We start from the raw sequence: 72089 nt of genomic DNA, 5'->3' as shown, positions 1-72089 counted from the left end.
CATTCCAGGCGTGTGAATCATCCCACCAGGTTTCAGTAATACCATGACTGAATTTAAGCTCATGAATGAGCTATTCTAATTCCTCTTGTTTGTTAAACAGGCGCCTCAAATTGGTGTCTAGGCAATTCAAAGGACACAAAGAGGAGAAATTCTTGGTTTCTTGATTGTTCTCAACATCTCAATTTTGTTTTTGAGCTGAGTGCTCATCTCTGCCCTCTTTTTACCCTCTCCTTTTGCTATGAGTGTAACACCTTCTGCACTACTCTAGACAATCTGTCCCCAAGAAGATGGTCCCCCTTCTACTGAGGGGGAGGCCATCCAAGCTGTATAGCTGTCTTTCCCCATGGAAGGAGGATCAGTGTTCCACAAAACCCAAACCCTCCACATCTTCCCTAGCCAGTGATTTACTTGCAAAATCTTCTGCCCTCTTGCTGTTGTTGGCGTTGTCCTCAGAGAGTGAAATAAAGCCATTAAGCCTTTCACTGGAAACACCATTGTGAGAGGGAGGGAGTTGGTCAGCCTTCCCATGCCCACAAAGAAGCTACCTCTTTAAAGGGGCATAGTGCTATCTGCCTCCATGAAGGCAGTGTTGCCTAGAGGTTAGTGCACTAGAGTAGGACTCCAGAGACCTATGTTCTATTCCTGGCTCTGCTGCTGGGTGACCGTAGGCAAGTCACTCCCCCCTCTGTGCCTCAGTTTCCCCATCTATCAAATGTGGATAATGCTACTGGCCTACTTTTGTATGGTGTTTTGAGATCTACGGATAAAAAGCAGAGAAGAGCCAGGTATTCTTATTATCTGCCTATAGTGATCCCGCCACAAGAAGAGTTTAAAGAATATATAGGTGCAGGGGAAGAGGAGAAAGCAAGATAGGTCTGTTATCCTCAGTTCTTCCAGCATGGATACCTAATTCCTTATAGAGGGGCACAAGGACAAGTGGCTGGTGGCATCCACACACAATCTGTTCTTAAACCATCTTCAGTAGTTTTGGATTCACTGGAAACCATGGTACCATGGGAGCCAAACACTGCAGACCAGTAAGGGTTCATCATGAAACACCTTTCGACTCCTGAGCAGACCTACTTTCAACAAGACGGACCTGTTCTCCACCCCACTACTAGCATGACTTAGCCCTTTTCACCTTGCCACTCGTGACTCTGCTTCTGTTCCTAAAAACAGACCATAATTGTTTTAATTCCCTGGAAGTGCAGTCAGCCCAGAACACACAGGAGCTGAACTCGGTTTGTCTGATCAGAGTACTTGGGCCTGGATTGATCTTTACAGCTATCCTAGGCTAGGAGCTGCTTGTCATCAACAGCATTTAAGCTAAACAAATAAGCAGGCAGACTCACATGCCTGCTGTATCTGAAAGCTGCTTCAATGAGTTCGGCTCAAAGGCAGGCATGAGATTTGCCTTCAGCGCTGTATGCACCTTTACCAGCTGAGGTCAGGTGTGGATATTCTTGCCTGGTTTTCTAGCTAACTAGCCAGAGAGGAGCTCTTCCATGGTCTACCAAGCCAGGCTCATGATTTGGAAAAGAGATTGTTAAATGAAATATGCCAAAGTCAGACCAGATGGAGACAAGAGAGAGGAAAAAAGAAATGAGGGGGAAATAAGAGAATAAAAAAAGGAGGGCATAGGAGAAGTGAGGGGGGAAGAGAAGGAAGAAGAATTGACCTTCTGCTACCCTGTCCAGCTGTTCAGAAATTGCTTCCAAAGCATATCACTCTTTCCAATTAGTTTCCAAAGAGATTTCATCCTATAAAAATATTGACTGTGTAGGAGGAGCAGGGTTTCTTAGTTCTGATGATGGCCTCTGAGCTCCTGAGACAAACTGATGAATTCCCTGAATGTGAAAAATAAGCAGCAATCTCACTGATCTAATTGCATTGGAATGGGAGCCCGCTTAGCATCGCGGAGATGTTGTCACAGTAAGAACTGTCACATTGCAATTAAACCGGGGTGGAATCATCATTGCTGAACTTTGCATGCAGCTGTTGCTATTTCGATCAGGTAGCATGTGTTATGATCTACACCATGTATTCAGTGATTGGAGAGCAGTGTTTAGCTGCTGACCATTGGCAGGGCTTTCTTTGCTGCAGACACTTATATGTGCCCTGTTACTATAGTGCCTGAGCAGCTCACAGTATCCCTGTGTGGTACAGAGGTGCTGTTATCCCTCTTTGCAGCTGGGGAACTGAAGCACAGAGAGGTGGGGTACGTTTGCCCTGCAACTAGAGGTGTGTTTGCAACATGGCTATGCATATGCACACTAGTTTCACTCTAGCTAACGCAGCTAAAATAGCCATGAAGATGCAGCAGCACAGACGCTGCATGGGCTAGGAACACATGTACCCGGGGTTCCAGGTGGGCTTATACAGCCCACGTTGCTACGTCTTCACGGCTATTCTAAGCCATGCCAACTCGATTAAAGCTAGTGCGGGTCTGTCTATCCGAGCTGCGATCGCATCTTCAATTGCAGTGTCTTGTCCGAGATCACAGAAAAAGTCTGTGCAAGAGCAGGGAACTGAGTTGGAGTCTCCAGGGTCTCAGGCTAGCTCCCTAACCACAAGACTATGCTTCCCATCCAGTCTCTGGAACCAGCACAATGTTGAGGGGTTTTGTTGGCCAGATCCTCCTCCCTTTACATGCACTGAGAAGTACCTCATTCCACTGTGAGGGTGCTGGTCAATGTAAAGGAATCAGAATCTGACCCCAAGACAGCAAACCTCATCACCCCAGAGAATGTAAAAAGACTGAGCATCAAGGAATCTGGAAACCCAAATGCAGGGTGTAAATAGAGACCTTGCTCTGGATTTTTCCGTGTCTGTACTGGAATTGCCTAGTGGCCATGGATGTTGTTGAATTCAGGAGCCTACCCCTGGAAGTGACCTCCCTCTTCTCCTTTGAGCTCAATCCTGTGGAGCAACAGCCATGATGGCCTGCTCAGTCGCTATTACTATTGTAGGACACTGGGGGAGAGGTGCTGTCAGAGAGAACTGGGTCTTGGCCAGGTAATAATCAGCAGCTGGATCTGTACCAGGAAGTGAACAGGTGAGTGGTAGTACATTCTTATTGGTCCACCCTATCTAAAAGGTAGGGGTCTGCATGCAGCGCTGATTGTGTGGCTTCAAGGAGGTAAAGATCTGGGTAACAAAGGGAAGGACAAAAAGATAGTGCCATCCCCAGTGAGAACATTTCTGTTGGGACACCCCCTTGAACTGCTCTTGTATAGAGATGGTTGAAATTTTTCAGAGAGAGAAGGAAGGGGGTGGGAGTGGGGTTTTCAAAAAAATTATCATTGTCCAAAAATTTTTTCACCCCACCATCTCTGTCTCTGCTTCCTGTCTCTCTGTCTTTGTCTTTGCCCTTTAAACCTGGACTCAGTGGCTACAAAAAGGATGGACCCCATCAACACCTGATCCTGGGCACTCTCCCTGTAGCTGGAATAAATCCTTTCCTCGGTGGGAATGTCTAGAGTAAGGTTCATGCTCTTCATGCCTGGAACCTGAATGCAGGGGAGAATCTGGGATGATCCATGGGCTGGAAGTTGAAGCTAGACAAATTCAGACAGGAAATAAAGCATTAATTTTTAACGGGGAGAGTAATTAACCATGGAAACAACTTACTAAGGGTCATGATGAATTCTCCATGTCTGACCATTTTTAAATCAACATTGGGTGTTTTTCTGTTAAATCTGCTCTAAGAATTTGTGACGAGGGGAGCCGGGGCTCAACCCTCCCTGTGGAGGAGGGGAGCCACACCGGCCTCGTCCTGTCCTCGCTGGGTCCTGTCCCTCGGGTCCGCGGTCACTGGTCCCGAGGCATTTCGGTCCCTGTGGAGCGGACTGGGACACAGCACAGTCAATAGTGGCCCGCCCTGCGTCGGCGGCACCAACACAGTACAATCGGCTCCGCCTTTGGGCAGGCAGAGCAGTAACGGAGTCAAGGAGGGGCCAGCCTGTCGTGCGGGGCACCAAACGCAGTACAATAGCCTGGCCCTTGGGGCAGCGGCAAGCGGTAGCAGAGTCAATAGGGGCAGCCTTGGTGGGCGGGCACCAACGCAGTTACAACAGGCTCCGGCCCTTTGGGCAGGGCAGAGCAACAAACTCGGCGGGGGGCTCTGGCCTTTGGCAGGGCAGAAGCAGCAAATAGTTCAGAGGGCTCTGGGCCCTTTGGGGCAGGGCGAGCAGTAACAAACACACGGTAGCTTTTGGGGGGTGAAAGGGATACTTCCACCCGTTACGGGTGCAGGCGGGAACGCAGGCCCACCTCCTCTGGCTTCCAGCCGGGGCCCTAGTAGCAAGCTGCGCCGCTAGTGGCAGTCAGTGGGGCTCACGATCCGAAACACACTGACAGCAGCGATCAGTGGGGTCTGACCGAGAACCCGGTCATCGCTCGGGGTTCTGTGGCTGGACTGTAGTCAGCCGCCCCGGGCTACTTTCCATTCCCCTCGCTGCCTACCTGGTCCTCTGGTCGCTCTGTCATGGGCTCCTCCCAGTCGGCTAGGTAGATCGGGGGTCTCCTGGGTAGCTGGCCAGTCCAGTCCGAAAGTTCCTCCAGGCCGTAGTTGGGGCTGGCAGCTTTGTAGTTCCGCAGCTCAGGGTCGTGGTGCTGCGGGTCGGTTCTCCGGCAAGGCCTGATCCCTGTCCCGGGACGCTCGGCAGCCTCCCAGCGACGAGGGTCGGCCGGCACGTCTGCTCTGGCCGGCAGCTGGGCTCCAACTGAAGGCCGGCGCCCGGCTTTTATACTTCCGGGTCGCCGCCTGACCCTTTGAGGGGCGGGGCTTCCGCCCAGAAGTTCTGCCCCGGGGGAAGATGGACGGGGCTCAACCCTCCCTGTGGAGGAGGGGAGCCACACCACCTCGCTACAGAATTATTTCAGGGAAGTTCTCTGGCCTGTGCCATACAGGAGGTCAGACTATATGCCCCAGTGCCCCTTCTAGCCATAGAACTGAGGAGTCTATTCTACATCTCTAATCTTCCATGATAAAGAATTTCTTGTAAATTCTTCCATTCTGGCTGAAATTATGAGAAAGAAACAGGCTTGAGATGTCTCTAAATTATGGACATTGTGGGCCTGACCTTCTTTGCTGTGATTTTTGTTTCTCTTTATCTCTGTCGCTCTTCCTCTCTTCGCTACCATGTACACTAACTTATTCCCTGGAGCATCCTGCAGCTTGGCTAACCCCAAAATACGTTCCACCATAAAATAAATCACAGTAGTTTAATCACTCAAGTAAATTACCCACAGAAAACTATTGTGTCACCGTAATAGCATCTCTTCTGAAGAAGCAGTGTATTAGAAGGCTGCTTGAAACTACCCTCCTACAAGTTATGGTGTCATGATTTAACTATTATGGTTACAGAGGATACAGCAGTGGAGCTGTAATATTTTCTTATTATGCTTGTTCCCTGCTAATATTCTCATTTTCCCAAAGGCTCCATTTTTAAATCTATTACGAATGTTTTGGAAGATGATACGTTATTTACCTTTCTCAGCCCATAGCTTACCACGTACTTTTCTGCCAGTGCGCGCATCCCAGGATGTTGTTGCACTACCAGACAAAACCATGATGTACTGTGGGGTAAAACCATTTACATAGTTGAAGGTCGACATTTTTTCTTCATTGAAGGAGAAGTCATGGCTGAGTGCAGCAGATGGCCCATTGGGATGGGAGTAGAGGGGAAGAGGCTGTGTGGGGTTAGAAGGAGAGCTGGGCTGGGGTCAGAGCTTCAGAACTGTGTCTGAAGAGAAAAGGGAACAAGCGGTTCACCATCCCAGATGAGGATGGAGCAATCTCCTTCAGGGAGCTCCGCTATAGCCTTCCTGTGTGACTTTGGGCAAGTCACTTCTTCTCTCTGTGACTCTGCTTCCCATCCTACTCTTTATCGTTATGTCTATACTGCGTTGTAAACCCAGGCTCAGAGTCAGGTTTGAGCCCAACCATCCTTCCTGGCCGACCAAATCTTTCAGAATAGGGTCAGCAAGCACAGAGGACCTGGGTTCTAGGAGCCACCTGCGGGAGGGATCAGAGCTTGAGTCCACTGTTACTCATGTCCAAGCTCTGTCATTCTGCAGTGTGGACACAGCTCGAGCTGCAGAGCCGACTCAGAAAGCTTGCATAGTGCAGTAGGGATGCGTTAGCATGCCTGTGAGACCCGGGTCCAGCAATTGTAAGCCCTGGTTTACAATGCAGTGTGGGTGTTCAAGTGTGGGCCTGGAAACACTGAATCCATGTCCCACAGATCTGGTTTACAATACAGTGTAGAAGTACCCTGTCTATCTTGTGCATTAATCCTTAGTCAGTATAGTACTTAAGCATGTGATGAAGTGTTAAGAATGCTTTCCTGAATCAGGGCCTTGGATGTAAACTGTCTGGGGTAGAGACCATCTCTAATTCTATGTTATGCAGTGGCCAGCACAGTGGATTCCTGATCTCACTTGGGTCCTCTCTGTGCTACTGAAACAAACAACCGATGCTTGTCCAGTGTCTTTTCTGAGTGCCTTACCCTTCATTGGATTATAGAACTATAAGGCTGGAAGTGACCTCAAGAGGTCATGAGCTCCAGCCTCTTGTGCTGAGGCAGGACCAAGTAACCCTGGACCATCCCTGAGAGGGGGTTTGTCCAATGTGTTCTTAAAAACCACCAGTGACAGGGATTCCACAACCTCCCCTGGTAACCCGGCCCATGCTTAATTATGGCTAACTATGGCCTGGTTCTGAGGGCCTCCTTCATGAACCTCCATACCCTCAGCTCTCCTTTGAGTTGTTGGGAGTTGAATGAGCTTATTCTTTCCCAGGATATGGCTCTGTATTAGCACTTCTACATAGATCAGTTAAAAAAAATCATCTGAAGGAGTAAATATCTGTGTTAAAAGGTAACTTCTTTACACAGGGGGAGGGCTGAGTGTGAAGCCTCCTTAAAAGTAGATGTGGAAGGCCCATGGTTAACATATCAGCCTGGATTTATTTATTTTTATCCTTGATAAAACATTTAATGTTGTTTAATTCTGCCCCAAGCAGTAAGCTGGCTTCCCAGAGAAAAGAGTTCTGTCATCTGAGCTTTTGATGCTAAAGTTCCTCAGACAGCCGTGTTCAAAATCTCACTTCAGAGAGTGGTTTTGTTTGGGTTTTCTTTCAATATAATCCACAGACATCTCAGTTCAAAACCTGGAGGATCATGCTGTAATTTGAGAAATTCAAATTCCTCCTAGTGATTTTTTTTATTGCCTTTTAAAAACTTGTGATAAATAGTTTTTCACATTCAAAGGGCTACAGTGTCAAAGCTGTCAAGGTAATCTCACTGCCCTGCGCAGGCACTGGGCGCTTCCTTTCACACAGCTAACTATCCAAATAGCATTTATAGGTGCAAGACAAGCCCAGCAGCCTCATTATCACCTTTATTGTTGTTGTTGTTTGTGCTGACCACTCAGTAGCCATGAGAGATCAGGACTCTGCATCCTATTCCTAGCTCTGCCACCGGTCTATTGGGTAACCTTGAGTAAGTCGCTGCCCCTCCTTGTGCCTCAGTTTCCCCTCTATAAAAGGGAGGTAATGATACTGACCTCCTTTGTAAAGTGCTTTGAGGTCTATTGATAAAAAGTGCTATGGAAGAGCTAGGTGTTATTATTAACAGTATTTCCAACCCCAAGCACTCAGAAGTCATGTGTCAGGTCCATCCAAAATCATGAGATTAACTTAGCAATCATGAGTTGCTTTTAAAAAAATACATTTTGAGGTTCTTTTTATTTACTTTCTGGTTCCAAGCCTTTAGTGGGCACTAAGGTCACATTGTCAAGCTTTCCACTGCAACCATGAGGGCTGGAAACGTACTTTTCTATTTCATGAAACCTGGGATTCTCATGGAATCACCAGAAAGAACAAGGAGTACTTGTGGCACCTTAGAGACTAACAAATTTATTTGAGCAGAAGCTTTCATGTGCTAAAACCCACTTAAGCCCATGAAAGCTTATGCTCAAATAAATTTGTTAGTCTCTAAGGTGCCACAAGTACTCCTGTTCTTTTTGCTAATGCAGAGTAACATGGCTACCACTCTGAAACCTGTCATGGAATCACGTGATTCCAGTTGCTGGGGACTTAAGAAAAACAGCAAATATCACAGTAAAATCCCACTTTACCCTGATCCTGCAATTGGATCTGTGTGAGCAGATGCTTCTGCCTGCACAGCGAAATCAGTGGCGCTCAAGGGAGGAACAAGGGGCCACCCACTTTGAAACACATGCAACATCAGAGCCATAGAGCGTTAAGTAATTGATAGCCTGTGGCTGGACTGTAGTGCTTGTATTGACCCACACTGATTTTAGTAGAGCTCCTGTGCATGCTGCGACCTGCCTATATGTTGTCCGCTGTGGCATCTGGGGGCCGTAATGTGTAAATATGGGTGAGTTCTAATCATGTAACTGAAAAAGATCCCCTAACTGATCACATGAAGGACTGTTTGTGGCAGGACTGAAGAGGCTCTGGGTACATGCTAACAGAGTTGTATTCTATGGAACTGGTATTGTTGTAGAATAACCAAACACAAGACATACATTCCCGTGTTGTTTGGCACATCTGTACTTGAAAACACGATCGCCGAAGGGCCTTTAAGTGCCATACCAAAGAGAAGTTAAGAGCTTCTGTGTATCAGTCCATAAAGCCAGGTTTATCATAATAAATCAATGCTACTCGTTGCCACTGCTGTGCAGTGTTCATTTTTTCTGAGTGGATCCAAATGTCAAGTTCATTCTAACGGGATATGAAACTGTGGCTTCTCCACAATCAACGTTTCAACTATTGCTGTCAAGGGGCAGGCCCGTGTCCTAGCACAAAACAAAAGTTGGTGGTGTGGGTGATGCCTGAAAAATAGAAATACAGCTCAGGTGCAGAGTTGATTAGAAAATGGTGTGTGGGAAGGCGGGGAGCGGGGTCCCATGAAAAATGTGTACCTTTTGTCGAAAAACCCTTTTGGCTGAAAAGTTATGGGGTTTCAGCTTTTCAACAAAGCCAGGTTTGATGGAAAAGTTTTGACCTATTCCCATTTTTGTGGGATGGGTGTTTGTTCCACAAACCTGCTTCGTGAGTGTAGGCGGTGGTGCTGAAAAGAGCCAGGAGGGTCAAGTAGGGCCTGATCCAGAACCCAGAGAAGTGACTTTCCAGTGCCTTCTATGGACTTTGGGTCAGGCCCTTCATCCATCTCTCTGCGCTAGCACAAGGCCTTCCTATTTAGGAGCGTATCCTGGCCAGGGTCCACAACTGCTGTCCCCGAGAGGTATGCACTGTCTGAAGGCACTAGGGCTCTAAGTGTTTAGTCTAGTCTGTTTTTGAGTCCTTCTTCCCATTTCTCTGCTGTGTCTTCTCCATATCTAGTAGTGTCCAGCTCCGCCACTCACTGGTACTGTATGAGGGGCAAACATGAGGTTGACAGGTGATACCCATCATACTCTCTCATGCCATCAGCATCTTTCGGAGTCTATATAGAGGTACTCTCCTCATCAGCTGCATCAGGAATTGCAGACTGGAGTAAACTCCTGGTCCATCTAGTCCAGTATCCCGTCTCTGATAGCTGCCTGTACCAGATGCTTCAGGGGAAAGTGTAAAAACCCTGGAGTTAGAAATGTGGGATAATCTTCCCTCCATGGAGGACTCATCCTGATTCCCGAATTAGTTTGAGCCTTGAAGCGTGAAGTTTAATATCCCTTCCAAATTTTTGTTGTAATCAGTTATGACAACACTGGGTACCCTTGATACTCATATGAATGTCCAAGCCCTTTCTGAATCTTGTTAAGCTCTTGGCCTCCACAGCTTCCTGTGGCAATGAGTTCCTAGGTTAATCATGACATGAAAAAGTATTTCCTTTGATTGGCTTTGAACTCCAGTTGAATTTCAATGGGATTGGGTGCCTAAAGCCCAGATCCTCAAAGGTATTTAGGCACTTAACTCTAGTGGGAGTTAGGCACCTAAATATCTTTGAGTATCTGGGATGAATTGCCTTGGCCTCCTTTGAACATCACAGCATAAAGATCTTCCTTCCAGGCTGTGAGATGGAGGGAGACAGAGGGTCCTACGTGAAAGCAGCTATTTGAGCATCAAAGCAATTACTTGACTATTTTAATTGTTGGCACCAAAGCAAACAATAGTGAAACTCAAAGGTAAACAATGACTATCTAGCAATAGTATATTATACTTTGCATGGCAGGTATGACATTTTTACATAAAAATAACAACAGAAACAGGGGGGCAGGACAGAGAGAGACTCTAGTCCCATCAGTAATAAGGCTTTTATAATGTTCTGATTAATTCTGAGGCCACTGAAAGATGATGGCCTTTTAGTAGAATGGGTGGGCATTTTTTGATGACAAACCAGAAACTGAAAATTTCTACCCCAAAACTGTCAAATATCAGAGGGGTAGCCAAGTTAGTCTGCATCTGTAAAAGCGGCAAAGAGTTCTGTGGCACTTTATAGCCTAACAAACATATTGGAGCATGAGCTTTCGTGGGTGAATACCCACTTCGTCGGATGCATGTCTTTGCCACTTTTACCCCAAAACTGTCATTCTTCAATTTTAGGTTCAGTTTATGGTAAAAAAAAAAAATGGTTTTATTTTTTGAAAATTCAAAACATTTAATAATTTAAAAAAATATATAAATGTTTTGGTTTTCTGTTTTTTTACATAATAATAAGTAAAAAAAACCATGCTGTGGATAATTTGGGGGGGAATAAATTCATTTCCCATGAAAAATAATTGGCCTTTTGGATCAGCTGTACAATTTAGCCTTTGGTGATAGGTGATCACACTCAGAGCCTTTGGCATCCCAGTGACTTATTTTAGACGTTTTTTCTTGATTTTTTTTTTTGAAAAACACACAAAATGTATACACTGTTTGTAGCCAATCAGCAATGGCCTATCCCAGCGGTTGTGGGTCGGGACCCCAAAGTCAGTCGCAAGCCCATTTTAATGGGGTTGCCAGGGCTGGCTTAGACTTTCTGGGGCCCTGGGCAGTGGGACTAAGGTTACAGGGGCTGCCTGGAGTTGAAGCCTTTGGATTTTGGTCCCCACAACCTAGGGCAATGGGGTTTTGGCTCTGCCCTTCCCCCATCACCACCACCTTGGGTGGCGGGGCTCGGGTGAGCTCAGGCTTCGGTTCCCCCATCCTGGGGTCCCGTCATAATTTTTGTTGTCAGAAGGGAGTCGTGGTGCAATGAAGTTTGAGAACCCAGGCCTATCCTGTGATGTGATGTAGACTGAAGCCACCTACAAGGAAAAGTTATCCAATTCTGTAACTCGAGTTAACTGCATCAGAGTTGCTAACAACATCATCCTCTTGGTGTTTACCATTTGCATGCACCAATAGCTAAGTTCAAAAAGGATACCAGGCAACCGCCAACTGGATTGTATGATTTTCAGAAGGAAGAGTTATGGAACTTGTTGCATAAAATATTAGACTGAAAAAGGTGAGAATGATTCATAATAGTGAAAGAAACTCTGAAAATTTGGAATGCACATTGAAACAGAAATGGAGAAGTCTATTTCACATATTGAAATGATACCACCACTTACTCACAATGACATCTATGGCAAAAATACAGTAATTGGGAGTTTTCAACCTCACTTTGGCTCATTGGAATCCAGCGCACACATTAAAAATCCATCATCTATTTTGCAAGGAGTAGAGATTTAATAAGCCAGGCATTTCAATACGAGAACATCACATCTTCCATTCTGCTGGAGTTTCTTTCCATTAATTAATTTGAGTCTGCTTTTGTATAAAAATGCAGATGAATTGGTATTTCTTTGAGTGGGGTGTGGGTGGGTGTTTAGTGATGTGAAATTCCTTCAGGTCTGATTATTCAGTACAATGGAAGAATGTGGGGAAAATGAGGGGGGGTTCAAAGACCCACTAAACTCCAGTTATATGAATTAGCAATGTTAATTCAAAAATAGCCTGTAATTTTATGTATCAGAACAATACTTGATGGGGAAAACAAAATACCAATACCAGAGGAGCCTAGACTCTGACCATGGACATCAATGGTCCTACTCACATGCTTAAAGTTCAGGGGACTGAGTCAGGACCCTGGTTGTAATAGGAATTTAGGGTAACCACTAGAGGCAAATGCAGAGACATACAAATGTCTTTTTAGGACTTAAATGATACCCCTGGCCTACTGTTCCATCCACTCCAACTCACGTACACACTAAGACAAAGTGCACCATGACAGAGATGACCATTTCTTAGCTAGAGTAACCCAAGGCATGTGCTGACATTCCCAACAACTGCCAGGCAAAGACAGATTCAGCGAAGAAAGCTGGGGAAATATTGATAGTAATGGGTTCCAAGCTTCCAGCTTTTTACCCTACTGGAGAAGATGAGGTGAAGATATTTGTACATCTGAGCTGTTCAGCCAGGGAATAATTGGAGACACCTATCGATCATTGCTGAGAAAGTTTCCACCTGGAAGCTGATTATACTGGTAAAGAGATCATTATTTACAGATTTCAGTGTCAATTCAGGTAACAGATGAGTAAACCAACAATTTCTAAGCTGTTAGAAAATCAAATCGATGCTATGAATATGTCCCCTTCACACAAACAAGAATATATCCCATTAAAATTCATTGTAGCTCATTAAAATTCATTTATCACAGCACAATTTTAATCTGCAGTAGGAGGGATTTCAGATTAGAAGCATGCTCTCTTATGACAGTCATTCTCAGAAGCAACATTCTTCTTCAGCTGCATTTTTCTTAGTCTGTGGGTAAAAATACAATGCCATCTTGCTACTTTATCACAGTCCAGTAATGAGTCTCCGAGTTTTGAATATTAAAGCAGGGCCATCTAGGAGCTGTTCAGGTTTCCCACTGGAACTTTGGAAGAGGAAGCTGCCCCAAGAGATGAGCGAGACGTTGGCCGTCTTGTTCCTTTAAAATAACAAAGCAAAAATACCAAAAGGACACATGAATAAGAAAGCCCACAGAGAGGAACAAAAGGAAACATTACATTTCAGCGGGGGATGGGGAATTAAAAACAGAAACAAACGGTAAAACCTAATCTTGCAGTGTTGTCATCTTTGAAAACCTCACCAAAGATTCCACTTGCTATTAAGAACTGGAAAAAGTTATGCCTACTCAAAGCACTGTAGAAGCTTTGGCAAGCTGTTCAATTAAAAACTGAACTCTCGTGAACTTCTCAGTCTCAGGAGAAACCAAACTAAACATGAGCTCTGAGAACATCTTCTTCAACATGCAAGCTCAGTGTCTTAATTATTGGGTCCATTTGGGCATAGAACAGCACTGTGGAACACCTCTTATGTAGAAAATTTAGTCTGATGTCATAAACAGCTTTTGCAGTGTCAATTGGATAGAACAGTTTCTGTGGCTAAGAAAAGGAATCCAGTAATATTTCTGTGTATAAAAGCACTGGGTTTGGTTAACAGTCATTCCTGAGGTCATGTTGTTGTGCTAAGGAATGGGTGTTCATGAAAATGGTCATGAATCCTGAAATTTTTGATGAATTTAGTGTGAATGCTCTTTTTTCACACCAGAAGTTGACTATTCATTGTTCTCCTGCTTCAAATGGTTCAGTCATCCAACCAGGTACCAGAAACATTACCATGTGACTCAGGTGAGCCACCACACAACACAAACAACACGCAGTGTGAAAATGTTTTGTGTAAACTCTTCAATGAATAACCATATAAAGAATGTTTTAAAAGGGGGTTAGGCCTTTTCTACACATACAAGTTGTACTGTTTTGAATCCGCCAGTATAATTAAAGCGGTACAACCTCCTAGTGGGGATGTCATTATGCTGTTATAAATGTGCTTATAGCAGTACAACTTATTCCCACACAGGAAGCAGAATAAAATATGCTGGTATGAGGAACCTTTGGAACTGTATAACAGCATCCACACCAAGGGTTGTACTGATTTTTTCATAATCTTACTGGTACAAAACCTGTGTATGCCAAGCATAGGTCCATAAAGAACAGTTCAATGTAGATTGTAAGCTTTTCAAGGCAGGGAACATCTATTACTCTGTACAGCACCTTGCACAATGGGGCCCCGCTCTTGGGTGGTCCTTAGGCACTGCTGTAATAAATGTGGTTATTAATAAGACTAATTGGTTATGCAACTATGGATGAATTTCTTTCTCGTGGCAATGAATTCTAAACATTGTCTATAGCTGGGTGAATGTGATGCAAGCTTCCACCAAACAGATCTAGCCCAACCTACAAAACTTCCATTCTGTGTCCTTTTTTATACAGTCCTGCCAACCGTGCAGTAGTTTTGTTATATATGAAACATCTCCAGATTCATTTTGACATGAGGCTTCCACTTCTAGAGATGAAATGCTAGGGTATTACCCAGCGTGCTATCTACATTCTCTGAACATAATACAATTTTACAATTTGTTTTTGGATCAGAGATCTAATGCAAACCTGGGACTTGATTCTGATTTCACCAGTCTACATGCACGTACATGGAGAGGAGGCTCTCTCTTGGGATTTAGGAAATGCAGATCAGTTTCTGCCTTTATTCCAGATTTCCTTTGTGACCTTGGGCAAATCACTCAATTCCTCGGTGCCTCAGCTGGGCTTCCATGTAATATCCTTTTCTATCACCCATTGTCTGTCTTGTCTACTTAGACTGTAAGCTCTTGTCTTTTACTATGTGTATGTGCAGCATCTCGCACAGGAAGGCTGTAATATTGGCTAGGGCCTCTGTGCACTGCTGTAAATGATCATGAATGATAAGTAACCGACTTCAGGGAATTCGCTCCTAGTTTACACTGGTGTAAGTTTAATCAGAATCAGATCCTCTGCTGCTTCTTCAGAGGGGAAGCTTGGGCTTGTTGTTAAGCTTGTTGCCTGGGTCCCTTAAAACCTGGGTTCAGTTCTTGCTCTCCCACAAGCTTCCTGTGTGACCTTAGATAAGTCACTTCATTTCTCTCTGCTTCAGTTCAGCATCTGTATAACAACAATTCCCTCCCTCACAGCGTGGTGCTGAGATAATTGCAAGGAGCCCAGACAGTAGCGTAGCTGGTGGGGTATAGGGGAAGCAGCTGCTTCCCCTCAGCACATTTCCAAAAAAGCCACACCTGAAGTGGGGTTGCCATGGCGTCAGGGGCGGGGCCCACACTCCGCTCTGAAACTTGGCCTCACCCCCACCGATCTCCTGTTTCTCTCAGCAGGGGGGAGACAGCTGATCCTGTGGCAGGGAGGGTAGGGGAAGAACTGAGCTCTAGCAAGCTGGGTTCCTGCAGGCACACTTTGCTGGCTACCCCTAGTGTGCTGCATAAACCCTGCCCTGTCTCTGCCTCCCCGATTAGCTGTCTCCCAGCAGGAGGGAGACAGACAGCTAATCAGTGAGGGGAGGGGGAAAGAACTGAGCTCCAGCAAGCTGGGCTCCTGGGAAGGAGGAGAGGCTGGGGCCTTGGGGAAGAAGAGGGTCAGTTGGGGCATGCCCCTATAGGGGGCAGGGGCACCCACTCACCAGTCAACTGTTTATGGGACCCATGGGGGCCCACAAACCATCAGCTGTTTGTTGGGGGCAGTAGGGTAACTAGTTAGGGGAGTGCAAGTGCTTGCTGTTTAGCTGATTTTTGGCCACCAGCCAGTCAGCAAGGGGAACTGCTCCTGGAGCAAGGGGCTGAGCAGCTGAGAGACTCCACCTCCTTCTCCTACCTGCTTCTCGTGGCACTGTGGCAGGTGTGCTTTCTCTGGCTCTGCAGCAGCAGCTCCTAACCTCTCACCCAACTAAAGGCAGCCAGTAGCAGCACCTGGTAAGTGTATTTCAAAGGGGGTCTGTCTTGTGGTGAGGGTGGCTTGTGGGGGGGACTGGAAGCCCTCCAGGTGGCTGAGAGCCAACACCTGGCTGCTGGTGGGATGGCTGTCTGCATGGTGGGGGGCAGGGGCTTAGCCAGAGACATCTCCAAAAACATCCCCTGCACCTAGGCAGCTGCTCCAGGACAGGCATTGTTGGGGGGCAGGAGGTGCATCTCCTGTGGGGTGGGGTGTGGTGTCCCTGCTTGCCCTCCCTGCCTGGGCAGAGATGCCTGCCTCACCTCTCAGAGACAGTGGCCATGTAGTGTGCTTGGTTCCCCCTCCCTGGCATCTGAGTGACTGCCTCTTAGGGGGTGAGGAGTGGAACAGAAGAGGCTGTGGGGAAGGGATAGGGGTGGGGGGTAGGAGAGGAAAACTGAGACTATCAGGGGAAATCTTCATAGCAGTACAATCTCTGCCTTGTGGGTGTGGATGGAATTGTCCCCCAGGGGAAGGCTGGAACAAACTATCTGCTGTTGTAGTATGTGTTTAATTTAGTCCATGTGCTCTGGCAAACACAAGTCCAGACACCACGTTGGGGGGCAGGGAGAGGTAGCCTGATTTTCCTTCTCCTATCAGGGGAAACCTGAATTGTCTCCTAAGGGAAGGGCTTGTGATCAGGTTGGGAGGAGGGGGAGGCATTGCTGAGTCCCAGGGTTGAGTAATTCTCTGCTGATGGTCATTAAGTTACTAATTGTCATTCACTTGTTGCATACAATGGCTGGTGATAGTTGTTTAACATCCACCCAGCTATTTGGTCAATGCCTTGTTTCTAGGGAGTTGCCTTCTGTAACTTCTCTAATTTCATCCCACTCTCCTGTGAGTACAAATTCTGGTTCTAAGGACCTGGTGCCTGGATCCCATACTGCCTTGCACTGGGCTTGGGAATTAGTGCCTTGACATGCAACTCCCCCTATTGTGCCAGTGTAGATCCTGCTGCTGGCACAGCTATTTGCAGATGCCCTTGTGTTTAGCTGAAACTTTGGGCTTAGTTTAGTGGGGATAGACTCAGAGACTGAGAGCTAAACTGGCCCTACTATCCTGCTGTGTGGATCCCAGTGCACTTGTACTGTGAATTTTTGGCATGCACATGTGGCTGTATTTATCTCATTGTGCAGATAGCGCTACTTCCTTGGTGTGATGACATTATGCTAAGATGAATCTTGAAAATAGTGTCCTGGTGTGATGGTGGTCACTCTGTGCTGTTCATGTGAATCTTGAGTTTTTGTATGCTGGGTTGTTGTTGCCCTGTTCTCAGAAAATTAGAGCCACGAGGTGGGTGAAGTAATATCTTTTATTGGAGCAACTTTTGTTGGTGAGATAGAACTCCAAAGCTTGTCTGTCTCTCTTTCTTCTTCCTGAAGAAGAGTTCTGTGAAAGCTCAAAAGCTTGTCTCTCTCACCAACAGAAGCTGGTCCAATAAAATATATTACCTCATCCACCTTGATATATATTACTCTCCCCACCCCCCCTCCAATATTACCTCACCCAGCTTTCCAGGAGTGAGTTTTCATGATGACATGGGAAGTTCTCTGACTGGTCCTGACTTCTCTGTATCAGCCCCTCTAGCTTGCACTGCAGCCCAGTACCTGGGAGCTGGGTGCCTGCAGGGCTGAGACTGTGAGATCAGGGACTCACAGACCCAGCTGGGAGGGGAAGGGCACTCCTCTTTGGCCTCTCTCTCTTGCTGCCTACTTTTCCCAAGTGCCTCATGATGCACAGAGCCAGCGTGGCTAGGTGCTGCATTGGAGAGTCTCCCAGTGCAGTCCCTCACCCCCATGCGAACCCCCAACAGATCCCGCCCACCTCTGTCCGATTGTCTCTCTTATGCAGGGGACTGTACCCCCACTCCCAGGTCCCATGTGCTGTCTGCTCCCAGGGGCCACAGATTGCAGAGCAGCCCCCTCAGGAGAGATGAGAGGGGCTGTCCCACCAGGTGCGTGCACAGCCCCCCAGAGCACTACTTTGTCCCGTTATATCTGAATTCGTGTTATATCGAGGTTGAGGGGTAATTTGATGTCAGGTGGCACCTTTTTTTAATGTGTTCGCTCCCCCTGATGTTAGAACCTGGCTACGTCATTGAGCCCAGACACTATGCCTATGAGGGCAGCATGGGGAGAACTTGGAGAAACATTTCTGGCAAATTTTTTATTTGCCAAAAAATGCATTTGGGGTGGAGGGAGGGTGGCAGGAGGTGTCTCCAAAACTGCTTGCGAATTTGGGTCAACTTTTGCCTAATAATTTCTGCCAAAAATACCCAGAAAACATTTTTCTCAAAAGAACATTTTGTTTAGACTTTTTTCATTTCAAAATGGCATTTCGTTTTCACATTTGGCCAGTTTAAACAAAAAAGACGAAAACCACCTCAAAACAGTTCCATCGAAACGCCGCTGTAAAAATATGCATCACCATCATCATAGTTTCAAATAAACTCAAATGGTGTTTCAAAACTATTTCTTTTTTAGAGTTTTTCAATATGCTGAAAAATTTGGGGGAAATTGATTTTGTTTCAAATTGAACTGGATTTTGGGGGAGGATTTTCTGGCTTGGCCCCTGAACCAAAAAAATCCATTATTCACTTAGCTCTGAACATAAATCCAGCTCCAATGCAGGCATTTAAGAACCTGTCCTGTTATGATCAGGATCTGAGTTTGAATACTAGCTGGGAATGGAGCTTAGGCCATGCACAGGTCCATGCCTCTGAAAGGCATTCTCCTCTTTTTTCAATGCAGAACAGTCTGCACACAATTCATGGTACTTCATCGGATGGACATCAGGGTAAAAATAACAGGAAAAGCTCCAATCATTTTTCACAGATAACTGTCACCTTGTGTAATTCTTCCTGGCATAGGAGCGAAGGCCTCACCCACCAGTGGGAATGGAAACCCATGTGCCTTATAAACTGTTCCTCTGGAGCTGGACAGAATCCTCACTGACTCAGGAGAAGGCGCGGACATTTTGAGGTAGAATGAGTAGCTCATCTCTTCAGGCTCATCTCTCTCTCATCTTTCACCAGATGCTACACGAGAATGAAAGGCGCTTTGGACTCTATCCAAGTGGATGCAAATCAAGCCAGTCTGCAGTTTCTTGATGAGTTTGTTTGTTTGTCAGCTACGTCCCATTGTTTTGTGAATATCGACAACACCAGCCAGGGCAGATAGAAGTGAGGGCAAAACAGAAATAATAATAATAAGGATGCTCTTAGCATGTATTATTACATAACACTTGCCTGATCCTCCTCCTTGCTGTAGGTCAGGAATAACTACACGGCAGCACAATGCAGTTATGATACTGTAAAAGCTGATGCGAGATGCGAATCAAGTGCCATATGTTAGAAATGCAGTACAATCATTAACTAATTGAGGACTGAGTCCTCCTGACAGTGGAATAGGGTTTTCTCAGGTGAGTAAGGTTTGAAAGACTGGGCCCTCTGAGAGTCAGGGTTTATTACCACCATTATAGAGATGGGGAAACTGAGGCAGGGAGCTGAAGTGATTTCCCCAAGGCCACACAGATTTATTGTTATGTGTATTATGGTAGCGATTGGAGACTAGCACCCCGTTGTCCTAAGTGCCATACAAACATATAACAAAGAGTATCTAGCCGAAGAGCAAAGATTAGAACTTAGAAATGCCTAAGATCCAACTTTCCACTCATTCCTTTAGATCATGCTAGTTCCAACAGCCCCCTCTGTCATGTTCTTTTTTTCATGCCATAGAAACGTTTGCTAAGAATGTGTCTCAGAAGGGCAAAATGAAACTGGAATAAGTCAATGCAACATTAAGTATTATTAAGGATACAATTCTGTCATGGAGGTCATGGATTCTGTGACTTTCCGGAACCTCCATGATTTTTTCTGGGGCAGGGCTGAAGTAGCTGTCAGCCCTGAAGCTGCCAGAGCAGCAGCTGCCGGAACAGCTGACCGGTGACCAGCCCCAGAGCTGCCAAACAGCTGACTGGCAACCAGCCCTGGGCCAGCGGAGCAGTGGCTGGGGTTGGGTTAGCCTCCTGGGGCTGGTGCGGCAGCAGTCAGTCCCTCCCGCAGGAGCAGCATCAGGGCTGGAGCAGCTGCAGGCCCCTGGCAGAGCTTGGTCTGTCTTCCCCCCTCAGGGTATTTTCAGTCAAAATCAGGGACAGGTCGTGGGCTAGGGTGAATTGTTGTTTATTGCCCATAACCAGTCCCTGATTTTTACTAAAAATACCTGTAAAAGAATCTTAACCTTAAATATTATTGACTGCATTTTCAAAGGGGCTTCAATCCAATATCTAAACTTGCCTGCACAAAATATTTGCACTTCAGCTTGGGATTTCTGTGGACAAATTAGGTAGTTGACCATCTAATTCTTATTTGCTCCCACAAATGCTGTTTGTTTGGGCAAATTCATTCTTGTTCCATGCATAAATGACTGTGCCTGGAAAACAGGGGGCACAGATTTTTAGAGGCTGCTTTTAAAAATCAGTCTGTTGAACTACAGGGTTATAGTGAAGGGTGAACTAGTGAGTCGGCAAGGATGTTACCTCTTGGTCCAAAGTGCTGCAGGTAGCAGTGATTGCAGTAGGGTTTGTCATCATACTGTGAAAGAAGAACAGCAAGAGGTTTAGTGACAACTAAGGCTAGTTCTAGGGACTAGGTTTTTCCTACACACAGTAAACCCCTGAAGCACCACTTGTGATATCTTGTACACTGTTTCAGAGTCTTCCTTCCAGTTTGTCTCTGCGTATTCACAGTGTAGGGGTGGGTTTATAAATCCCGGCGTCGTTTGGCACTTCTGCGCTAAGAAACCGTCTTTCTTTCCTTGTTTAACTTCATATCACAGATCTTGTCTGGCTCCCCCATTGGCCACCCTCTTGCTTATAGCATACTGGGCCAGACCAATAGACCATCTAGCCCAGTATCCTGTCTTCCGACAGTGATCAATGCCAGGTGCCCCAGAGGGAATGAACAGAACAGTCAATCATCAAGTGATCCATCCCGTCGCCCATTTCCAGCGGCTGCCAAACAGCTTGCTGTGAGGACTCCAACTGCTGGAGCCCTGGTTGTTCTAAGTTTACCCGGGTCTCAGCAGGCTGCAGTATTGGTTCCTCTCTTGCTCTTTCTTGCAAATTTCTTGGATGCTAAGTCTGTCTCTTACCTTGTCATGGAAATGGAGCCCCTCAGCCCAACTGCCTTAAGCCCCAAGGTCCAGCGTTGACCCCTAAGGTACCCCAGTAGCTTAAACACCACCTCTTCCAGAACTCCACATAAAGGTCTGAGCCTGCTGCGTTACAGTTTGCCTCCGTCAGGAGGCATGTGGTAGGTGTTGCACACAAACACTATGCACAGAATTCTAACATGTTATTGCTCTTTGTTTAATCACATAAATACACACTCATATAAATATAATAAACTCTACACACACTTTCCTTCTCTGGCTTATCTGTCCTTTGAGAGTTCTGGGGGACTGCCTGTGTTCTGGTAGGCAGGAAGGCAGCATTCCCCATTCCCCCTGCCCATCTCATCTGGGGCCTGCTGCAGCTTCTCTCATCTTTAGCTCATGACAAATGGCCGAAGAGAGAGCAAATAGAACAGATTATGCCTTTTATACTCTCCTTTGTCTCCTCTGCCAGGTGACTCCCTGGTCAGCCTCAGCAGGTGACCCAGAGTCCTGGGAGCCAGACGGTTGTTTAGAGCTATTCCATTTCAGTGGTTGAACACTCAAGTCAACAACCCTCTCATTATCCCTTGGCCCCAGCCTTTGGAATTCAGTCCAACATGGAAGTAACAGGACCACTAAGAAGGTAAAGAGCCCCACATCCAAAATGGAGTCTGCAGCCTCATAAAGAGAGTTCATGCAGGGAGTTCATAATCCCACACAGAACTCATAAACCGTACAGACAGATTCCCCTACTCGTCACACATCCATATTTGAGATCTGCTGGGATGTTCAAGCTTAGAACTCCCATGTTTAAGTGAGGGGGAGAGAATGGTGGCAGGAAGTTTCCATTTAAGGACTCTCAGCTCTGGAATTCACTTTGCTCTTTGGTGTTGTCAGATGTTGGCTGCGTGTGCATGCGTGTTCTCTCTCTACTACACCTGCTGTATCAGCGATCTGCGCAGAGCTGACCTCGATCATACCACCTAAGAAAGCCACAGACCCGTTTCAGTAGCGAAGGTGCCCAGCCAGCACGGTCCTAGCTCCCCAATCAATGTCTACATTACACTAGCACATGTGTGCCCGTGACAATGGACCATCTCAGTAGGGTGACCAGACAGCAAATATGAAAAATTGGGATGGGAGTAGGGGCTAATAGGAGCCTATATAAGAAAAAGACCCAAAAATCAGGACTCTCTCTCTAAAATCGGGACATCTGGTCACCCTACACCTCAACCAATGGTGGGACTTTCCACTGCCCTGCTAGGCTGACCAGAGACACTCCCTCTGGAACCCTTCTTTATACACCAGTACGAACAAGTTACATATTGCCCCTCTGATGTGATTAGTTACTGCCCCCTGACATGATTTGTTACCACCCATTGCCTTGTGCATATTGGTTTGATCAAAACATCTCTATCCATCACACTGTCATCCTGACCTTGTCACTAAGAGGGTGGTCAATATATCCTTGTATCATCTTCGGGGAGAGTGTTGGTAACATACTTGGTATTGGGGTGTTCTGGTAGCACCCTTCTGGAATGTGTTTACGCGAGTGTCCTGTGCCCAGCACTTCTCAGGAATGTGTGTTTTTGCAATACCAGCCCTGTTCTTGCCAGATTCTGTGAGCCTGCTCACAGCCTGTCTCTTGCTAATTTTGCTTTGTATTAGCAAGGCTTGACCACTACTTTAGTTCAGGCCTCATGTCGGGCCTCTGATACAAGGCCTCATGTCTCAGGTTCTCTTTCTACTACACTTGGGTCAGAGACCTTCCAATCATGCTTCAAGAATCAGCTGTTTATCTGGGCCTTCAGAGAGGAGGCAGATTGAGCGGGAAAGGCATGATTATTTGTATTTGTGGAAGGATGTTGATTTGGGCATCTCTTGGAGTTCTTTATGACTGTATTGGAATGTAATAGTAAAGTATACCTAGAGACTGTGACAGATGCTTGTGCCGTTTGCCCCCATGCCACTACTTGATCACTAACAGACAAATTGCAGTTTATTTTTTTGTCCCTTTCCACAGGTATTCAGGGGAGGATACGGAGGCAGGGCTCAAGACTGCAGGCCACTCAGCTATTCCTGTGACATGGTGGAAGGATTCATGTAGTGGGAATAGTCTCACTGGAAACACCCTATTTAGGCAGGATGGAGTGGGCAGCAGATACCATTACCTGCTTTAGAGCTACCATCAGTTCAAACCACAGGACCTGGGGTGCTTACGGATCAGTGCTCTCACTGATGAACCACAAGGTGGGAGACCAGTGGGAGTTCATTACAGACATTGAGAGCAGGATAAGCCGCGCTTTAAACAGCTCTTCACAATGTACAGAAAGCACAAACATTGTCATTGGGGAGTTCAGTAGAGGGGAGGTATGCAGGAAGTTTGAAGCTGTCACTATTTAAACATCCTTCTGAAAACTATAAATGATAATTTTCTAACACTAAGTGTATTATATCCAACTAGGAGTATTTCTATATTAGACCTTATTCTGACAGATAAAGAAGAATTGATCGTTAAGCTAACAATTAGCGGTTCCCTAAGAGCAAGTACTCATGACCTAATTACATTTGTTATGTGCAAAGAGGATATAGTCCTGACCATTAATATATATATTTGGCATTTTAAAAGGGCCATTTTTCTGATGTTGGAAAGAATTACAATCAAAATTGGTTGGAAGAAGAAAAAATAAATGGATGATAACTGGGAATGTTTAAGAAAGCTTTACTAAATATCTAAATAAAACACAATCCTGCAACCCTAAAAGAAGTCTTATTCACATAAAATACCACCCTGGTTAAGAAAGGAAGTGAAATCAGCTATAAAAAATAAAGTACAATATATAACAAATTGAAATAGAGGGAAGTTGATTGTAATGACTATATATTAGCAGTTATGAAATTCAAACAATTGATAACAGAAGCTAAAGGTATCAATGAAAAAGGTATGGACATAAATCAAGAACAAAGGAATTCCTAGAAATAACAGAGGTTCTTTACTAGACAGATATGGTAATAATTCTGCAGAAAAAGCAGAAGGGTTGAATAATTGTTGTGCATTTGGAAAGAAGCTATATGATGTAGCCACATATTAGAGGGATAATGAAATACTTTTTATTCCAACAATAACTAGACAAGTTGTTATAAAGTAACTCCTAACATTAAATATTTTTAAATCTGCAGGATCAGATAACTGGCACCCATGAGATTTAAAAGAATTAGTTGGCAAAATCTCTGAACTATTGATGCTGCTTTTTAAAATATCTTGGAATACTAGGGGAAAATTAATGTTGTGCCAATATTTTAAAAGGATAAACAGGATGACGTATGTCACTATAGGCCAGTTAGCTTGACATCAATCCTGGACAAAACCATGGAATATGGAGTCATGGACAAACTGAGACTGGAAATAAGCCATGATTTTTAACAGTGAGAGTAATTAGCCATTGTTACAATTTACCAACATTTTTATCTATGATCTGGAAAACATAAAATCATTGATAAAGTTTGAAGATTACATCAAAATTGGGGGAATAGTAAATAACGAAGAGGACAGGTCTCTGATACAGAGCAACTTGAATTGCCTGGCAAGCTGGGCGCAAGCAAACAATATGCCTTTTAATATGGCTAAATGTATATATCTAGGAAAAAAGAGTGCAGGCCATACTTACGTGGCCAAGGACTCTATCCTGGGAGCAAATGACTCTGAAAAGATCTGGTGGACAAGCAGCTGAATATGAGCTCCCAGTGCAATATTGTGACCGAAAGGGCTAATATGATTCTTGGATGCATAAACAAGGGATTCTCAAGTAGGAGCAGATAGGTGATTTTACCTCTTGTATTTGGCACTAGTGCAATCTCTGCTGGAATATTGTGCCCAGTTCTGGACCTCTGATGACAGAAACTCGGAGTGGAAGACAGGAGTGGATCACTCCATAATTGCCCTGTTCTTTACACTCCCCTGAAGCTTACATACAGGCCACCATGGGAAATATGATACTTGGCAAGATGGACCATGATCTGACCTAGTATGGTGGCTCTTATGCTTCAGCATGATCCAGTGGTTGGAAGCTGAAGCTAAAGAAATTCAGACAGGAAATAAGGTGTACATTTTTAACAGTCAGGGAGAGTAATTAACCATTGGAACAACTTACCAAGGATCATGATGGCTTCTCCATCACTGGCAATTTTTAAACCAAGATGGGATGTTTTTCTAACAGGTCTGATCTAGGAATTATTTTGGTGAGTTTTGTGGCATGTATTATACAGGAGGTCAGACTAGAGGATCACAGTGGTCCCTTCTGGCTTTGAAATCTGTGAATCTATGAAAAAAGATGTTGCCAAATTGGAAAGGGTTTGGAGACGAGTTACAAGAATGATTCGTTGTCTGGAAAACCTGCCTTACAATGAGTAACTGAAGAAGTTCAGTCTATTCAATGTGTCCTAGATAAGTTTAAGGGATTGCTTGATGATGATCTACAAATACTTAAATGGGAAAGGCATTTCTAACTGCAGATAACTCTTTAATCTAGAGGATAAAGATAGCGTAATGTCTGGAAACCAAGCTAGAAATAAGGTACAAATTTTTAACAGTGAGTAGATTACGTCCTTAGGAGAGCTGTTTCAATGCTTAGTGGATTCTCTATCACTCAAAGTCAGTAAATCAAAACTAGGTGTCTTTTTTTCTGAAACATATGATGGTGTGCATCCAGCAGTCCTGAGCTTCATGCAGGCATCCCAGGCCTGTGCCATGTAGGAGATCAGACTTGATTATCATTAATGGACCCTTTTGGCCTTAAAAGGTATGAATCTTAAGAGAGAGTGCTATTTCCCCCACTCTGTCTGCCTGCTGAATCTCTCCACCTGCTTACAGAGACAGTTAATGCAATGTAAATATGTAATTATCTGTATCTCACAGCTTTCATTCAATTTTTCCATGTCATCACATGAAGGTAAGTTTCACTCTATCCACCAAGGAATTGTAATCAGTTTTGCAATGAGATGTGACAAATGTCTCATGAAAAACTGCAACACACACAAGTGGTACCAATCCTGTTTTTGAATCTCATCGGAAAGACAGCACCTCCACTGGGCAAGGGTTCAGCACTCATTCAGAGCCAAGCGTGCTACCTGCAGTACTATTGATAACACTTCCCGCAACACCTAGCTGCCCCATCCAAGGCCTGAGCTGGCCCAATGCTACTTAGCTGTCAGAGGTGATGGATTTACAGCATCAGGTTGTATAGCTGCAAATATTTCTTCACTGGTCGAGCAGTATATAACAGGCCAGCGAAGGCAGTTTAGACATAATGGGGAAGAAACTGTGATTTGCACTATTGTGTTGAAAACCTGGATTGGGAGCAGGCACCACTCAGAGTAGGGGAGATATAAAGACTCACACAAATTACATTTTAACAGGTAGGAGGGATATATTATAATTCACTTAAATATATTGTCAGGTTTAAAATCATTGTTAAAGAAAACCCAAAGGCTGTATGTGTTACCAATGTTTCTTTATATTATTCAAATGGAAAGAATGTTTTCACCAGCTCAACTCCTGTGCCACCCTAGGCCCTGCCCCCACTCCACCCCTTCCCCCAAGTCCTCGCCTCTGACCTGCCTCTTCCTGCCTCCGTTCTGCCCCCGTCCTGCCTCTTCCTGCCCGGTTGTGCCCCCTTCCCTGAGTGTGCCCCATCCCCGCTCCTCTCCCTTCCCTCCAGCACCTCTTGCACAGCATGGAACAGCTGATCCCAGTGGCTGGGAGGCACTGGAAGGGAGGGGGAAGAGTTAATCAGCAGGGCCACCGGCAGGCAGGAGGCATTGGGGTTGGAGAGAGGGAGGAGCTGGCAGCTAGTGGGTACTAAGCACCCACTAAATTTTTCATTGGATGCTCCAGGACTTAACGGTTTTCACCATGAATCTCTTTTTATTAACATTTCTGTATAATCTCTGAAACCAGACTCTAGAGAGAGACGAGGTCGGTGAGGAAATATCTTTTATTGGACCAACTTTTGTTGGTGAGAGAGACAAGCTTTTGAGCTCCACAGAGAGCTCTTCTTCAGGTCTGGGAAAGGTACCCAGAGTATCACAGCTAAATACAAGGGGGAACAGATCGTTAAGCATAAGGAGTTAACACATATTGCAAGAAACAATTCTAAATGAAGTGGGTAATTGCTGCAGTCATAGGACTATATGCCAACCTCTTCATGCACCACCTGGAGGAAGAATTTCTAGAAAAATGCTTCATGAAATCAGTGATTTACCTGAGATACATCAACAATTATTTTCACTGTCTCCACAGATGACCAAAACTCCCTCCTAGAATGCCCCCCCCAACTTCAAGAACCACTAGCCAAACATCAGACTCTCTCTAAAACACTCCCACACCTGTGTCATGTTCCTGAAAAACACCATCAGCTTCAACACTGTCCCAGAGCTTGATATAAGGAAACCCATGAATCACCACACTTACCTCCACAGATTCAGCATCCACCCCAAACACACCAAGAAATTGGTTATGTATAGCCAGGCCCTCAGATACCACAGGATATGCTCTGAGGAGAATATTCAGGATGCACACCTTAACACACTTAAACCACTTTCACCAAATAAGGACTCTTCACCAGAGAAGTAGATCGCTTCATGGAATGAGCCACCCTAATTCCCTGAGAGAATATGCTTCAATACAGAACAAAAAACAACACCCCACTGACCCCACACCTCTAGTTGTCATCTGCTAACCCCCACTCAGACCCATGCATGGCATCATCAAACCATTACAACCCATACTTGATGGGGACCACATCCTGAAAAAAATATTTCCTGTCTTCCATCTTCTGGCCTTCCAGCCCCCAGCCCCCAAACTTGCCAAGCTCCTTATCAGAAGCAAACTCCGCAAAGACCAGGATACACCAACTGGAAGTGGCACCAGACCCTGCCAGAACAACAGATTCAAAACCTAAAGCCATATCTCTACTGCTATGATAATCAGTAACCCCTGCAACACACCCTTCAAGAACCATGGGTCCTACACATGCCTATCACAAACATGGTGTCCCTCATCCAGTGCATGAAATGCCCCAACCACAATTATGTGGATGAAATCAGACAATCGCTACGCTTTCAAATGTACTTGCATCATAATAAAATTGTAAAAGACAAAAACATCCAATCACCCATGGACGAACAGTTTCACAAAGTGATCACTTTGTATCTGACCTCTCAGTCCGTGTCCTCAAAGGAAACCTGCACAACACCTTTAAATGATGAGCCTGGGACTTAGAAGATTATGGATGGAAGGGACCTCAGGAGGTCATCTAGTCCAACCCCCTGCTCAAAGCAGGACCAACCCACAGACAGATTTTTGCCCTGATCCCTAAATGGACCCCTCAAGGATTGAACTCACAACCCTGGGTTTAGCAGGCCAATGCTGACTTACTACAGTGTAACTAAGTCATTCAGCGGTGTGAAAAATCCCACACTCCAGAGTAGCATAGTTATAATGACCCTAACCCTGCTCCTCCATGTAGACAGGACTGTATCAGCGGGAGAACTTCTCTCACCGACATAGCTACCACCCCTCACAAAGGTGGAGTTATTAAGCTGACGGGAGAGGTCTCTCCCATCAGCTTAGAGAGTCTTCATCAGATGTACTACAGGGATCCAACTGCATTGGTGCAGCTGCGCCTATGTGAAATTTCTAGTGTAGACCTGCCCTAACTCTCCTTTGTCCTATGACTGCAGATGTGTTAATTTCCTACTTGATTTTGAATGGTTTCTTGCAACGTGTTAACTCCTTATGCTTAACAAATTGTTCCACCTTTTATTGAGCTGTGACACTCTGATTACCCTTCCCACACCTGAAGAAAAGCTCTGTAGAGCTAAAAAGCTTGTCTCTTTCACTGACAGAAGTTATTCCAGTAAAAGATATTACCTCACCCACCTTGTCTCTCTCATATCCTGGGACCAACATAACTATAATAACACTGCAAACTGGATCTTAGTCAGTTTCTCTTGGCTTATTGCACTTCTCTTATGTGCATGATGCTTCAGTGTTTGGGTTTCAAACAGTCCATAGGGAATTTTAAAATGCAAACAAAAAATGTGTTGCATTGATTTTTTGGGGTTTTTTTTTTTTTTTAAATATTTAATGAGAACAGTTAGACTTTTTTTATAATTTTCCATCAGAATCTGTTAGGCATAAATCTTCTTCTAATAGATTATCTCAGTATCTGAATTAGACGTATGGAGTTAGTCCGTGCTAACTACTCCACTCTGTAGGAGAGACACTTCTCGTTTCCTTTTAATTTTTTTTTCAGTTTGCTTCCCTGTCTCCCAAAAACTGCACTGAGTCCAAAGCATTTCAGTGGGGGCTAAACGCATGTCATTATTCCTCCCCCAAATGTTCCTGCTAATGGTATTTACGTGCTGGCACCGATGTGGATGTGTTCAGACAGAGCAAAATATAGAGCTGCTACAGGCAAGTTTGGGATGAAAGCAGATAAACTGACTGAAGGGCTGGGAAGGGGAATGGTAGAGAGGGAACTCAGCAAGAGGTTTGTTGTTGTTATGGCCTGTCTTAAAAAAAAAAAAAAAAAAAAAACGCAAGCAAAGTTTTTCATTTCAAATAAAGTATCATAAGCATTGCTTTGTACCATAGATCTCTTTTTAGCTTCTCATTTCAGCTCAATATTAGCTGATGGCAGTGAATAGATCTGATCATAGTGCAGGTAGCTGCCATCCCAACTTCTGGCAAGCCAGCCTACCGCTAACTTTTCTTTTTCAATGTGGCTCTCTACTTTGGGAGAGGGGGGGAAAACTCTCACATCCCAGAGGAATTAAAATTGTTGGGACCTGATCTAAAGTGATCGAAGTAGATGGAAAGATTGTGTGTCTCAGCAGCCTGGGGAAATGGAACCCAGAGCAGAGAGGGCAAGTCCTGCTTAAAATGGGATCAGGAATAATGTGTGTGCTCGATTCAAACAAGCAGTGTCTAGAGCTTTGCAAGCAATGGTGTCTGCATGCAGTTCAGAAGCTGGCTGGCCATTCTGCATGCGGTTCAAAAGCTGGCTGGCCATTTGGAAGGAGCTGCAGCTGGAGTTGGTTGGAGACTGCACTTGGGAATGAGTTAGAGCTGGACGGAGCTTGTAAATAATGGACTTTCTCACTGGGCTGACATGATCCATTTTCTCATTATGTGCTTCTTATCCAGTTAAAGTCACTGGGCCAGATCCTCAGCTGGTGCAAACTATCATAGCTCTATTTAAGTCAGTGGCGCTAAGGATCTGATTCTAGCCCCTTGTGGTTCGCTGAACTGGCATAATCGGCTTGTTGGATTTGAGGAGACATTATTTTTGTTCTGTTTGTACAGGGCCTTGCACACTGGGGTCCTGATCCATGGCTGGGGCCTAGATGCTACCCCAGCACAGATAATTAATAATAGTATAATGTTGTGGGTTGGAACATACCTCATTTAACCTGCTGGGTGTGGCTGCCACCCCTCATTTAAGATATTTGTAAGAGACACTAAAGCAGCTCCCACCTAAAACAAAGGCATATGCGAGTCTGCCCAGGAATTAGAACTATGTGGGCTGAGGGCTTTGCTGAGCATTGTTTGTGGGTGAGGATATGTGTGGGAGGGCAGAAGTAGAAGAGAGAGAGACAGCACCATAGAAGGAGCAAGAAGACAGCAAGAGAAGGCTGCTAATGTGGTTCTGAGAGAAAGCTAAGAGAGCTTTTTAGGCAGAGTGCTGGCTGAAAAGGGAGGCTTGGAACAGCAAGCAAGGAAACTGTCTCCTGCTATTTGATTCCTGCCGTGTTCAGGCAAACAGAACTTTATGTATAATCTTTGTAAAGAAACATGATTGCATCAAAGGCAATACCTGGCTCTATCACCAGTTTGTCCCCCTAACTGGAACAACCCATGACACCCTGTATTTAGCTAATGGCTCAGGTCAAAGGGAATAACAGGAACAAACCCCAGGTGGGGAGGTTTAGTTTAAACATCACTACCTAGTATTTCCCTTCAGTTCCTGAAATTAAAACGAGTGGGTGGATTTTCTTCTGTTCACCAAATACTGACACCTAGCAAATATGGAGAAAGGAAATGCCGGTGGGTCAGGAAATTTCCTTAGCAAACAAATCCCAAGAGTCTGGGGGGTCTTTATGACCACCCAGTGCTGCTGAGATTTCCCATCATTAGGAGCATTAGGTCTTGTCATGAGCTCAAAGGATACTGTACGATATTACTGCCTGGCATTTTCCATTTTTCCTGCGCTGTGCGTGGGGCTTTGGGAGCACTCAACGAGTATGTCACCGACCAGACACTTTGAATCTCGCTCATTATCTATTGCTGAAAAACACTTCTAATGCTCCCATACACACTTGTGAACTCCAAGAATCGCCTTTCCCCAGTGCTGCAATTAACTCGTGATAAATAGCACCATTGCCACTAATGTTGCACTGCAGCCCGGTCTGAAAAAACTCAACTTCTGCTTTTAAGCAAATTCCTATAGTGTTAGAGGGGGCATAGGGAGTGCTGGTTACGTGATGAAATCAGCTGAGCCAGAGGCCAACGTTTGCCAGGAAATAGTGGCTGTCAGGGCAAGCAGTCACTTTAAATCAATCCGCTAGTCAAAGGAACTTCCCACAGACACAGTGGGGATGGGATGCACATATTCAGGGAACCAGCTTTGCTTCCAGAATAGGTGGGTGTCTGCTATTTCTGGTCTAATCCACCAGGCCTGATGGCTATGGGGCTAGTGAGTTAAACAGCCAGTCTCTTCAGCTGGAGACCTGGATTCAAAGCCAATTTACAGCAGACGCATGAGTCAGAGCTTTCAGAAATGAAAAGGAACCTTCACAGATTGCCTATTTAAAATCCCTGCTTCCAGGTTCGAGATATCTAGTGACTGTGCCATAGCAAGCTACCTTATACGACACTTCGTGTCACTGGCTGACTGACCTTAACATGAGTTACTTCTGCAACCTCCTTTTATCCTCTTAACTTCAGCACCTTGCTCCTTAGTTTAACTCCAGTGTCCCCTATGACAATGATCCTCCTCTACCTTGGTGGGTCCTGTACTTATTGGCAGATTTGCTCACCTCAGTGATCTTCCCCACAGTCTGGGTCAACTCCTCCTGTGTCTGATCAGGAGTTAGGAGGTTTGGGGGGAACCCGGGCCCACCCTCTACTGGTTCCAGCCCAGGGCCCTGTGGATCGCAGCTGTCTAGAGTGCCTCCTGTAACAGCTGCATGACAGCTACAACTCCCTGGGCTACTTCCCCATGGCCTCCTCCAAACACCTGCTTTATCCTCACCACAGGACCTTCCTCCTGGTGTCTGATAATGCTTGTACTCCTGAGTCGTCCAGCAGCACATCCTCCCTCTCTCACTCTCAGCTCCTTGCGCCTCTTGCTCCCAGCTCCTCACACGCGCACCACAAACTGAAATGAGCTCCTCTTTAAACCCAGGTGCCCTGATTAGCCTGCCTTGATTGGCTGCAGGCAGGGCTGGAGCAAGGAAGTTTCATGCCCTAGGCGAAACTTCCACTTTGTGCCCTCCCCACAGCCCTGCGGCAGCTCCCCGCCCCCACTCCACCCTGAGGCGCCCCCACCCCTGCGGCAGCTCCCTCCCTGCCCTGAGGATCCCCCCGCTCCGGAGCCGTGCAGCACCTCCCCACCCCAACTCACGTCTGCTCCGCGTCCTCCCCAAGCACACAGCCCTGCTCTAATTCTCCTCTCAGATTTGCAGCGCCAAACAGCTGATTGGTGCTGCAAGCCTGGGAGGCAGAAGAAGTGGAGCAGCGACCGTGCACTCAGGGAGGAACCGCTGTGTAAAAAAAAAAAAAAAAAAAAAAAAAGTTGGGGGCACCGCTTTTTGGCGCCCCCGAATCTTGGTGCCCTGGGCAACTGCCTAGTTTGCCTTAATGGTAGCACCAGCCCTGCCTGCAGGTGTTCTAATCAGCCTGTCTGCCTTAATTGGTTCTAGCAGATTCCTGATTATTCTCGTGCAGCTCCTGTTCTGGTCACTCGGAACAGAAAACTACTCGTCCAGTGACCAGTATATTTGCCCTCTACCAGACTCCTGTACCACACTGGTCTGCGTCTGTCACACCCCTAAGAATAGTTTCTTCTGTATTGAGCCGCTTTTAGGAGTGCGCTGGTACCTTGCTGCCTTTTCAGGTAGTTTTTAGGTTAAACAAACTAGTTCCTTCCATCTCTCCTAGTAGAGACTCAAGACTCATTTTGGTTGCTCTTCTTTGGACCGTCTCTTTTTTGATATTTTTTTTTTAAACCATGGCAAATTCCAACATTTTGACATTTCATGTCCTGTGAAACAAATTTTTTTTTTTGTGGGGGGACGGAGAAACTTGTTTGGAGTCAATCAAAACATTTTGTTTCAATAAAATCTAATCCACAAGGGGTCCAGGACCATGGCCCGAGGCTCCTAGGCTGATTTTGACATTTTTAAAAGTGTATAATATACAAGTGCCAGAACAGCTGAGTGGGTGGTGGATCTGGGCTCAGTCCGCCTGGTGCAGACCCACAGCTAATTGTTACTGTCTTCAAGAAGGTGGAAATCAGGCTGGGGATCATCCCTCATTAGGCTGTTTTGGGGGGGAGGGGTGATGCATATATCACCTTAGACATAAGAAGTTCACATGAGACAGACACAAAATAGGCTCCCACCAGCTTCCCACTTCTGCCTAGTCAGCAAGCAGAATTTGGCTCTGATCACATATTAAGGGGAATGCGCTGGCTTTGCTGCCCAGGTTACTGTGTGTTAGAGACAACATCGTCCTAGTGCCTTGCCCTTACCACAGCCCTCTGGGGAAGAATCTGAAAGATCTCTTGGCCTTTCTGCTTCGTGAACCTGCAGAAAGCAAGTAGAGGCTGTGCTGTTTGTAGCACAGAGCCCGGAAGATCTGCGGCAGCATCTGCCACCACCTTCATTTGTCTCAGTGATTGGAAATTTGAAGGGTGTGGCAGTAGGACTGATTCTGATTTTAGAGAAGAGGAGCACATGGTTAGGTATGTTGCAGAATCAGAAACCGCATGCAGATACATGACAGCTCTTGGGTAGCTTGTATAAATCAGATCTTGTAGGTGCAATCTGTCACCGGGCAGTACTGCAGGCAAATAAAGAGCAGCTCTCTCTGGCTACCCTGAGAAATCAGCCACCGCGGATGTGGACAGATCAGGTGCATGCATGGTCACAAAGACTCACTCCTGAACACCGCTGCCTGCACTGGGACTTGGAAGCAGGGACACGTTCAGGAAGAGGCAGCCTGAGACTCCAACTCCTGGAATCAAGTGATGACATCTGAATTCCAGTATTAATTAAAAAAATTGTTTCTAGCCCTGACGGTTAGTAAGAAGAGCTTGAAACTTGGGCCTGAGTCTGCAGAGAGCCTGAGATAATTGCTCTGAGAGACAGAACTGCCCCGGTAATCTCAAAGGATTATTTGTTCTGAAATCCACTGCTCTTGGGACCCCTGCTGATCCCCATCTAGTCGAGGAGTGGGGTTACCGTTGAAAATATGGCCCCAGCTGTCTATATCCCTTTTGAAAGAGGGACTTGGGCTCTGAAATCATTTAGTGGCTAGCTCCACTTGGCCAGCCCACCAGTTCCGCAAAGCTTCTTTTCATTTCTCTCCACCTCCCCCATTTGAGGAACACCTCAACCCTCTCCAAAAACCCATCCCATTGATTTTTGAAGCATCCCTAAAGGGTCATCGACTTTGGGTTAGACTAGGAAAATCTTCCCAAGTGTTCACTCTCTGATGCTCAGGGGCAGTCTTCAAAAGCAGGGCTCTCAGCAATATTGCTTGAGGTATATCAAACCCCTTCCTCCCCCACACCCCAGTGATATTCATAGTCTGACTCTTCAGATCAGAGTCTGTTTGAGTTCCCCAGTGCAGAGCTGGTCAGGAAAATTTTCACATCAGGAATTGTGATGAAAAGTCAGAATCTCACATTTTCCCACCTGTCAAACCTCCAATTTTTTTAATAATTCAGCTCATTTAAAACATTTAATTTAAATTTAGATTTTAAAAAAAATTACCATAAATTTCTAACCAAAAAGTGTTTCTGAAGTGGAATTTTTCATTCTGAAAATGTCTACACGAGTTGTGTGAACAATTTCAAAACTTCTTTTCTCCAGACAATTTTTCAAGATGACCAAGTGGTTATCAAAACTGGCCCTTGCAGTGAATGGCTTCGGTTTGGACAAATTGTTTTTTTTCAATCAGAAAATATCATTTTGCTGAAAAATTCCTGCCAGCTCTACTAAAGTGTACGATACCATGTGCAACATGTTCTCTGGCTCTCAACGCACTCACCCCCCGTCCACCTCCCCATACTGGAGTGTGACAGACCACCATGGTTTGTCTTCATCGCTGTGGCAAGCTGGATATTTTTAGTAAATGGTGGTGCTACCTTGGTGCTGCAATAGTTCTAATCTGTCTGCTGTTCCCTGTGTATGTCCACTTTCTATCAGCCTTTATCTCCCCAGCTATCACACTGAAAAAACTTCTAAGCATATTGCATGCAGCCTTTAGTGCATCCCAGTGCCAACCAGCCCTTTGAAATGGGATCAGGAGATGATTATTGTGGGCATGCAGATAAGAGACAGTTCATTTCCTACCTCTGCGTGCTGGCCGGGGCTGAGCTGCCGTTTGCACTGGTAACACTTCAGACAAAGGGGATGATAGTCTTTGCCTAGAGAACGCTTCCTCTCAGCTGTTAAGAGAAGAAAGAGGTATGAATAATTATACTCCAAGCACCTCATTAATAGTGGAACATATGTGAAATGGGTCTTTGATCTGTGGAATTACTTGCCAAGGAAGAGGGAAGAATGGGACTCTTTTTCTCAAAGCTGGGGTAGAATCTTTAATACAGGGACAATTTGCCTTTTTTCTGTGAGTTGGTTTCAACAGCACTGCTGTGGCTCTGCCTTTTTGAAGTTCACTCTTTCTAAACCTTACAGGTTGGAAATTTCATGCCTAACCAGGACGAAAATTGCCTTTCTTCTTCGCTTCAGTCAAGTGTAGGGTATGGGAGGGTTGTGGGTTTTTGTTTTGTTTTTGTTTTTTTCCCGTCTTTGGCAGGATTTCTGTCCCAGGTCACATATTGTTTAGTGTAGATGCTTTCTTGGTTTGTGTTTTGAGCTAAGAATAAAAAGGCACACAGGGAGACACATCGTGCAGTCAACTTGGTACCTAGTTGTCATCTTATTATTTAGAATTTTACTCTGAGGCAATTATCTATTCAATCTTGTGTCATAATACTGCTAAAGGGAGAGGGCAGTACTTATTAGCTCCCCAGGCAGAATATGATCAAACTCAGAGATAACACTTGACAGCTCAGGATCAGGCTGAATGCATGCCTTGATGCAAACATTCTTGTGGGAGTGGATCAAGACAATCGGGACAACCCCATAGCCACATACTTCATTTCAGGAAACATACAAACGCATTTTATTTATCTTCCCTGTGGAGCTGTCAGACAATTATTGGGCATTTATTTCCCTGGTATATTTTCCCTGTAGAGGGGCTTTGATCCTGGTACATTATAGTCATCTGTATAAGGCCACAGGGATACTAGCCAATAATAATAATTAATATCTTACATTTGTAATACACCTTTTTATCCCTGTGTATCTCACTGGACTATGTAAACTGTATTTCTCCCCATTTCTGAAGTTCTTCCCACTCCAGAAATTTAGCCAGCTCTGGGGTGGAATACAGTATCTGTTTAACAGCACACAACAACCTTACACAATGGTTACAGGAAGAAGACTGAAATGGCAGCGGGAAATTAGATGGGCAGAATATCTGAGTTGGGTTTAAATCGAGACACCAGGGTAAACATCTCTACCCCTGTGTAAAGGGCAATAAGAGCTTTACTCATCACAAGCACTGAGGGTTTCCCTTTAAGAGATCGCTCAGTGAGTGGTTTCTCTAGCAACGCAATGGGGAGCTAGTTCAGTTCTGATCCAGTCCCCGATTCTGCACTTGACAGCACTTTCTGCATAGTCAGTTTCTCCTGGTGTGTACTGTATGTGTGTGTTTCGCACACCAAGCGGGGGAATGTGATTCTAAACCCACAAACGTTACCAGGGAACTCAAGGGCAAGACTTAGAACAACGTTTACATCTTTTTTAAAAAAATGGCTGGATTTCAAGTTACCGATGTCCCTTTAATGTCACAGGATAGATTCTGCCCTCTCTAACAGAGCAATACTAGTGACTCCAGTGAAGTCCAGGAGGAAAATTGCAGCTTCAGATCCAAATTCCCTTTAACTCTGGAAAAGGCTGGACTCTGATCCAAACCCCAGGGCTCAGGCATGTTGGGCCGAAGCTGGAATCTGGATGAGACCAGACTGACAGCTTGAATTTGGTGAAATGTGGGTTCTAGATCTGAACCTGTCGACAAGGACCCATATCCAGCCAAAACCTGAAGTAACTCTGTTTCAGGGCAGCTGGGTGCTAGGTTGAGCGCTGGCTAGGGAGATTTATGGACCAACACAGAGGGGCAGAATTTCTGTGGGGCAGTAAGAATGCCCCAGCACATCCCATTCCTCTGGCATGTCCTCCCCACTTTCCTCCAGCATGCCCCTGCCCAACCCAGGATCACCCCGTGCAGCAGGGCTCCTGCGGAGGCCGCACAGTGCTGGTAATGATGAACTGGGCCCCTGGAGTTTAACTGAGCCAGGTAGGGCTTGGAATTATTCAGAAGCTCACAAGTGTAGGGGCTAGCCTGGAGGCCTAAGGCCCAGATGAAGTTTGGCACCAGCCATTTAAGAGTAGAACCTGCAACAGGGCTGCAGCCAGATGACAACAGAGGCCACGAGTTGTGCCCAGTCATGACATTGATCCCATTGGCAGTCCCTGTAAGCTCTTTCTTGGATGGTGCTGAATTAAGCCTGGGATGGGTCACATGCAAACCCTGCATTTTCTAGCCTGACCAGTTTTTATTTGATTCCCATTGGATTGGCCCATTGGGAAGGGAGAAGGAACAATCTCCACTCACTTTGCCCTTCTCCATTGGTGACATAAGCACTGCGGTGATGTGTCAACTCAACAGGATTGGTGCAGATCGGGGCTTAGCAAGAGGGCCACCGCCTGTGTGTCTCTCCCTTCAATCCCTGGGCAATCCCCAGGTGAGTTCCACCAGCTGGGACTCTGGATCTAGGTTCCCACAGCACAGCTGATTTCAGTCATTCTGGCTCTCGCATTTCCTGAGCTCTGGCATTGGAGGTGGCTGTGACAGGCGCAGAAAGCCGCCCCTACCAACAGGGGAAGGGCAGTATTCCTAACCTTGCAGATTTGCCTGTGACAGCCACATGGTCAGTAGCGGGTATACCCATTCTGGAGCACTTCTGATTTCCCTTGTAGTAATATCCCATGGTCACCTTCGTAATAGCCTGCAGTCACCCATACCTATCGTACCATAATTAAACATGGCATGGGTTCCAATCCCCACTTTAACTGCTGCCCATTAAAACAGAAGCTACAGGATTCATCAATTGCTTGGTTAAGAAAGGACTGTGCATTGTAAGTCACTGCAAGCCGACAACCCCACTCTACCAGCAGTGGCTATCTTTGGAGAGGGATGGCCAGGGACATACATATTTGAATTAGTGTACTACCAACAAAGGGAAGTGGTATTGGCTAATGGGTAGCATGCCGGGCTGGGACTCAGCAGATCAGGCTTCTATTCCAGCTAACCTTTGACAAGTTGCATCACTCCTCTGTGCCTCAGTTTCCTCATCTGTATAATGGGGATAATGATACTACTTTTGTAAAGTGCTTTGAGATCTCCTGATGAAAAGTGTAATAAAGATCTCGGTAGTAATAATATTAATTAGCACAGACCTCTCTGGAAACAGGCAGATTCTGAGCAGCCATTTCTAGCACAGTACAAATGCACACATGACCTAGGGGGAAGGGAAAGGAGCCCCCTCCCCACTTTGTGTAGTGCTGGTTGAAGCAGCTTTCATGAATCAGATTGTACATCTCGGGCTGGTTGGCAGAAGAGATCCTAAAGCAGGATTTTTAGATGCATCCCACAAGGGACGAGCAAGATGAGATGGCCCTTCAGACTCCTCTTTATTTTAAACATTCATATTGTGACTAATGCATGTCATCCCTTTGGCCGTTGAATCCCGTTTACTGGCCTGAATTCTCCATTTGCTGACTTTACTGTCACATCAGACTTTTTCAGAGCAAAGGAACAGAATCCTGTCACTCTGCAGCACAAGGGCACGCTGCTGGAAGGCAAAGCCTTGCCTGACGCAAACCCCAGGAGAAAAGAGGTGCATGCATTATTATGCCATAATAATATGCTCGACAAACATCCAGCAGGTCAGATGCCCTCAACTGTTGTCTCTGCTGCTATTGCCGGCCAAAGAGGTGGAAGAGCATTTGGCCAAATGTGAAATAAACAGATGTTTCCTGACAAAATGTTTAAAAATTAATCAGTATTTCAGTGGGATGGCCATTAAAGCCAAGCTGTCATGGAGGTTAAGGGCTTCAAGAGTACAGACCAGACCTCCCCTGCTCCTTTCTTGGGACTATGCAGTGGAATTTCAGTGGGTCTTTTCATTCCCCGTCCCCACACTTCCCCCACATAAAGTGCATACATTCTTGCCCCAAAGCAAGAGAAAAAATTCAAGCCTGCCTACCAAGATCCAATTAACTTCACAAGGGTGTCTCCTCCTGGGCAGCCACTGAACTCTCCTGTAATGACACCAGGCAAAAGTAGTCACTTGGTAAACCTCGCCAAGTCATTTTGGTTAGGTTCCATTGTGCACAGCTGTGATTATGCAATTGTCTGTGAGTGATTACAGTGAAACTACTGGTGCAAACTATAGAAGCATCAGTTTTTACTACAGTGGATCAGGTCCAGGGTGGATAAAAATCAATGATTTAAAAATATATGGATATTTATTTAAATTGGATTTTTTTGATAAAATGCTTTTTGAGGAAAAAATCTATCTAAAGATCGTTTTAATTAAGTTATATTGTAGCTCAAAGATATCTCATCATTGAATAGGGATTATAAATTCTAATTCTATAGTATGAGACAATATAGTCATGTAATGTTTAAGAAAAGTTTTGGAAATGAGTTTCAATAGTTTATGGATTAGGGACCCAATTTTATTGGATTCCAGGGGCTTCTGTATAGATTATTTAGATTTATCTTTCTATGTACCCAATGGGACTCAGTGCTGAGTCTAGAAGATACCATCAGAAATGCTTAGTTTTGCAGATCTCACTGTGGATTTGTCTCCAGAGATAATATGCTTGTTAACAGCAAAAATGTTTTTAACTAAATAAATAATATATTGAGGTGAGACATAACAGACCTCAATCCTATTGTCCCTCTGCAAATTTGTGTACCCAGAGTCAATCCCTTACCTCTCTCTAAAAGTGCAAAGTTTCAAGAAGTTCAATGAATAGAAGATTGTTGGGGGTGGACTAGATCTGGACAAGGAGGAGAAGTCTGGAGATACATGTGAGAAGGGAGGGACAGACGGTAGAAACAAAAGTGAAACTGTTTGAGCAGCATATTCCAGAAGTCTTGCTGTCTTCCTGAGTGTAGCCGTCATTGATCTGAGATCTACCATAGTATTTTCTCACTAGAAGAGAGAACCTATAATGGCAGCAGGCCATAAAAGAGACCCAGCCTGGGAATATTTTAATGAAATTCCTCCACCTATGGGTGAGACAGGCAAGCATGCAGAATGCAAACAGTGCAACAAAGAAATTCAAGGCTTGGTTGCCCAAATGAAACAACCTCATGAGAAATGTCCCTTCTCAGGAAGAAGCTGCATTGTAGATGATGAAGGAACATGGCTGAACATGCAGGATCTTTAGGTTAGTAAACTTTGTTATTTCATACTTCTTTCTTAAGGACGGCCTGTCTTCCTTCTAGACTATTCTTAAATTCTCATGTCTGAGCAAAAAATATAGTTGTTACTATGGTACTAGCGTTTTAGATGCAGTGATGATAAAAAATAAGCAGCTGAAATAGGCAGATCTTCCTTTTACAATTTCACCTTTAAAGTAGTACTGAGTGTCAGTGAATGCAATGAGTAATACTAAATGAGCAGTATGGTAATAATAATTAAATAACTGTGTTGACTTACTTTGTTTAGGGGAAACCATCCTCGACATACAGGATTCTGAAGACTATCTACCTTCAAGATCACCATCATTTTCTATCGTTTCAGAGTTACCTGCCAGTGATAGTGTTTCAATCACATCATGGATGTCACATGTGACAAAAAGAGGAAAAAACCCTCCATGGTCCAGAAACAGCCATAGATAAGTTTGTGATAACAACCAGCAGATTACAAAAAGAGGTAATTGATGAAAAAATTGCCTAGTTGTTTATGCAACAAACTCTCCTTTTCGTATGATTGAGAACCCCCACTTCATTAACATGGTTCAATCATTAAGACCAGGATACAGTCCACCCAACAGAGCAGATGTCGCAGGCAAATTGCTGGATAAAGTGTATGAAAGAGAAATTGAGCAGTGTGCAAAAGGTCTGGAAGGTGAAATTGTTAACTTGTGTCTTGATGGGTGGAGTAATGTCCACAACGATCTTGTTGTATGTGTTTGTGTGACAACAGAAGAAGGGAATGTCTTCCTTACAGAAAGAGTTGATACATCAGGAAATGCCCACACAGTAGAATACTTACAAGTAGCAGTAAAAGCTATAACAAACTGAAAAAGAAATTCAAATGTCTAGTATGCAGCTTGGTCACAGACAATGCTGCAAATGTGTCCAAGATGAGAAGAAATTATGTAGGAGAGAGTGAAGAGTCCCAAGCTAATAACATACGGTTGCAGTGCTCATTTGATGCACCTCCTAGCCAAACTTCAGTGTTCCAGAAATAAAGGCTAGCGTTGTTGAAATTGCAAAATACACCCATAAGAACCACCTGGCAGCAGCTGCTCTGAAAAAAGTGGGAGGATCCAAGCTAACTCTCCCCCAAGACATGCGATGGAACTCGGTAGTGGACTGTTTTTTAGCACTATATCAAGAACTTGCCTAATCTGATGACAGTTTGTGAACAAAATTGTGAACAAATAGATGGCACTTTCACAGCCAAAGTTCTCAACATTGGGCTTAAGAGAAATGTTGAACCATGCTGAGTCCCCTGAAGCCTATTTCTGTAGCCTTGAACAAAATGCAGGGAACTACCTGTTTTATTGCTGATGCTGTTTAGATTTGGAAGGAACTGAGTCAGATCTTAAAAAGAGAAATATGCGATGACAGAGTTAAATTACAAGCATTAAAAAAATGAATGGGACAAGCACTATCTCCAGCTCATTTTCTTGCAGATATTCTCAATACTCAGTACCAGAGTCAAACCTTTACTGCTGAAGAGGAGGAGTTGGCTATGACATAGACATCCAGCAACCATCCCTCCACAGTGCCAACTATCATAAACTTCAGAGCTAAGGGTGAACCGTTCAAGAAATATATGTTTGCTGATGATGTTTTAAAGAAAGTCACACCAGTGAACTGGTGGAAGTCACGTAAGCACTTGGATTCAGAGACTGTTGAAGTGATCATCTCGCTTTTAACAGCAGTAGCTTCTTCTGCCGGTGTAGAAAGAACACTTTCTGCCTTTGGACTAATTCATTCCAAATTGAGAAATCGTTTGGAACCTGAAAAAGCAGGAAAGCTTGTTTTTCTTTTCCGGATTATGAACAAACAGGAAAACGAAAGTGAAGATGACTGAGTTATCTGCAGAAGTCAATATTTAAAGTTTTTTTCATGTTGACCTGGCTGACACAGTTGATTTGATTTGGGAGGTTTTTTTTTAAATATTTCATTTAACTATTTTAGTTAAAAACAATTTTAACAAAAACAACCTGATTTTAAAAAACTTGAATGTCTTAACTAAATTCAAAAATTCATGTGCTTGTTTTTGTAAAAATATGTTTGCTGTTGAAGGAGAAAAATCCAGAATACGTAAAGGTGGTGTTTTATTTAACTAAAACAATTTAAATGTCTGTCTGGTGGTGATCTCCTAATATAGAATGACAAGAAAATCCTCCAAATATTAATGATTATCCTGTTGAATTGGAGATAGTTCACCTCCCAGTGACTTCATAAATATCTGCTTCAATTACCTTTGGTAAATTAAATAACCAAACAATCATTGATTTTCTGATATAGCTATAAAACTAATCTGAAAAGTTTTCAGAATAAATCACTTTAATATATAGTGTGTACCTTCTAAAAATGAAACTTATATCTATCTCTGAGTTGTTGTGAAGAATATGTATTAAAGTTATAACAACCAATAAGAATGCACTTTTATGTAGAAATCCATGATTAAATCAAGTCTTTCTGACTAGTGATTTAAATCGTGTATCAGTTTTGATTTAAATCAAATCCACCCTGATCACGTCATTGGTGGAATGGTGCACTGAGAGGAGGAGTGGTCCCCTAGGAGTTGATAGTCCTGGGTTCACTACTCTGGCACAGACTTCCTGGGTAACCTTGGGCAAGTTACTTGGCCTTTTGTGTGTTGTGTTTCCTCATGTATAAAACCAGGATAATAAGATTTCTTGCTCTCACTGGGATGTTGGGAAGATAACTATATTAAAGATTGTGAAGCGCTTTGAGATCCACTGATGAAAAGCATCATATAAGAGCTAGGTGTTGTTAGTTTAATAGAATGAGTGAGCAATACGTGATGCTTTGGAGAAAGGTGGAAAAAGCCCCAGTTCAAGTGCATCTAGTCACTGGTTCAATAGTATAGGGGAATTTGGGGAAATTCCTTCCTTGGGGACCCAGTTCAGCCAGGTGTTTAAGCGCATCCCTAACTTCAGTCGCATGACTTCAGTGGGCCTGCTCACATGCTTAAATATCTGTTTGAATTGGCGCCTGGCAGCTGCCTGTAGCAAACACATTAAGCATATGATTCAATTAGCCAGATCATAAGATAGCAAGCCATTAGACCAGGCTGAACAATGCTGAAATTTCAATTAAATATTTCACTGAAACTTTGATGAGAAAATAGGAAAAAATTCTCACTATATTTCCGGCCCATTTTTCAACTGTCCTTAATAACTGTAAATATCGCTGATCCTGGAATTATCCATCCCTTTTAAAAGCCCACGACTTATTTGACAGAGTTGAGTGAATAAGTGACTCTAAATAATTTTGTCGTCTTTATTTCTGGGTACGTATTTTCTGTGAACGGATCATGAAATGCTCCCAAATGTCTTCAGTAAATAATTCTCAGTCTGCAGATTGTTCGCAATAAACTACTCACCAGTGTTTTGGTTAGTTATGTAAGCGACGTGGCATTGTTTCCATCCCCTGATTTGACAGCACATTTAGCTAATAACACAATGTGAAGGGGGAATTTTCATTGAATTCACCGTCTCAGTTTTGCTCTCAATGAGTGTTTGAGCAGCCAAGCTTCACATTCCATTTTCACCAGCATTCTCACTCGCTGAGCTCAAATGCACATGTGTTAATGGAAAGGGAACATAAAAGGGTCATGAACACATGAAAGCCACATGTGATTTGGAATGCCAATAAAGATGTGTGGCACCTCCCCCTCTATTCCCCCCACCCTCCGATATTTGCTTAGCTCTAGTGTTTGACTCCATTATCCATTGCACCGTATAGTATTTGAGAGGAACAATATCAGAATTTTACAGCTTAATGCACCTCCTGACAGCTGTGAAACAAACTGCTCTGAGTTCTTCATTCCTCTGCCATTTGAGTCACTTGCCATCTCCTCAGCTTCGAGCAATTTATGGGACGGCCTAACTGTGGAAAAGCCAGTCAAAGCACAGAGCACGGGGAAGACTGACTATATAAGGCATTCAGAATCGGGTACATTGCTTCCGACCTTCTATCTAGTTACGTTCTTGGGCCGTTTTCATCTACAGAGCAATGTGACTATAATAACCTTCTTGTTTCACACACCTCTATTAGAACCTTCTGGTCTGCACTGATGTCCCATGATGATCCCATTTCTTGAGATCAGACTTGGCCTCTCCTTTTTTATGCACAATGGTAAAAATGCCAGAAAGAGGGATTCTAGCAATGAACAAGGATCTCGATGAGAATAAGGAAACCAGCATTATCCCTAAAGCTTCTGTGTCTCTCTGCAGCCCTGTAGAAATTCTTCCCCAAAGCCTGCAATAGCTTCCTGCAATAGACTTAAAGAAACAGTTCCCGTATCCTCACAGGAACCAAAATAATTACCAGGCAAATAGATTTCTCATACAGTTACTACTGTCCACACATCCAGTGGCTCATAATTGTACCTTGCATACTGCTTGTGAAGCTTAGCAGGACACCATGAAAATTAGGTCATTTCTCAGCCCTTTAAGAAGACAGATTATTTGCTGCTAATTGAGGCACATAGTAAAAACCATCTTGAGAATCTATATTTGCCTCCACAGGTTTAAGCAGAACTAGCTGGAAAGATTATTTTGCTGAAAACGACTTTTTGACCACATTTATTTATTCACTCATTTATTGTTTTGGTGGAAATTGTTTGTTTTGGTTAAACATTTCAGGTGTTTCAATGAAAAACTGGAATCCAAAACCTGAACATTTGTCAGCAAAATATTTCTGGTTTTGATTTGGATTTCAGTGAAGATTTTCCATTTTTGGTTTTGAAAAATTAAAAAGTGTTTCATGAAAACGCTGAATGTTTGTTGCTTTTGGGTGTTGGTTTTTCTTTTAGAAAAAATGAAATTTGGGTGGTAGTGGGAGAGAATGGACATTTTCTCTACATTTTGTGCAAAAACGAAATGGCATTTTCCATCCAGGTCAAGTTGTAACATTCTGTAGTGAGATTTGTTAACAGTGGCAGCTTCATGTTCTAAAACAGCCTAATTTAAATGAGCTGTCAATGAAAGTGCCCCTCACCCTCCATTTTCCAGAGACCAATTTCTTGCTAGGCAGAGCTGCTTTTTAAACACTCTGCCTCCATGGTTCCCCCCAACCTGTATATAACCATATTCCAGATTGACCCACGGCAGCCTTTCTGCTTGCTGGCTGAAATGTTCACTCCAGGGTAGGGTTAAAGCTTGGGGCTGTTAACTTCAGTGAGGCTAGACTGTGGACTATCTGAACCTGTATACACAGGAGAAAGTGACTGTCTAGAATAACTATTCCGCTCTAGCTAGTCCAGAATAAGTCCCATGTGGACGCTTTATTCTGTAAAAAAGTGACTGTGGAGACAAAGTAATTATTCTGGAATAGCACCTCTGATTCTGGAACAGAGCGCCCATATGAAGGAGTTACTGCAAAATCAGTAAATTTTTATCAGAACAGCTATGACAGAATGGTGAATCTGGAATAGCCATGCACTTTACGCACCATGCAAGTTTTGGTATTTGTAGACTACACAAATAGTCCCCTTTGGGGTTTATTTGCAAGATCTGACATGAGATCAAGCCATGCAGCATTGCTTCAGCTTCTACTTTACTTGCTTTGTAATCACCAGTGCATGGCCGAGCGGGCTGAATCTAGTGGGCAAAGTTATTTTGGTAGGATCAGGAACTGACAAGTGGAAGAAGATGGAAAGTGAAGGTATGAGTATATGCTGATATGTACATTCTAGAAACTGCAACATGAGCATCTCTCAGCTGGGCAGCCGTGAGATGGGGAGATCCATTTTCTTCCTTTAGAAAATTCAGAATGATTATTCCCCCTCTAGGAGCACTAATGAACCCTCCCTGCATGTTGCACCTGTGATGATTCACTATCAATATACCTTTGAACTCAGGGTTCCATTTTCCTACAGCAATTACAGAACTGGCTTTGCTTTGTCCCAAGGACTCCGCCATCACTCGCAGCTCTATCTACAAGCCAAGCTGTTGGGTTCCATAATATGACTGCAGCACCTAAAAAGCACCCTGGTGCAAGTAGTGGCAGAGGGGACCAAACTGTAGCAGGAAAATGGAGGATCTTCCATAGAAAACGTCACTCTCCTCTTCCTCCCAAACCAGACTGCAGATATAGCCTTGTGTAGAAATCATGCATTGCAGCCTGTTTTTCCTCCCAGAAACTACACGTCTCCCTGAATCACTGGTGCTTGGGGTTTTATTCACAAGATGGCCAGGAAGAAACTAGTAATGAAAGACATAGCAAAAGATCCTCAGCTTGCGTAATATCAGCACAGGTCTATTAACTAGAATGAAGCTACGCAGATTTACCTACCAGCTGAGGATCTGGTCCATCATGTCCCAGCCTCTAAACAAATGAGCAGAACTCATTTTTCTCACAGTGAAGTGGCTCTAAAGAGTAGAGAAGGCATACAGCAGTCTGGCTTCAAATGCTTCTCAGGCACCACTCCAACACCAAATGGATGATGCTACAGGGAAGTTCAGAATGCCAAGAGGTATCGTCAGATCCTCTCTCCTGATGCCAATAGGTAGCCCACATGCAACAATCATCTCATTTTTTGTTTGTTCTTGTATTTTAAGGTAAAAATAACAAACTCCGTCCTGTTAGCAAAATCACTATGGAGGGTACAGGCATTGCTTCAGCACAGTATATGCGTTGTGCAGCATGGTACGTTGCGAAAACACAATAATGGGGCAGTCATGAAGCATTGTACTGGAATTCGATCCAATGACTTGGGTTGATTTTAACGGGATCCATGTAGCTAAAATTCCATACAATAAATTGCAAATGGTTACCTCCTGCTATATATTGACAAGTGCCAGAAAAAGATGTTTTACCCTGTAAATCCATTAAATCTCAGTTTCTGTTTGACTCTTGAGGGCTAAGGTTCCAATCATTAATTTTTGTATTATGCAGAAAGCTATAATAATGGCAAGAACCTACATATTTATTCCAAGGAGTCCAGTGGCGCCTTAAAGACTAACAGGATTATTTAGGCATAAGCTTTCGTGGGTAAAAAACCACTTCACCCATGAAAGCTTATACTTAAGTAAATCTGTTAGTCTTTAAGGCGCCACCAGACTCCTTGTTGTTTCTGTGGATACAAACTAACATGGCTACCCCTCTGATACTTGTGTTTATTCCGTATTACTGCTAGCCAATTGTATACAAGCAGCCTGATTTCACTGACACTTACATAAATCAGGACTAACTCCACTGAAGGCGATAGGGTTCCAGATCAGAACTGGCCCAGGGTATGTACACTGGTTTTGTTAATGGCTGATACTTTATTCTAATATACAGCCCACTTGGAGATATGCAGGCCTCTCTTAGTAACCCTAACCCTTTGCCAGGAAAGCCCTGCTGTTGTAGAAGTATGTCCACTGAGACCGATGGACGGTTAAGCACATGTCTATTCTTTTCTTAAATAGATGCAATGAATGCAACAGTTATTGTTGTTCTTTGTATTGCAATACTGCCTAGCAGTCCAGCCATGGCCCCCATGGTGCTAGGTGCTGTACAAACACAGAGCAAAAAGACAGTGCCTGCTCCAAGCAGTTCACCCCTCTGTTGTCTCATTGTCATATTGTACAACCAGCCTGATGGAAGGGCTCAAGGAAGCAATGAGACAGCATTAGTCATGTTCCAATCCTCTACCATGGTAGGTTGTTGCAGATTATGGTAACCCACTTGGAGAAGAAGCCTCTGTATTATCTGCTGTGCTGTGTTCATCTGTCTCAGCAATTTCTCATTTCATCATCCCCCTTTGGTCCCTCGGACAGCCTGCTAGTCCAGGGCCATGCTAGAGGAGAAATAGCATTGATGTGGGACTGGATTAGTCTTACAGTAGAGATGAGATACCTAGTTACAAAGGAAGAGACCTAGTGGCTAGAGCCCTGCGTTAGGACTAAGCAGACCTGGGTTCTGTTTCTGGCTCCATCACTAGCCTCCTGTGTGATCATAGGCAAGTTGTCAGCTCCCTATGCCTCAGTATACCCATCTGTGAAATGGGTATAACACCACTGACCTCCTTTGTAAAGTTCTCTCCAAGATCTAGGTGTTGTTCTTACCAGCTAACCTGCTAGATGACCTTAGGCAAGTCACTTCTCTCTGTGTGCTTCTGTTTCCCCTTGTCTGTCTTCTCCATTTGGACTATATGCTCTTCAAGGCAGAGATTGTCTCTTGCTGTGTGTCTGTACAGCTCCTAACATGTTCAGGCCCATAGCCACTATAGTACAAATAATAATCCTGTTTGGTAAACAGGGGCATTGTTTTCCTGCTGTCACTTTTGAGACACTCTCTGCACCTTCAGGGGGCTTTGTACGTAGGGAAGGTGACGGAAGACTCAGAGAACAGCAGGACAGAGCAGAATTCAGCTAGGAGCTAGAGAATCTGGTTTCCTGGAGGGTGTCCTAGGTCATCAAGCAAAGCTCCAGGGGTTTCCTAAGACACAGATCAAGGAGTGGGCCTAGGTGACTTGTACAAATCAGAGTAATAAGGAAACTGATTCTTTCAAGGGCTACATTGTGAAGAAGATGAACCTCAGTTATACAGCTAATGTCGATAGTCATGTGCCAAACTGCAGAAGCAATTTGCTTCCATACACAGCAACTTACAGCATGGCAGGCTTGAGATGCCAAAATTGAGTCCCTAAATTGTGAGGAGATATAGGAACGGTTTCTTTAAATCCAGAGGTGGAAGCCAGTCGGGAGCGGGTTAAGGAAACTCTGCAGCGAAATGCAGAATGATAGAGTGGTTTAGCCCTCACAGTTATTCCTTAGTGCAAAGAGTTTCTTGTTCAGTGTTTGGGGGAAAAAGTGATTTTCTTTGAGTCTTTACTCCTGTCACATGACCATGCAAAGATTTGAAAATTTGCATTTTCAGCTAAACCCTATTGGCCAATGAAAAATCTTTTCAACCAAAAATGTTCAGTGGATGAGATTTGACCTTAGCTCTATATAGCTATGGGGCATGAAGCAGTCTGCAATGGGTGCTTTGCCTTCCTGCAAGCCAAGATACTGAGGGATTTAGTTGATTTTGACATCATTTGGAGCCAAAAGACACAGCAAGCGGATGAGAAGGAATTTCGACACTGCTAATGGGACATCTACACAAAGAATGAGCTTTTTTAAACTCCCATGGAAAAACAAGGATTTCAACATCTACCTTTAGAATCCACTGAAAGCTGAGGAGTCTGCCGGGTGCATGACAGAGCAGAATTTAAAGCAGGAGGGTGAGTGCTCACTGAGACACCCAAGAGCTATGCTTACCTCACTGCTCTGCTGCAGACTCACTATGTCAGGGACCTACAGCTGAGCCCAGGCACAGCTCCTTGCCCTCAGCTGATTCAGCTAATGAACCTCCCCTGATGAGCTGAAGATACCAGCAGGCACATTCTTAAACCCTGCAGCAGGGCAAGCTACTCAATAATGTTCTGTGCTCCTACTGATGCAGCTGCTCTGCTTTCCCTCTGAAAGTCTGGCTCTGATTCTTGGCTTCTGGCTCTGCTGTGCTCCCTACACTTGGTACCTTGGCTCTTGAGCTGGGCTCCAGCCGCTAGGCCAGCCTCCCACCCTGACTATTAGGTACGACGGCCCCGCATCCAGTCTCTTACAGCTTGGCCAAGTAACTTAGTCTGTCTGTGCCCTGGTTTTCCATTTGTAAAATGGGTATAATAGCTCTGCCCTGCTCCATGGGGTGTTGTGAAAATAAATATAGGTGAGATGCTCATGTTATGCAGTGACGGAAGCCCTATGAGAACCTAGATCAGTATAGTGCCTCAGACTCTGCCCACTGAAATAAATGGTGCGATGTTGATTGACACCTTTGGAGGGTCTGGTGCGGTGAGGTTGGATTACTGCTGACCTGAACAAAATTAAAAGCAGTGGTGACCATGCAGTGAAAAGCTCCATGTGGTGACCGTGCTGCCCCATTTTTTCCTGTTGCGGTTACTTGCTGATTGATAATGGAGCTATTTAATGCTGATAGCAAAAATCCATCAGTGACTCTGTCCACTCCCTTTGCTTGCAGTATGATGCAATGGGACTTATTAAATGCACAATGCATCACATAGTTAGAGGGGGGAAAAAAATCTTCCCTTCATTTGCTAAAGTGCAAAGCATGCTGCAGCCGTGCTCAGCACAGAACATTCCCCTCGCCCTAGGGAAGAAGCTGTTCAGAACAACCTACGTGTGGGGGTGCCCTTGGTGAGGGGAAGCATTAGTATGTCAGCGCAGCGCTCAGCGCGAGCTTATTTGCATGAGGCGTCTGTACAGGGCTCCTCTCCCTATCGAATGAAAGCCAGCAGCAAGGGTAACACAACGAAAATGAATAGACTCTGTACTTTAGAGCCTCCTGCTCTCACACGAGTGTTCTCCACAGAAAGGCCTAGAGATTGGTGTGGGATCCCAAAGGTATTTGGTCACGCATGCTCTTTAGGGCGTGTTTTCCCCCTTCTGTTTTTTTTTTTGCTCCGCTTAGCAACTTAGGCCTTCGATTTGAGAAAGCAGGGAAAGGTGAGGACTGGCCAGCAAACAGTTTCACTGAGCACACATGGGTACGACGCAGCCAGGCACAGGTCACTTAGGCGCTCAAAGGGCGTTGGGTCAGCAGGAGCAAGGGGCTAGCAGTGGTGGGAATAGGTGGCAGGGCCGTCTCAGTACACCACTGCCTTGTGACTAGTCTGTCAGGTGCTTTTTTGGGTCTCGTCTTTAGCCCAGATGGGCCAGATACTGGTCTCTATACCTGTGTTGAGTAGCACTTGGACCATTCCTTTCAACAGCAGCACAAGATACTTCTCCTCTGGAGTAAAGGGAAGGGCAGCTGGCTCTCTGAATGTGATCCCCCAGCTAATGACTGCAATGTGGAGTGAGTTAAGAATAAGGTAGACACAGTTCTCATTCCTAGCATTGCTGCGTCTGTGGTGTCTTAGCCAGTCTATTAGCCAGGATGCATGAGAACGGGTGTTTAGAATGTGCTTCTAGTCATAAAGGGATCCCCAGCCAAGGGGGAAAAGCAATCCCCCTTCATGTTCCCTTCTATTGCTGTTCTCTCTCACTATGTAAATCAGCGTGGATTCCATTAAACAGCTTACCTGTCACTTCCCAACTGATCTACAGCAACTAGGAACGCCAGCAGCAAAGCCTGATTCCACATTGCTCTGCTCAGTCAGTTACACCCTGTGCAAAGCGGGTATCAAACTCTACTGGATTACGATAGTGGTGTTTTCACATCTGCTCTGCACAGACCTAAATGATTCCCCAACACAGGGCGTGGGGTGCTGTGGGGTGGGAAGGGAGGGGAATGGGAGAGTATTTTACATCCCGTACTAGTAACCGGTGCATAAATGATCAAGAGTAACAGGAGAAGCTACACCAGAAAGCTCTCTGCTGCTCCAGAATAAACTTCCACGGTACCCAGCAATAGCCATCACTCCTCGTGAATGCAGCAACCATGAGTTTTACGTGTACGCAGCAGAAAACGAATGGCCCTTCTCCATGACAGAGCAATTCAGCATCAATGTCCATTCCTTACACTGCATGGCCGTTATCGGTACTCTGCGCTCCCTGGTCTGCACTGGCAGCGGCTCCTCTACACTGCACGGCAGTTATCAGTACACTCCACCCACTGGTCTGCACTGGCAGGGGCCCCTATACACTGCATGGCCGTTATCGGTAAACTCTGCTCCCTGGTCTGCACTGGCAGCAGCAGTGGCTGGGGGGGTTGCCAGAGGGAATGGCACTGGGAGCAGTGCAGAGACACAGGGCCTCTGTGCAGGCAGAGCAGGCTGCTGACTCATCCAGAGCTGGGCATTCTTTATTAGCCAGGGCAGAGTTTCTTGCCAAAATCATTAGCAGGCTTGGTCGCTAATGATCTGCCTTTTTTTTCATTCGTTGTCCCCCGGAATCACTTGGTGTTCTAGCCCTGTGGATCCTCCCCTTAGGCTGGGGGGAGGTCCTTTAGAAGTGGGCGGGCTTCGCCCGCCCACCCCTGGGATGCCAATAGGCTCTCTAGAGAAAACGGCCAGGCTAAAGTGTTGCAAAGCCTATTTTTTAAGGCTGTGCTGATGTTTCTGCCTTTTTGCTGTTTGTATCTTGGGTACTTAGCAGAGCTCATCACCACAGTACTATGCTCCCAGACATCCCCAGTGAGGCAGGGCAGTGCTGTGCTATCATCAGCATTGTACAGACAGGAACTGAGGCACAGAGAGGCTAAGTAACTTACCCAATGGCATACAGAAAATCTGTAGCAGAGCAAAGAACTGAGTCCCAGTTAGCACCCTAACCACTGGGCCAGCCATCCTCCTCCTTCTCTTCCTCATTTGCTCCCAGTTTAAGCTGTATTTCTCAGCCTGTGTTAATCAGTTTCTTTTTGTGAATCGACTGCATAGGCCAGATCCCCAGCCAGTGTCAGTCACCGGCACCAGCTGAGAATCTGGCCCACAACTCCTATGTAGCTCTTCAGCATGTCTTTAGCTGTGCTGTTGTTTTCTTTGCCTGGGCTCAGAGATGAAAGGCATCCCGGCATAAGTTAATTCATAGTAAGTGGGTCGGGGTTGGATCACGTCCTTGAAATCTTTGAAGGAAACACTCCTCCAAGTGCTGAAGCCTTTTCAAGGACTTTGACAAACTATCAAGTACAAAATTGTACCCTACTTCTCTGTATTTCTTAACCACGTTTATACTATTAGGAACATGTGGTGTTTGTTCCTGGAAAATTGATCACTCCTGTTCCTTATTCCTAAGGCTGAGTGTCTTTCATGGATGTCACAGATTCATGGAAGTCATGGACCAGTTACTGGCCTTGACTTTTTGATTATTGCCCATGACCTGTCCATGACTTTTACTAAAAATACGTGTGACTAAATCATAGCCTTACTTATTCCCCACCAGAAGTCATAGCAATTCTTTGAGATGACATTACTGGCTGCTATGGAAATGACTGTGAAGGCACAAACAGAAGACTATGATACCAAGTAAGAAATAAGAAAGAGCTGTTGACATCTGAAGGATCAAATCCTGGGCTAAGTTCAGCCCTGGCATAAATGGGTGCCTTAACTTCCATGGGTAGTCCACCTGCTTATACCAAGGCTGAATATGGCCCATGAACTTAATGCAAATAATCTTAATTATTAAAAGGAGGGGAGAAGAGGGGCCTCTAGCAACAGATGACAAAAAGATGGGGAATGGACCATTTCTTTCTCCAATAAGTTCAACATCCTTCTTCTAAAAAGAAACCCCTGCTGAAGACTCACGTTGAATTATAACAGTATAAAGTACCTGGCCACCGCCAGGGAGGGAGGTCAATTCTTACTAGTGCTCTTGGTCAGTTTAGGTCGCATGGTTCATTCCTGGTACATGAGCTGCTTTCAGGCCCTTCAGTTTGGTGAGCAGGGTTGTAAGCATAGCCGGATTTTGAGAAGGTTTGCTCTTCCCTGTTAAATTCTGCACTCTTGCCACTCCTCTTTCTCAGGCATCAGTTTGAAGGCACAATGTGAGTAATATTCCCTCAAGTTAATGTTCCAGCTACACGCTTATTCATTACTGGCTGGTGCTTATTTTACGCACAGATAGTAAGATTAGTAGCACCACTGGCTCTGCTGTGTTTTATAGTAACCCCACTCTTTCACTTTCTGATGAGACCAGGATATTCAACCAAAGTAGGTGGTCCAAGTTTGTTTTCACCACCTCTGTCCTCCTCAGTGAGATGAATTATAGACATGGAGCCTCGCTGATCAACCTGCTCTCTCGGCTATTTCGGAGAATCGGCAGTATCTGAATTTGTGGCAAGCTACTTGATACCAGCTGGTTGATGAGACAAATTGACAATTTAGTGTAATGTACAAGGTATTAGGATGAGCAGTTTCTCTGCCTTACTGACGTGGTTGTATGCCATGTGGCTGTAGCCATGTTGGTCCCAGGATGCTAGAGAGACAAGGTGACGGAGGTAATATCTTTTATTGAACCAACTTCTGTCCCATAGAAGATCATCTCACCCACTTTGTCTTACTGGTGTGAGTTTTGACTCCCGTTGCTGTCAACGGGGAATTGTTGCCCAGAATTAGCTAAGCAGAGGGTTTCCTTGTTGTACAGTTGCACCACCCCACATCGCGAGGGGAAAAGGGAAACCAGCTGCCTATGTGATGCCATTTACATATCTGCAAAATTTGGTTATTTGGGTTAGTCAAGTCCTGAGAGGGCTGTGAGGAACTTCAGAGGGACTCAGTCAGGCTAGGAGAATGGGCAACACAATGGCAGGTGAAATTCAGTGCTCATAAATGCAAAGTAACGTGCACTGGAAGGAAAAAAATAAACTACTCACACACCACACAGGGTTCTAAATTAACTATATCTACTCAGGAAAGGGACCTGGGCATCTTTATAGACAGCTCTGGTCAATGGTCAAAGAGACAAACAAGATGTTAGCATGTGTAAAGAACAGGACTGAGAATTATCTGGCAATATACTAATGCCTTTATGTTAATCATTGGTGCGGCCTCACCTGGATAGTGTGTGCAGGACTGGTGACCTCGGACGAGTCATTTCATCTCTGGGCTACCCCATCTGTAACATGAAATAATAGTCCTTCCTTTTCTCCCACCCTTTGTCTGACCGCGGTTACTCTGGGATTTGCCAGAGGAGGAGCTGCACCACTGCAAACCCCTGGACATGACTTACACTCACGCTGTATAATGGGTAGCAGAGCGGTTTATCTTAGTCAACATTGACTGAGGTATTGACCATGGCTTATTACGTGGATGTGCAGAACCTAGCACTATGGAAATCCACAAAACCCCGCTGGTGTGTCTAGCCATTGCTTTAACATGGCTATTAAATAATGTAGCTGAAGTGCTTGCAGCAGCCTGTCCATATATTGTAAGCTCTTCGGGGCAGGGACTGTGTCTTTTCTAGTTTCTGTAAGGGGGCTGGCACACTTAAACCTTCTTAGTTATAGCAGCTGGTACAGAGGCGTGTTTGGGGTCTGTGCAACTGTTATACACACCTACCTAGTGCTTGTGCTATTGTCAGACTTTCTATGTCCGGATGTGGAATGGGTTGAGAATATAGATGAGAACCTCAACAGTCAGATGATGGTTTTTGCAAAGCCAGGGATGATTCCAGTCCAGGATCCACTTTATCCAAACCACCATAGTTCCGAGCACAGGATCAAGTAAAAGCTGCTGGCTTTGGCTTCTCTTTAGTAAAAACATACATCAGGTGGTGTTTGTAAAAATGACTTATCGCCTCAAATACCCTGTGAACTCAGCTAAGAAACCTGAGCGTGGAAAGAAAGAATGTTTCAGCACATCTGCAATGTCTGCACTCCTTCCATCATACTTTCCATGATTCTTCTTTAAGCTCCTCATTACACACATAATAGCCCTGTGGATCAGTCAGAAGCAACAGGGCAGGGCTGCGTGTTCTTTACAACGGCGTCTCTGCCTCTCCCTGTCACGGCTGTGAATCAGTTTCCACTTCGGCGCTACTATCCGTGGGTGTTTTCCAAACTAAAGTGAAATGCTGCCTCCTTTACTGCTGCAAATTGGCAGAGCTCCATGGACTTCAAAGTCAGCTTAAGTTTGAACTGCAAATGTATCGTCCCCCTGAGTTTGATTAGATAACATCAGGAAATCCAGAAGCTTCTTAAATGCCACATAATGGAAAAATGAATCCTAAGCATGGGGCACTGTATAATGTTGGTTCTCAGTCAGTTCACCACCAGCGACGACAGTTACTCAGAGAGACATGGTAGGGGTGAGGTAATATCTTTTATTGGGCCAACTTCTGCAGGTAAACGAGACAAGCTTTCGAGCCACACAGAGCTTTTCTTCTTCTACACTGCCTAGTTCTTCAGACACTAACGCACCAACGAGATGATGGGCCTTATTTATAAGGTCGATAAGGTAACAGTCAATATTAGCATGAGACAAGGCGTGGCTATTGGTCACGTTATCTGGCTCTTAATAATAATAATCAGTTATATAACACCTCCTTCTCAAGCACTGGTTCAGTAGTGACTCTGACAGAAAACTGCCACCCACTGAGCTACCAACACCACTTACAGGAGGATTTATACCGTTGCACTTTAGCTGAGGTTTCTGCAGAAGGGAATTGCCTGAGTGCAGCATGGGATCCCCTTGGTCCAAGGGAAACAGGAGTTGTGTACATTCTGAACATCAACAAATTACACTAAGTAAATGCACTGAATGCATCACTGATTTCCCCCCTTAAACTGAGTAGGGCTGGCTGGAAAACAAGAATTCCATTTTGCAAAACATTATGAGGTTCTGAAATTCGTTTGCATTCTTTATCAGAACGACCCCAAGACCTCTTGAAAATTTTCATGAAAAACAACATGAGAGAGACAGACCCCAGTTTTGTTTGACATATTTTGGCATTTGAATTTACACACACACAAAAATTTTCCATGGACAACTTAGATAAACTTTGGGGTTTTTTTTTCATTTTTTTTAAACCTCTTCTAGGTCCAAGCTCTTGGTGTGCAGTTAGGAGCCAGTGGTCCAGCTGAGTTGGCCAGGACTCAACTAAAAGCTAGCAGAAGAGGAAAGGAAGAGATCCTAGCCCCACACACTTGGTCAGGCAGAGGATGTGAGGAGATCAGTGTAGCTGCATATCCAGATGCCGGTGAGGACTCGCATGCTGTATTAGAAATAGGCCAATTTACTGAAGCGCAGCTGGACAGGGATTTGCAAATCGAAATCAGAGAATTGATATGCAGGACAGGTTGTGAGGCAGTAGAATTCGCTAAAAAAACTGGAGTTCATCCATTCAACAGCTCGGCAGGAGAAATAACAGCTGCTAGTGAGGAAGGTGTAAGCTGATCACCTTCCCCCCTGTGTCTAAGACACATGATGTGGAAGGGGATTCCGATGATTCTCACAAGAACCCCACTTGCCCATGCCCCCAGGGCTCTGGCTCTAGGAAGATAAGGGGAGATCGATGTAGGAGTATCTGGCAATGCTTTGTCATCTAAGGATCCGTGTACGTGGGAGATCTTGCTGTGACAGAGCAGCACAGACCTGCCTCCACACAAGGAGGATCTGACCCCTAATGTCCTAGCCACGTGCCCAGACTCCTCATGAGTCATCCAGTCCTTCAAGCTGATTGGCCTCTGGGACACTAAATTCACCACATCTGGAATCATACGCTCAGCTCTTCCTTAGTCCTTTATTAAAGCCAGTTAGCCAAAGTCCAGGTGTTGTGGGGGTGGGGGGAAGAGGGTCTGTGAGGAGGAGAAATCAGCGAAACCAGTCAGATGTATTCTTGATGTAATCTTGTTTGTTGCAAAACATGTGCACACAGTCCATTTTTCCCCTAAGCACAATAGAAACAAACAGCAGCAGGCAGTTTCCTTGCTCAAAAATCCCCATAACTGCTTTTCCAGTAAGTTCTGTGCCCAAGAAGTCCTGCACTTCTGCGTCCTCTCAGGGTCATGCTCACCACTCCTTCACTTGGCTGTCTGCCTCCTACACACACGACATGCTGCCTGCCTTAGCTGCTCGGTCCACATGCACAGCACCAACCCTCAGGCCCAGCTCTGATGCAGCCTTTGCTTAAGGCAGACCCCCCATTATTGGCAGCTGTTTTGACTACAGAAGGAGGTTGGATTGCTTATTCTGTCAGGCCTGAAAGAGTGCTTGGCACCCATTGGTTTTCACAAGGGCTGAGATTCTTTCAATCAGTCCCTGGCTGGCACCTATTAGCACCTTTCAGTGGGAGCCAACAGCAGCGGAGGCTCCAGAGATGCTGGCGAAAGCTGCAGGGCATGGCCTATGGAAAGCAATTATAACCAGTTTTCCATTGCACAAATCTAAATGTCATCTCAAGCCATGCCCTCTGCTTGCAGGTGTGGGTTTGCTCTGTGGATCTTCTGTGTACTGGTTTTTGAGTGAGCTGCTCCGTCTTGTCATGCACTCTGACCAAGCTAGGACTGGTATTTCCTGCCTATGGCAGAAAGGCTTCTCTTTGCTAGCACTTTGCTTCTTTTTTTTCCTCCACCCAGCATCTCAGATTTCATCAGCCTTTGTGCACGGTGGCTTGCTAAAGAGTGTAATAACCCTGACGCAAGTGCAGAGTGAACTTAGTACAAATCCGTTTCACCTTGCTCACATACAGCTATAATTCCATCCTGCCGCCTCCTGATGCACAGACCTGGCAGTGGAGATATCCTCTGTGAAAGGAGGTTACACAAATAATTGCTCAGGAAGAAGACAAAAGAACAGTCAGGGAGGATGCGGCTTAAAAAGGTCATGTAATGAAAGAATCTATTCAGAGTTGCGCATTAGCAAAGCTCTTGGTGACCCTGAGTTACTTCCTCCCTTATCAGGGTAACGTGACCTAAATACGGTTCTGGTGATGCAAACATTCCCCCAACTTGGATCATATAGGGCCCAAATCTTGCCACCGCGGATATCAATAGTAAAATACCTGTTGAAATCAGTGCAAGTGACAGGAGCAGGTCAGCTATACTTTCATAGTGGCTACAAACATTATCTGTCCTGTGATCCCCTGGCATGTGCCTGTCCTTCACCAAATTGCTGTGCCTGGCAGGGCTGTTTACGTCAGTGATGTTAGTCGTGTGTGTCCTCTCACCGTGCATTGGTAATACCGATAACGTCTGTCCTCTAACCATGCTGGGAGCATCTGAAATCCAAATGAAGGTCATGTAGAACAGGTCCTCTCGTGTCATGGAGAAGACATCAAATTGGAGCTTAATGAACAGTCTCCTCGGCCTAGGCCAGGATTAGGGAGCACAGAGGCTGTTCATGTAGGCCCCTATTCAGGAAAGCACTTAAGCGCATGCCTAACTCTAAGCATGTGAGCAGTCCCAGTGACTATCAATGGGTCTAGTCATGGACTTACAGTTAAGCACATGCTAAAGTGTTTTGCTCAATCTGCGAGCTAGAGAGCCAGCGGGAACTGCAGGGTGTTTCCATAGGGCGGCAGCCTGAATAAAGAAACCCTCCTATAGTCACTGTAGGCAAGTCCTGTTTCTTCTTTACAGGAGGAGCTTTGCACAGGCCACAGAAGCCTTTTGAGTCATGATGCCTGACAAACTAACCTGGTTTGCATTGGAAATGTAGATCAGAGGCCCGGTAAATATAGAAGCCAAATGAGCAGTTGGCCAGAGGGCAATGGCAAACCTCTCTTGAGCAGCGTTCTAAAGCAAGGGGAGGCTAACACATTCTGCTGTTTAATTCAGGAGTCCTGTAACATGGGAAGCCCCCACACTGCTGGTGCACAGTTCTGCAGCAGGGGAGGCGTTCAGATGAGCCCCCACACCCCAAAGGGTTGACAGTCAGGTTGAATCAGCATCCAAGGGTCAAGGGTCCAAATGATTTCACTGGAACCAGGATTTCATCTCCAGTGTTCACCCCAGCATTGGTCCCATTCCTGCAGGCCTAATTTACGGTTTGTCTTCAGGCTTCTAAGCAGGCATTGCCCCTAATCCCTGTTGTCATCACACAAACTGAATCTGGCAGCACTTTCAGTTTGAACTAGTTGGCTCATCTGGAGTTAATGCTAACAGCTAATGCTCGGCTGAGGCTTTCACTTGGGTTGGTAACCCACCCACTTTGCAGTGAGGATGTGGGCTAAATTAATCAAGCACTGCTAGTTCTCCAGTGCCTTCCCACAACTCCTTGACGGGCCCGGAAGGACAGACATGTTCTCCCACAGTTCTCTGGGAAAGATTCATGGGGCAGCTCAGGTTACTGCAGCACATAGAACCATGGGAAGTGGCCCCAGAAGTCTTGGTGACCCACACGGCTGTGTGGAGCACCAGTGAGAACACAGTGACTTTGCAATATGGCTGTTCATGTCTACGTTAGGCTTACCCAGGTGTTCAGACCTGGGTGGTGATCAGCCAAGTTAACTCTCCAGGGAAGACAGACCCTTCAGCTGGACTGTCTTTGCCCTTCCAACGCTGGAAATCAGAGCATTTGCCATATTAAAACTTGATAGAGAGCTACAGATGGTCAAAAAGTGATTTCCCCTCCCCCCGAACAATATTGATTTAAAAGATTTTTTTTCATTTTGCTTGAAAGTTTTCTTCAAAATATTTCAAGTTTTCATCAAAAACCCCCAAACCAAAAATGATTTGTTTGGGGGTTTTCACTGAAAATTTCAACAATTTAAAAAAAAATATGAAAATTCCTCTTTCATTGAGCAAATACTTTCCATAAAAAACAAAACAAAATATGTTTCAACAAGAAAAGCTTAGACCAGCTCTAGTGAGATTGGACTCAGTCTCTGAGAACAAAAATAGAGACCACTTCTGCGCCAATATTGAAAATAAGGACAAAATTAACCTTGATTTCATAGATTCCAAGGCCAGAAGGGACCATTGTGATCATCTAGTCTGGCCTCCTGTGTAACACAGGTGAAAATCATTCTTAGCGCAAGTCTTTTAGAACGAGAGCCAATCTAGCGCTAAAAATGTTCAGGGATGGAGAATCCATCACGACCCTTGGTAAGTTGTTCCGATGGTTAATTGCTCTCACTGTTAAAATGTACATCTTATTTCCAGTCTGAACTTGTTTAGTTTCAGTGAGCAGGATGGGCTCTGGGAATGGAGATAGCATGAAAACTGCTTTTTTCCAGTATTCTGGCATATCGGCATCTGTTGTCTGTGATCTCTGTCCCAGGGTAAAGAGGGACAGTACACAAGAGCTTGCATCACTCAGGGCATGTCCACACTACCCGCTGGATCGGTAGGTAGCAATTGATGTATCAGGGATCAATGTCTCGTGTCTCGTCTAGACGCGATAAATTGATCCCCGAATGCACTCCCCGTCAACTCCAGAACTCCACCAGGGCGAGAGGTGGAAGCGGAGTCAATGGGGGAGCCACGGCCATCGATCCTGCGCCATGAGGACAGGAGGTAAGTCGAAATAAGATGCGTCGACTTCAGCTACACTATTCTTATAGCTGAAGTTGCGTATCTTAGATCGACCCCCCACCCCCAGTGAAGACTGGGATTTATAATCTTCTCCAACAGATCACTGCACATGGAAAATGTCAGTCTCTGTGGATCTGAACATTGTATTCATGCTAAAATAGACCCATTTATCTCTGTAGCAGTATATGACACTAAGCCTTAGGGCCGGTCTGCAAACAAAGTTGCCTCTGTTTAACTAAAGATGAGGGGTGAAATCCCGGCCCCCACTGAAATCACTAGGCATTTGACTTCATGGGGCCAGGATTTCACCCACGATGTTTAAACTGATTTAGATAATTGATGAAAAAGGCTGTGTGGACGCACTTAAATCGATTTTAAACCAGAAAACATTGGTTGTGCTTCTGTTGGTAAATGTACAGGTGCAAGCTAAACTGCTATAACCAGCTTTAAATTGATCTGTGTCTATACATGGGTTTTCATCCACTTAAATCAGCAGTCCCCAAACTGAGGGACACCCCCATGGGGGGCGCAAAGGAACATTCAGGAGGGCATGGCTGGGGCCCAGGCAAGCTCCCACGGGAGACAGGGCAGGAATGCAACCCAGCTCCATTCCTAGCCCCAGCTGCCAGCCCTACGCCCAGGGGCCCAACTGCTGGTTTTGTCCCCCGGCTGAGTCTCCACTCCCAGTTCCACCCCGGCCCCCAGCTGTCCCCCTCACCCGTGTCCACGTCTCCCCTTCTTGGAGCTGCAGCCCCATTCCTGGCCCCAGCTCCGGGGGAGGTAAAAAAATTGGGGAATACTGATTTAAATAAATCATTTTATAATTGCTTTTAAGTTAAACTGGTGCAATTTGTGTGTGCAGACACACAATTATTATTACTAATTATTACTAAAAATAAAAATGCATAATAGAAATGCAGTATGATCTCTGGTGTTTTAAAAATAAATATTTCAAGCAGCCATTTCAAAATATCAAATGATATCAATTCACAAACAGAACGGTACCAAATTTTTATTCTTAAATTAACCCTATTTTTTGGCTGAAAGTTATGTGCCTCGCAAAAATCTAATGCAAGTCATTTCTTTAAAACTTCATAATTTGTCCAATTTGCATCGTATTTCTACCCAAAAAAGCATCTAGACAAATAATCTCTTAATAAAGTTTATTAAACTGGATGTGATTTTAAATAATTGAATTATAAACCCATGAAACGCAGGGATTACAGTCAATACAGAGGCTGAACAATGCTGGTAGGTGAGGTTATAATGAAGCATGCACTATTGTAACCATTTAAGCAGATACATTAGCTGCTAACAAAGTAGAGCGTCTATAAAATCATGCAGTTCCTGTGCACCAAACCGTGACGTTTTAAATAATCCATTAAAACATTTTTAAAAAAAGGAAAATAATGAAGCTGTTGAAATAAGACCTGCTCTATGTAGCAAGCCACAACATTTCCAATAATGCAGTAAATGACGCATTCTTAAGCAAGTAACAGAGGAATTAATTTGCTACAATGAAAGTGTTCCGTTGCCTAAGAGGGCTTGTATAAATTTTGCATAATGTTTCGAAGATATATATTCCCCCATAATAAACTTCCTTCAATTAGAATCAATTAGCTCAAGGTCATTTCCTATTAAAAGGAGTACTAAAAATCAAGGAAATCACTAGTTATGGCATTCACCTCTCCTGCAACCTCTCTCCACACATCTTGCCACCCAAACTAATACCCAAATGCACTCACCTCCACAGCAAACTCCCTTTTATTTCCACTACACAACTGCCCACAGTTACACATTCAATTCCTCAAAATCACACTCAACTTTACTTCTGGCAGGGGCAGAGTTAAGGTTGTTTGGTGCCTGAATTGTGCATTCCCATGCTTTAAAATGTTTGTTTTCTCTTTAATTTAACCTTAACCCTGAATTTCCCTGGTTTCTAATAGTGTCTTTTAATATGTTTTACAACATTCTTGTAAGATTTTTTTCCCCCTGAAATATGTGCACACATGCACTCTTCATGGTTAACAGAAACCTCAGGAAAGTGCATTTTTCCAGGCAAACTTTTCATTATGTGTCTCTGTGAAGATATGATTCAATGAGAGGAATGGGCCAGATTGTCCCATTCCTGGATTTCCCCACTATAAAGCACAGGAAATTTTGAGTGTCCGTTCATGGAGTCTCTGCTTTTATTATTTAATAATGGGGATAATGGGATTTGTCGCCCAGCCAACCGCTGCAGAACTGACAGGAGACTTGACCCTGGGAAGCCACAGAGTACCCGAGGTCAGTGCTATCCGAATGGAGACCATTTGCATCTGTTCTGCCTCCTAAATCTCAGGCCCTGTCATAAACAGATAGTTAAGGGTTAATGTCTCTTTTACCTGTAAAGGGATAAGAAGCTCAGTAAACCTGCCTGACACCTGACCAGAGGACCAATAAGGGGACAAGATACTTTCAAATCTTGGTGGAGGGAAGTCTTTGTTTGTGCTTTTTGTTTGTTGTTGTTCGCTCTTGGGACTAAGAGGGACCAGACGTACATTCAGGCTCTCCAAATCTTTCTAAATCAGTCTTTCATGTTTCAAATTTGTAAGTAATCAGCCAGGCAAGACGTGTTAGTCTTATGTTTGTTTTCTCAACTTGTAAATGTTTCTTTTTGCTGGAAGGATTTTACCTCTGTTTGCTGTAACTTTGAACCTAGGCTAGAGGGGGTTTCCTCTGGGCTATAAGAATCTGATTACCCTGTAAAATATTCTCCATCTTGATTTTACAGAGAGAATTTTTACCTTTCTTTCTTTAATTAAAAGCTTTCTTTTTAAGAACCTGATTGATTTTTCCTCGTTTTAAGATCCAAGGAGATTGGGTCTGGACTCCCCAGGAATTGGTGGGGGGGGAAAGAAGGGGGAATGGTTAATTTCTCCTTGTTTTAAGATCCAAGGGGTTTGGATCTGTGTTCCCCAGGGAATTGGTGAAGTCCCTCAAGGCAGCCCAAGGAGGGGAAAGTTTTGGGGGGACAGGTAGTGCCCCAGACACTGAAATTTCTGGGTGGTGGCAGTGTTACCAGATCTAAGCTAGTAATTAAGCTTAGAAGTGTTCATGCAGGTCCCCACATTTGTACTCTAAAGTTCAAAGTGGGGGGGAAAACCTTGACAGGCCCAATAGCCACCCAATTGGTTCTCCAATGGGCACATCGTCCCACAGGCAACTGCTTCATTCAGCCCCTCTCAGGTGCCATTTCAGAGAGCGGGAGGGGACGGCATATGAGTTAATACTGGTAAGGTCACCATGAACAGCTTATGGTGCTCCTATGGGGTAGACCAGAGCAGATGTTCCTATAGGAAGAGCTGATTTCCCCCTCTCCTGCCCCCCAGTTCTGCCTCCTCTATTCCTTGCTCAGTCCCGTCCCAACCAGGGGAACAGATACCCCTGGAGCATCCACGGGTTTCCACAAGGTAATGGAAAAAGGGCAATGTTGTGCAGGTAGCAACCTCCTTTCTGGGCTCCATCACCACCTGGATCCACTCATTTTCTCTGCCTCTGCCCGCACATGGGAAATGTGGCTCATGGTGCAGAATTACCCTTTGGTCACAAATGGGACCTGTTGGCTATCCATTGGAATGTTAATGAGACCCACCCTGCTATACGGATCTTTGCTCGGCATCTTGGGTAATTTTAACCACAGGAAACAGAAGTGGAAACAGGGGAGACAAAGGGCAAATGGAAGAAGCTGCTGCTGGCTTTTACTAGACTAACCTAAAATGGAACAAGATGGATTCTTCCAAATTCCAATCTCTTCCTGAAAAGCTGAGTGAATCTTCATCAAAACTTCCTCCTCTTTCAAGTGCTACTTCATGTCCTATAAGCATGGATTTGTGAGCACCCCATAATATACGCTCCCCTAATCTTTGTAGCCTTCATGTACTGAGCTTCTGATAAACCTATCCCACAGCCCAATACAGGGGTCAGCAACCTCTGGCACACGGCTTGCCAGGGTGCCAGTTTGTTTACCTGCCATGTCGGCAGGTTTAGACAATAATGGCTCCCACTGGCTGTGGTTCGCCGTCCCAGGCCAGGGGGTGTGGCGGGAAGCCGTAGCCAGCACATCCCTCACCCGCACTGCTCCCCGTCGCCCCCTTTGGCACATCCCTCGCCCGCGACTGGCCGAACCTGCCAACGCGGCAGGTAAAAAAAACCATCCCATCCTATCAGGGTGCTTACCCTGGCGAGCCGCATGCCGGAGGTCAGGGCTGCCCAGACGGGGGGCAAGTGGGGCAATTTGCCCCGGGCTCCTCTGGGGCCCCCATGAGCATGGCTGAGGCTCCCTCCCTGGCCCCATTTCCTCCCCTCCCCTCTCCCGGAGCCTCAGCCCATCCAACAGAGCCCCAGACAGGTGCAACGTGGCTCCGGCGGGGCCCCTGAGCCCTGCCCCACTCAGAGCCATGTGGTCAGAGGGCGGGGCTGCGAGCTCCAGGCTGAGCGGAGGGAGCTGAGCTCCTGGAGTTGCCAGCACCGCCCCCTTTCCATGTGGCTCTGAACGAGGCAGAGCTCAGGCCCCGCCGGAGCCACGCTGTCACTGTCGAGGGAAGCTCCTGGATGGGCTGAGGCTCCAGGTGAGGGGGGAGCCTTGAGTAAGGGGCTGGGGCTGGGGGATAAGGGGCAGGGAGTCCAGGGGACAGGAAGGGGGCAGAGGTTGAGGGGGTGATCAGGGGACAGAGAATGGGGGGGTTGGAGTGTGGGCATTCCAGGGATCTCTCAGGACTCAGCGAGGGGGTGATAGGGTTTCAAGCAGTCAGGGGACAGGGAGCAGGGGTGGGGTCCTGGAGTGGTAGTGAAGGGTCTCTGGGGGATGGTGAGGGGGCAAGGAACAGGATGGGTCAGGGATTCTGAGGGGGGTGGGCAGTCAGGGTGCAGGAAGTCGGTGTGGGTCAGGGCCAGGCTGTTTGAAAGGCTCATTCAGCAGTTTGAGGCTTGCAGAACAGTCAAGCTGTTAGCTTTTCCATTATGGCTACCATCCCTTTCACTTCTCAAATGCCAAATTATAGTCTATAATTAATTTCAGTGCCATAGGGAGATTCATGTCAGGGGAGGATAGCTTCCTTTAAAATTAGTCACTGGGGGTGGGATCACATGAGAAGAGCAATATCCTTCCCAACCCTACCAAGGGAGACCTTCCCCCTCCCCTACATTTCTTGAGGCGCCAGAGGGGTTAATTCAGTGGTTCTCAAACTTTTGTACTGGTGACCCCTTTCATATAGCAAACCTCTGAGTGTGACACCCCCTCCTTATAAATTAAAAACACTTTTTTATATATTTAACACTATTATAGATGCTGGTGGCAAATGCAAGGGTTTGAGGGGAGGCTGATAGCTTGTGCCCCAGTAATAACCTCATACCCCCAGAGGGTCCCGACCACCAAGTTTGAGAACACCACTGGGGTAATGTTAATTTAACACCCTATGTCCATTCACATGCATTGCTGTTGAGCATTTTCAGTTTTACAACATAGGCTCATCCTAGATTTGGAACAAGCTCAAATGCTCAGTTCGTGGAGTATGTAAACATAAAGCTATACTAAAGAACCCAACAGTAAACCCCGCTCTCAGCTCTTGTGAAGAGAGGGACGCGCCCAAATGGAAAAAGCCCAGTTTTTTCCCGCCCCCCCTCTAGAAACAGATAAATGCATGAGTTAAATCCATTAATGGTTTATTAGCCAGGATGTCAAGGAATGGTGTCCTAGCCTCTGTTTTTTCAGAGGGGTGGAGAATGGAGAGCGAGGGAGAGAGATCACTTGATCAATTACCTGTTAGGTTACTACCCTCTTGGGCACTTGCATTGGCCACTGTCGGAGACAGGATACTGGCTGGAATGGACCTTTGGTTTGACCCAGTTGGCTGTTGCTATATTCTAACTAATAATGAATTCAAAGTTTGAAGACAAGAATATGAGTCAAGGAAGCCCACAAGAGTTATCAGAAACCTGGGAAAAATATCTGAACTGGGGATGGGCTCAGCATTTGGTCACAAAGCTGAGGGTGGTTAAAAAGTATTTGGATTTTTTTAAGCAGAATTTTTTACTGTGTATTTAAACAATCAAACACAGGAAGCAGCGAGATATTTGGCCACACAAGCTCTGAAAACCCCAAACCCATATTTCAGGTTATGGCAGACTATGTAGCTTTCATTAAAAAACCCACAACAAATTTTGAAGGAAAGCAGACATTGTCCGTGATTTTTTTCTGCTTTTTAAAAACCCCTAGTTTTCGATCCAGAAACAGTTTTGACGGCACATATTTGTCCAACCCTTTTAATGAGCTTTAGTGCCTTTTAGCACTAGCTGATGCTGAGAACCAGTGATACCTTGTAAAGAAGTTTTCTCAAAACTGGATTTGTGCTGAGATGCAGAAGATTTATTTCTCCGAGGGTCGCCCATGGAGGGGGAGCAAGTGGGGCAATTTGCGCCCGGCCCCGCAGGGGCCCCCACGAGAATGTAGTATTGTAATTTTTTTTTATAGAAGAGCCCCCTGAAATTGCTTTGCCTCAGGCCCCCTGAATCCTCTGGGCAGCCCTGCCAGAGGTTGCCGGCCCAATACATCCCATGCATGCTCCTCAGGATAGCTGGTGATTTAAAAATAAACCAAAATTCATCCTATAAATCCTTTGAAACAACTGCTAACTTAAAAGGGGAGCAAACCTTTTCTGTGTACCTTTTTGCACTATTGTCTCATCCTTGTTTATCTGTCACATGTAGAACTCGTACACTGCAGCAGTCCTAATTCATACGGGCCTACTGCACCACTGCAAATATGATCTGAGAAACAGTAAATCACTTCTAGCTTCCAAAAGCTATTTTGTGGCTTTATCTTGTCTTATGGCTTCATTAATAAAAGCAGTTAACACATTTCATAGTACATTTTGAAACATGTTGAGTAAACTTTTCCTGTCCATTGCCAAAATATTTCGTAGCAAATTTGGAAGGAAATTCATATTAATCCTATTTAATTTTAGAGATCTGATCTTGAGGTTTTCTATCCAGACAGCCACATAATTCAGAACTGATTATATTTATACATAGAGAGACAGTGTATTAAAGAGGTTGCTTGGTAAGGTAATACGTTTTATTACACCAACTTCTGTTGGTCAAAGAGACAAGCTTTTGAGCTTTACAGAGCACCATCAAGTTAAAAATCATACTTCTGTCTGAAAATGCTTTTCCTTCAGTTATTAAAAGTATCATCTAAGACTGAAAGAGATTAGAGAAAAAGTGTTTCTCTCTATTTTTGTTCAGTGTATTCACTTTGTGCAATTGCCAGCACTTCTCATAGGTCTGCTGCCCCGATATAGTCAGAGTGAGTCTACTTCTCCAGTTTGTGGGGGTCTTTCACACAACAGGTGAATACAAATATTTTAAAAAACAGAAAAATGTGATTTTTTTTTAATAAAAAGCACAAAAACTGGAAGAGGGAATGAGAAGCGCTGAAACCGCTTTTAACTGGCTGTCTGAAACTGATTAGATACCCAGCGGATGAAGTGCCATTATGAATGGAGGGTCACTAACTGCAAATGTAAAAGAAGTAGAACAGAAAGTGCCTGGCTTCAGTTACCATTTAAAGAAACATACGAAAAAGGGCTCTTGCTTCCAATGGAAGAAACTTACCAAAGTAAACAGGCTTTCCACATATGGGACAATATGAAATCATCTTCACGGCTTGTCAGCACGGCACACAGTGTTGAGCAGAGCTAGTATAAAAAGCCTTCTTTCGCTAAAGCAACAGGAAAACCATGGCCAACAGTAAGCTGATGACGTGTTCTGCTTTTGAAGCAGGATATTGTGGTTGTAGGTAAATGAGAGCCATGTAGTGTAAGAAGCTGAGTTCAGGGGCTTTATTACGGGAATAATTAATTTATCTTTTGGGACCAAAAACACAGACTTTAAGAAATGCTGCTTCTCCATCACCAGAGGAGAAACACTGGAACCAGTTTAACTTCACCCCATGGGCAGCACTCGCGATATCTGGTGCAGATGCTGCTTATAGAAGTCTCTTTGATCACAAAAGTGCCTTCCTTGCGTCTTTTGCAGATCTTTTCCCCCACGTTTCAGAGCCTGAGCTCTGACCCGAGCAGGAGTGTTTTTAGCGCCATACCACAAACCTGTGTCAGTTGACCTGGGTTTTGAGACTTGCTGCCGTATGGGTTTTTAGCCATGTAGACATACCCTCGTTGGCAGAGCTGAAAGTCCAGCCCTCCAGTCCAGTGTTTGTCTCTCTGGAGTGGGAGGCATCTCTTCCTTTTGCAGCTTCGAAACACAAGTACAGATTTCCCCCCCAAACAAGTTTTGTGTCTAACTTAGGCTATGTCGACTCTCGAAGAGGTTTCGAGCTGTCAGTGTCAGCGGTGATAGGGAGCCAGTGAAAGAAAAGCGCTGGCGTCAGATCGTGTTTACATCTGCAGCACTTCCATCGCCGATGGATGAGAGCAGCGCATGGAGGGCAGCTATCCCACAGTGCAGCTCTCTCCATTTTGATGACAGGTCTTGTGGGAAGGGGTGGGGTTGATCTCGGGGCATCCTGGGTCCCTGCTCAGCCTCTTCTCCCCAAATACTGATGAGCTCCAGTAACTTAGCATTGCTCCAAGCAGGGGATTGTTTGCTCCATAGAGCAGGCATTGTTACCCAGCCAGATGATAAGTGAGCACTTGCCAAGAAAACAGGAAGGGGAGTTTCAAAGTTCCCAGGGCTTTACAGGGGGTGTGGCAGACGTCTGTTTACCTGGCTTCTAAGCAGCCGAGCTGCTGGCCAGAGTGGTCACCTGGGCACTATGGGATAGCCTGTGGAGGCTGAAGGCTCTGTAAACAGGAAGACTGTGTCTTCACTTGCACATCACCGCAAAAACATTGCCGGTAAAAGCTGTACGGCTCTCCTGGAGGTGGTCTGCTTTTTGCGCTGAAACGTCTGAGTTTTACCGCAAAAAGTCATTGGCAGATGTAGATGATCCCATGATTTTTGCGCAAAAAAGGGAATTTTTCTGCTTTAAATGATAAGTGTAGAGATGCTCAAAATGTAGATGATTATACCTAGTGCCTGTATGAACCCCTGATGCACCTTGAACAAACACTACCCATTCAAATTGAAACAGCAGCCCTGCAACATACAGTGAGACAGTATACCCAGGCAGCACACACGAGATGCTGAATTCCCCAGTGGTCCTCAACAACCTCTCCACCAACAGCCCTCTGAAAGAAGATGTATTTGTGTAATGTGGCAGGGGGATTGACAGATCTGGGCTGAGCCAGGCCACAGTGTTCCAGCTTCACTGGGCTCCGACAGAGAACGCCCTGGCAGTAAAATTGTATAGTCTCCAGAGGACTGTGCTGCATTGGTCTGATCCCGGTTACTGGGCTCAATACAGGAAGAACTGGATGGGGTTTAGTGGTCTATGATGTATCAGGAGCCAGACTAGATGATCGGATGGTCTCTTCTTGCCCTAAACTCTGTGACTATAAGAAACATGATCCAGCTGTTAGGGCACTAGCCCAGGACTTGGGTTCAAATCCCTGCTCTGCCACAGATTGACCAGGGGCAAGTCATGGAGTGGCTCTGCGCCTCGGTTTCCCCTCTATCCAATGGGATAATAGCACTGCCCTGCTTCACAGGGTGAGTATGTTAAAGATTGTGAGACCCTCAGATACTATGGTATGCGGGGGTGAGAGAAATATCTGAAAAAGACAAAATCCACAGGAAGTGAAATTCAGGGGAATTTAAGCCAAAAGATTGTTCTCAGGTTTGTCCAGCTATAATTTAACGTCCAAGCAGGCATCTGTCAGCATCTCAACCTCAGGTGCTGTGAAGTGTCTTAAAACAGTGTGGCAAACTGCACTCACAGTGTTTGCGAGACAGGAAAACGTGACAGGAAGTGGGTGCTCACTCTGCTTCTGACCATTGTTAGCTCACAACTTAACTCTTACAGAGCTCCTGTCTACGGTATTTGCATGGCGGATGTCACTCGCTCTGAGCAGTACCTCACCCAGGCAGCACATACCAGCCAGTTGGCGGGGCCATCCCAGAAAGGACAGATCTTCCTGGCAAGTCTCAGTCCTGGAAAGAAAAGAGAAACAGGAGCATCCAGCATTGCTGGGGGGAGAGATAGCTCAGTGGTTTGAGCATTAGCCTGCTAAACCTAGGGTTGTGTGAGTTCAATCCTTGAGGGAGCCACTTAGGGATCTGGGGCAAAAATCAGTACTTGGTCCTGCTAGTGAAGGTAGGGGGCTGGACTTAATGACCTTTCAAGGTCCCTTCCAGTTCCAGGA

General features: G+C 45.1%; 1 protein-coding gene across 1 annotated transcript; it reads right to left on the bottom strand.

Annotated features, from left to right (window-relative positions):
• Positions 1–12643: 12643 nt before the first annotated feature.
• On the bottom strand, positions 12644–70229 carry LOC116820084 (cysteine-rich protein 1-like). The gene is made up of 4 exons (XM_032772312.2): positions 69442–70229; positions 35607–35701; positions 20347–20401; positions 12644–12926 (listed from the first exon to the last, which is right to left on the bottom strand). The coding sequence occupies exons 1-4, from the start codon at positions 69482–69484 to the stop codon at positions 12844–12846; spliced, it is 276 nt and encodes a 91-aa protein (XP_032628203.1). The 5' UTR covers positions 69485–70229; the 3' UTR covers positions 12644–12843.
• Positions 70230–72089: the final 1860 nt, after the last annotated feature.

The sequence above is a fragment of the Chelonoidis abingdonii genome, chromosome 6 (genome assembly GCF_003597395.2).
Source record: "Chelonoidis abingdonii isolate Lonesome George chromosome 6, CheloAbing_2.0, whole genome shotgun sequence".
Lineage (NCBI taxonomy): Eukaryota > Metazoa > Chordata > Testudines > Testudinidae > Chelonoidis > Chelonoidis abingdonii.
The sequence above is the reverse complement of the archived record's forward strand: the minus strand, read 5'-3'. Positions and strand labels throughout refer to the sequence as shown.

Excerpts from the sequence above, each read along its gene's own strand:
- LOC116820084 (XM_032772312.2), bottom strand. The coding sequence starts at position 69,484 with ATGATTTCATATTGTCCCATATGTGGAAAGCCTGTTTACTTTG. Across the intron at positions 35,702-69,441 it reads TGGAAAGCCTGTTTACTTTG|CTGAGAGGAAGCGTTCTCTA; the intron begins GTAAGTTTCTTC and ends TTCTCTTAACAG. Across the intron at positions 12,927-20,346 it reads GCAGCACTTTGGACCAAGAG|GAACAAGACGGCCAACGTCT; the intron begins GTAACATCCTTG and ends GTTATTTTAAAG.